At 37.1% G+C, this 70,105-nt stretch overlaps 7 protein-coding genes and 1 pseudogene across 15 annotated transcripts; 5 read left to right on the forward strand and 3 right to left on the reverse strand.

Annotated features, from left to right (window-relative positions):
* Positions 1-8,043: 8,043 nt before the first annotated feature.
* Positions 8,044-8,594, reverse strand: LOC147564467 (uncharacterized). The gene is made up of 2 exons (XM_086633287.1): positions 8,214-8,594; positions 8,044-8,130 (listed from the first exon to the last, which is right to left on the reverse strand). The coding sequence occupies exons 1-2, from the start codon at positions 8,592-8,594 to the stop codon at positions 8,044-8,046; spliced, it is 468 nt and encodes a 155-aa protein (XP_086489413.1).
* A 5,311-nt stretch (positions 8,595-13,905) lies between these two features.
* On the forward strand, positions 13,906-17,412 carry LOC147564468 (putative LRR receptor-like serine/threonine-protein kinase At2g24230 pseudogene; annotated as a pseudogene). The gene has a single exon (XR_015227398.1). The product of XR_015227398.1 is annotated as a putative LRR receptor-like serine/threonine-protein kinase At2g24230 pseudogene (transcript).
* A 968-nt stretch (positions 17,413-18,380) lies between these two features.
* LOC147564469 (Calcineurin-like metallo-phosphoesterase superfamily protein) lies at positions 18,381-24,474 on the reverse strand. 3 transcript variants are annotated; one of them, XM_086646821.1, is made up of 10 exons: positions 24,336-24,474; positions 22,803-23,044; positions 21,903-21,986; positions 21,689-21,723; positions 20,835-20,946; positions 20,256-20,344; positions 19,246-19,354; positions 19,012-19,151; positions 18,772-18,820; positions 18,381-18,681 (listed from the first exon to the last, which is right to left on the reverse strand). In XM_086646821.1, exons 2-10 carry the CDS (start codon positions 22,998-23,000, stop codon positions 18,604-18,606), a joined length of 894 nt encoding a protein of 297 aa, XP_086502947.1. In that variant the 5' UTR covers positions 23,001-23,044; positions 24,336-24,474; the 3' UTR covers positions 18,381-18,603. The 3 variants fall into 3 exon arrangements, with proteins under 3 accessions (XP_086502947.1, XP_086502939.1, XP_086502955.1); XM_086646813.1 differs by having other exon boundaries at positions 22,803-23,076; positions 24,336-24,469; XM_086646829.1 differs by having other exon boundaries at positions 23,289-24,352.
* A 2,803-nt stretch (positions 24,475-27,277) lies between these two features.
* On the reverse strand, positions 27,278-32,748 carry LOC147564470 (DOMON domain-containing protein / dopamine beta-monooxygenase N-terminal domain-containing protein). Its single transcript, XM_086646841.1, has 2 exons — positions 29,075-32,748; positions 27,278-27,569 (listed from the first exon to the last, which is right to left on the reverse strand). The coding sequence occupies exon 1, from the start codon at positions 32,242-32,244 to the stop codon at positions 29,500-29,502; it is 2,745 nt and encodes a 914-aa protein (XP_086502967.1). The 5' UTR covers positions 32,245-32,748; the 3' UTR covers positions 27,278-27,569; positions 29,075-29,499.
* Positions 32,749-34,207: 1,459 nt separating this feature from the next.
* Positions 34,208-35,871, forward strand: LOC147564471 (class V chitinase CHIT5-like). The gene is made up of 2 exons (XM_086646853.1): positions 34,208-35,406; positions 35,625-35,871. Exons 1-2 carry the CDS (start codon positions 34,299-34,301, stop codon positions 35,645-35,647), a joined length of 1,131 nt encoding a protein of 376 aa, XP_086502979.1. The 5' UTR covers positions 34,208-34,298; the 3' UTR covers positions 35,648-35,871.
* Positions 35,872-39,165: 3,294 nt separating this feature from the next.
* Positions 39,166-40,785, forward strand: LOC147564472 (class V chitinase CHIT5-like). Its single transcript, XM_086646864.1, has 2 exons — positions 39,166-40,362; positions 40,582-40,785. Exons 1-2 carry the CDS (start codon positions 39,261-39,263, stop codon positions 40,602-40,604), a joined length of 1,125 nt encoding a protein of 374 aa, XP_086502990.1. The 5' UTR covers positions 39,166-39,260; the 3' UTR covers positions 40,605-40,785.
* Positions 40,786-42,506: 1,721 nt separating this feature from the next.
* Positions 42,507-47,558, forward strand: LOC147564473 (class V chitinase CHIT5-like). Of its 6 annotated transcripts, none has more exons than XM_086646928.1 (8): positions 42,507-43,676; positions 44,393-44,655; positions 44,794-44,891; positions 45,075-45,560; positions 46,267-46,381; positions 46,480-46,530; positions 46,627-46,887; positions 47,284-47,558. In XM_086646928.1, the coding sequence occupies exons 1-2, from the start codon at positions 42,569-42,571 to the stop codon at positions 44,428-44,430; spliced, it is 1,146 nt and encodes a 381-aa protein (XP_086503054.1). In that variant the 5' UTR covers positions 42,507-42,568; the 3' UTR covers positions 44,431-44,655; positions 44,794-44,891; positions 45,075-45,560; positions 46,267-46,381; positions 46,480-46,530; positions 46,627-46,887; positions 47,284-47,558. The 6 variants fall into 6 exon arrangements, with proteins under 6 accessions (XP_086503054.1, XP_086503042.1, XP_086503030.1 ...); XM_086646916.1 differs by having other exon boundaries at positions 42,516-43,676; positions 43,757-44,655; positions 44,794-45,560; positions 46,627-46,725; positions 46,831-46,887; XM_086646904.1 differs by having other exon boundaries at positions 42,516-43,676; positions 43,757-44,655; positions 44,794-45,405; positions 45,513-45,560.
* An 11,761-nt stretch (positions 47,559-59,319) lies between these two features.
* Positions 59,320-60,995, forward strand: LOC147564474 (class V chitinase CHIT5-like). Its single transcript, XM_086646936.1, has 2 exons — positions 59,320-60,530; positions 60,749-60,995. Exons 1-2 carry the CDS (start codon positions 59,429-59,431, stop codon positions 60,769-60,771), a joined length of 1,125 nt encoding a protein of 374 aa, XP_086503062.1. The 5' UTR covers positions 59,320-59,428; the 3' UTR covers positions 60,772-60,995.
* Positions 60,996-70,105: the final 9,110 nt, after the last annotated feature.

Raw genomic sequence — 70,105 nt, forward strand, 5'->3', positions numbered from 1 at the left:
CATATTGTGACTCCTGAAGAGTTTATCAAAGTTTGACAGTAGAGTATTGAAAAAGATTATTCGAGTAAAGAAAATCTTGAAAATGAACATATTCTGAATTACTAAAAGGCTATAAGCTTCAAAGCAACTCATATTGTCTTAACTTATCATTGTCATGGAAATTCAGGTCAGAAGTACCTAATATAGTACAGACAATACATTATGTGTGTTGTAATGTGGTTTTAGAAAACAACCATCATTCATATATAAAATGTCAATCGCGTTGTACTCTTTTTCCTTCGTCAAGGTTTTGTCCCATTGGGTTTTCCTTGTCAAGGTTTTAACGAGGCAACTATGCGTATTGAAAATTGTTATAACTTGTTTAAAAGTTGTAGTTTTTTTTCCTTCGTTCAGGTTTTGTCCCATTGGATTTTCCTGACAGGGTTTTGGCGAGACAACTAGTCATCGAGTGACGAGTTTAACACCTATTATGTGTGTGAGGTGGATTGTGCATGAAATTTATAATGCACATTGAAATGTGATTAGTACATTGATTTCACAAAATATTATAATTATCTTATCGATGTATATGACAAATATGAATCACTAGAAAGTGAGTTCAACTGAAATCCCAGAAGGATTTAACAAGCTTCAATCTAAAGTATGAAGCTTCAATCTAAAGTTGGTTTGTTAGAATAATATATGTAATAGTTAGGGGTTGTTTAGTAATTTGTCCTTTAAGGGTCTTTTAGTCTTTTATCATTAGTATATATTTGTTAAGTTGTAACCCTAGTTTAATAATTAATGAGATTCATAGCCTCCACAATGTTTCTCCTCTTCCTTCTTCTCTATGATTATTGTTATTGATTTTCACATGGCATCAGAGCATGGTTCTTGAAATTTTTATGTGGTTTGAGCTAGAAGAGTGGAGAAGATAAAGGTAGTTTTGTTTTATTTTTTATATTGGTAGTTTTGCTAGTAGGATTTGTTGGTAGTTCGATTTTTGTTGGTGGGTTTGAAGATTTGGATTTGTTGGTGGTTCAAAAATTCGATTTGGGTCTTGATTTGTTCGGATTTGGAGGCATAGGGAAGAAAATTAGGTATGGTGAGAAGAAACAAGGAATGTTTTGATAAATCTGGTTTTGAGAAGAGGCAATATGAAAAAGGGTGGTTTTGGAGAATTTGTTTTGGTGAAAAGTGTTTTGGACGAGTTGCCAGTTTTGGAGAAGGGTTGTTTTCTGTTATGGCGTAGTTGCTGTTGGAGAAGAGGACGGTTTTCTTGGGTTTAGTTTTGAAAAGAGGTAGTATTAGATGAATATGGTTTTAAACAAAAGCGGTTTTGGTGGAAGAAATAAGGGCGGTTTTAGTGATTTTTTGGTTTTGAGAAGTGGTTTTTGGCTATTAGAACTACTCAACAGATATTTTGTGATTAAAAAAAAAAGAAACCGGGTTTTGGCTATTAAAATTTGAAAAAAACGGTTTTAGTAATCTGGCAAGGGAAGTTAGAAACTAGGAAGGTTTGTTTGGCTGGTTTTTTTTTGGAAGAATTTAATGGCAGTTTGGGAATCAAAGGTAGTTTGGTATGGGAATCAAGAGATGGTTTTTTTTGGAGGGATTGATTGGTGGTTTTGGAGGGTTCATTGACGGTTTTGACGGCCGTTTGGAACAGCAAGACGGTTTTGATTTGGGCGATTTTAGATTTGGAGTAGGCAGTTTTTAGTTTTGGATTTGTTAGCTGTTTGGAGAAGAAGGGTTTTGATTTGGGGGTTTTGAAAATTTGTTTGGCTGTTTTGATGAAGGCCGGTTTTGGTTTAGACTAGAAAGTTAAAAAAAAAAGGTTGTTGGTTTGCTTAGTTTCGTTACTCTTCACGAAATTTTTGAATATAAAAGAAGGTGGAATGATATTGAGTGGGAGTTTTGATTTGATTGGTAGTTTTGAGTGGCCATTGAATGGTAGTATTGAATGGTTTAGGAGGTATTGAATGATAGTTTTGGCTGAGATTTGATTTGAGTGGTTTTTGGGTAAGTTGGTTTTGGAATTTGGAGGAGGTGGTGTTACTGAAATATATGAAAGTGGTTTTGGATTTGATATTGAATTGGTTGGCAGTGAATTTGTTGGCAGTATTGCATTTGGATTGTGGGCAGTATTGCATTTGAATGTTTGCAATATTGCATTTGCATCTTCTTCCTCCTTTGGGCAATATTGCATTTGCATCTTCTTCCTTCTTTGGGCAATATTGCATTTGCATCTTCTTCCTTCTTTGGGCAATATTGCATTTGCATCTTCTTCCTCGTTTGGGCAATATTGCATTTGAATCTTCTTCCTTCTTTGAGCAATATTGCATTTGAATCTTCTTCTCTCCTTTGGGCAATATTGTGTTTGCATCTTCTTCTCTCCAACGATTGCATCTTCTCCGTTTGCAGTTTGGCAGTAATTTGCAGTATTGAATTTTGGTTCGTAGTATCGGATTTTGGTTTAGCAGTTTTGCAGTATTCGATTTTGGTTTGCAGTATTCGATATTGGATTTTGGTTGGCAACATCGAGTTTTTGGATTTTGGTTGGTATGATCGGATATTGGATTTCGGTGGCCAATATTGGACTTTGGTTGGCAGTATCGGATATGGGATTTTGGTTTAGCAGTTTTGCAGTAATTTGCAGTATTTGGTTTAGCAGTGACTTGTTCACCAAGTCACACTCGGTTCCACGCTTTCGTTGCTTAGTTAGCAAACTCTCGATACTTTTCAAAATCGCATCGTGAGTTTGAGGGAGGGTGTTAGAATAATATATGTAATAGTTAGGGGTTGTTTAGTAATTTGTCCTTTAAGGGTCTTTTAGTCTTTTATCATTAGTATATATTTGTTAAGTTGTAACCCTAGTTTAATAATTAATGAGATTCATAGCCTCCACAATGTTTCTCCTCTTCCTTCTTCTCTATGATTATTGTTATTGATTTTCACAAACTAGTCATCGAGTGACGAGTTTAACACCTATTATGTGTGTGAGGTGGATTGTGCATGAAATTTATAATGCACATTGAAATGTGATTAGTACATTGATTTCACAAAATATTATAATTATCTTATCGATGTATATGACAAATATGAATCACTAGAAAGTGAGTTCAACTGAAATCCCAGAAGGATTTAACAAGCTTCAATCTAAAGTATGCATAAACTTTAAAACATTATATGAATGCAACTTGAAATGTCAAATGCTACTTATTATATTTATGTGTTTATATACAAAAACGAAGCTGACCATAACGGTTGAACAATGTCCTCAACTTTCATGAGGGGAAACAAGTTTATGAAGACATTGTATACTACATTTTCTCACTGTACTCTTTTTCCTTCGTTAAGATTTTTTTTCCCACGGGGTTTTTCTTAACAAGGTTTTAATGAGGCAGATTATGTGTACATAAAAGATGTACATGAGCAAAGAATTTGTACTCTTTTTCCTTCACTATGGTATTGTCCCATTGGGTTTTCCTAGTAAGGTTTTAATGAGACAATTTCTGATGTGGTGGACATCCAGGGGGAGTGTTATAAATATTAGATTTATGGTGGATGACCACCACCAATTGTAACTCCCACCACCATAGGTTTTCCACCATTACTTTGTATTCAAGCTCCATTATTGTGTGCCTATTGGATGTGTAACTCATCTAGCTAAATGCCTATATAAAGAGGTTACTTGCTAATGAAGAAGATGGATCAAACCAATGTATCATAGTACTCAATATACCAATGTACCAATGTAGAGAATTCTCTACAAACATGAGAATACACATCTTGTTCTTCTTGTCTACTATCTCTTGGTTAATATATTTCCATTGTCTTTCTTCTTCCCTCCTTTATTTTTCACAACAATTTCCACATTTTAGTATATGACCAACTTCTTTTTTTGGTCCCCAATTTTCATAAATTCAGATCGGCATTCCTCTTTTAAACCGTTAGTTAACTTTCACGCCTGATTTTTTTAGTTTTCTTAATTACTCTTCCTCTAGAAATTAATTCTCATTTGTATTTCCTTCCTTCTCTAGAGTATGTGAAGTGGTTGTCGGTGGCTGGCCGACCCAGCAACCGCCGACGACAATCCTTGTCTTCATCTTATCTCTCCTCGTTACCAGAATCTCTCTTGTCCTTGTCCCTTTTTTGCAGGTTGTTCTTCTATCTGAGATTTATCGGAACAAAAAGAACATTAAAAAATCAGATTGGAATGGATTACCAGGAAGATACTTGAAATATCACTTTTTGACATCATCAAATATATCTCTTTTCCTGGTAGAAACATTTCACCAAGAGGCCATTTCGCAAGTGAATGGGGCGACTTTCCCAAGGGCGGGAATCAGGACGGGCTCAACCAATGGGTGCCTGGGCTCCAAAATTTAGAGAACAGTAAAATTCGCAAGGGGGGATCGGGGTAAAACTAAAAGGCGATTGGTAAAGGGAGCTGGTAATTGTTGTTGGGGAGCTATTATAGTTGGGAGCTATAGAGATTAGTAGGGGGAGATAAGACTTTTGGATTATTATTTTAAAGACCTTCTATGTTAAAGATTTTAATCATAATCATGTATATCCAGTTCCATAGGGAAAATTTACTGTTTTCGTGTTTGTTCACCATATTTCCCTCCACTGGGGGGAAATTGTTTAACGAAAATTTTCAACACATCAATATAGATAATTTGAATTAGAGCAAAAATTAATATAAAACTCTATTGCAACTCATATCTTATCTAATTTTCAAGGCCATGACATTTATAAAATGAAACATTATCGTTTTAGACTTGAAATCTTAAATCATGAACAAAAAACAATCACCAAAAAAAGTTACAATTAAAATTTTTAAATTTAGAAATTCTGTAATAGTTTTCTAATCCCTCTGTATTTTAATATTTAACTTAAAATTCAAAAAAGTAGTTTCTAATACTAAATTGGTATATGGAGTTGTAGTACAAAAAATTAATTTTGTACTACAGCTCCCCAACAACAATTCCTAGCTCCCCTTACCAATCTATGCGCAAAAGCCCGTCCAGGATACTTTTAAAATAGATTTTTGATTTTTTTACAACCACCACTCTCTCTTAAACATTATCTAAACTGATGATTGCTCCGTTCTGGGTGTATTTTTGTCTTCGTAAATAATGATCAATACCAATGTTCCTCGCAATCCAAGGAGAGAAGTTCTTATAAACTTCGCCCATAATCTGAAAGATCATTCAGTTGAACTCTCAATTTGGCTTGGTAATGATTGATGGGATGGAGTAATCAACAACAATTAATCAAAAAATTATGTTTTAGAAGGAGACGGGGAAGAGAGACGGGTTTGGAAAGAGAAGATGGAGAAGATTTTTTGTTAAGAAAGACTAAAAATTGTGTTTTACTGTCGGTGAAAAATTTACGATACTATTTTCTTATTTTTTTTTTCCCTTAACTAACTTCCACATTTTCTTAGTAATAATGCGCCAAATATTTTGTTTATCACATCATATCGATGTATCAATGCCTCGTAATGACCACTGTAGTTAATATTAAAAAAAAAAAGAACGCAATCAAGGACAATAACCATCTCTTTATCATTATCTCTCTTAGCCTTTGGAGAATAAAGTTTTCATTTCCCGCGTATATGCACTCACAAGTAGTATTTTTGAAAGTAATTTTTTGCCGAATATGATATTATTAATCATTATTGTCTTAAACTTTGTAATCCAAACAAGTAGTTTAAAAATTTCACATTAGAATGAACAAGCTACGTGTAAAATCTCGTTGGTAGTTCAAAAGAAAGAATTGCGAGGAAGCCGTTCACAATTTATAATGTATGTGGAACACAAATAATTAGAACATAGTTTGGATGAAACCGAATAAACTAGACTAAGCAAAAAAGGGTAAAAAAAAATTTGATTAAAAAATAAGGAGCATAACGTGGGACTAGAAGTCAAAGTATATGTAATATAAGGGGCCAATACAAAATTTGTCCAAAAAAATAAATAAATAAAACATGAATTGAGGGACAAGGGAATTGAACTCTTCCTTTGGTTACAATTCTTCCGTCTATCCTATATATCTCATGTTTACCCCTGGCTGCAGCCAGGTATGGTCCCTATCTCGCTCTGTCGTGGCGTGTAGTCTCAAACTTAAGGTTTCTTCAAATAAGACCCTTGTGGCCTTAAACTCCAAAGTTTCTTCAAAGAAGACCAGGGCCTTCAAAGACGAGTAAAACTTTTTTTTTTTTTTGAAGCAAAGGAGACCATTTCCATTAATAAGTGAATAAATCACAATGTTTACATGGATGAATTCTTATTTCTCTCCTCTGAAAACTTCATGAGAGTTACATACCTTTAAATGCAAAGTGCCTCATGAAGGGAAAGAAATTGGACTATACACTGACACTATTGGGATCCTAAAGATCCGAGAAAAAAGACCCTAAAAGTCTAACAAAAAGGATCCTAAAGATCCGTGAAAGAAGACCCCAAAAGTCTGACAAAAAAAATGAAAAAACTAACAGAACCGATGTTGATATCTCCGGAGAATCGTCAAATGTCGCCGGAAAACCACCGTTGTCGCCGGAAAACCGCCGTTTTCGCCGAAATTCTGTCTCCGTTACCGCAGAACCGCCAATTATTATCATATTATACTAATAATATATAGATTAAATAGGGATACATCCTTCTTATGCCTTTCTTCGCACCACCACCACCGCCACGAAAACACCACAAAATACACCACCACCACCACCACCACCATCACCAAAAAAACACATCCATCTTCTTCATAACTTCACACCACCGCCACCACACCACCACTGTATCATAGAGCCCGCCACCACCACCACCACTTAACACACCACCAGGTCCTATCACCAACACCACCATCACACTGCCAAATTGAAACCAAACGCCACCACGTATTGAGACCAACCAAAACCGTGATGAAGAAAGGATTGGTAGAGAGAAGATGATGAAGTGATTGAGTGAGAATAAACCCTAGATCCAACGGTTGAGATGAAGAAGGTATCATAAACGATGTGTATTCAACATCCATGAAAAAAATAGAGAGAAACCAAAAATGCAACTAATCGGATGAAACTATATTAAATCAACCGCATCAGTAATAGACCAAACTCATGAAATAAGGATCACTCGGTGAATTCGCTGATGTTGAATTCTTACTCATTGATCAGATCTTATCTGAATTACCTCTTTGTGATTTCCGTTCATAATGATGGTTCCGTTGATGGGATTTAGATTTCCTTCTCTGTTTCTGAAATTGAGAGTTGGATTATTAGTGTCGATGGTATAGATGGGGTTGTCGTTTCCCTTCATTGTTGGTGATAAGAGAAATCGACATAGAAGAGGAAACAGAAGAACAGAAAACAAAAAAAGAAAACATAGAAAAGGAAACTCCGGCGAAGGATCCCTTCGCCTGAAAAGTAAAACTCGATCACTCTTTCTCTCTCTAAGAAAATGGTTATGCAGAACCGGGGAATGATTAGATTTTTTTGTCTGATATTGACAATCACATAAACCGGTAAAATTTTGACAGTCTAAACTATTTCATATCAGGGTTATTTTTCTAAATGCCCCCTACTTTGTGACAAACTTCCCGCGAAGCCCCCTACCTTATAAAAATACCCAGATGACCCCTTTTTTTCGTTAAATATCCGCTATTCTCTCTCCTCCATCTCATCACCTCTCTCTGCCACATCATCTATCACGCCACATCATCATCTTCTGCGATAGGGTCGCCGGCCTGTCAGCAATTCCGGCCACGGGTCGGCGATCTTCATACTTAAAAAATAAAAAATAAAATTTGATAAATCAGGGGGCCTGGCGAGAAGCTCGTCACATAGTAGGGGGCCTTTAGGGAATTAACCCTTCATATTATATGCTAGTTGATAAGCATTTAACACAATATAATTCACTAGTTCAATCCTCTTTATCCCTCCAACACATCATTATCTACTACTACCAAAACTCGTTGCCTTCATTTTGCATTCTTTATAATCTAGTTGTGTAGATTTTTAGAAAGAAGACCAAAACAAAGTAAGTTACATTCATATTATTATTAGAGCTTGGAAGAGAAAATAGTGGAATTTCTTTTCTTTCCAGCAGCAGCCTCTTCTGCTACTTCCCTTTCAGCATCATCTACCATCTGCACCCCCAAATTATACATTCATTATCTATAGACACACAAATCGAAAAAGATCGAGTTTATATATTGAGAAAGAAATGAACCTTGGAGACCTGGTTAGGGGGAAGTGAAGGTGTTAGGATGATCTGAGGGAGATGAGTCTTGAGACGGTGGAGAGCATGTTTGATGATACCTTGAGTAGAAGCTCCTACCTCTTTATTAATCATCTCTAAGAACTCCCTAGCACTATCCATGGAAGCATCATTAGGGTTAATTCCTGTTTCAACCAGCAGTTTCTCCATCACTTTCTGATTAATATTCTTCATTGTATATGTTGTAGCAGTTGCTACCACATCTCCAGCTGAAAACGTCTTCTTCTTTTCTCCATCTCCATGATTAGTATTAGTTACTACTGGAATTGCATAGTCTGGGGAGTAAAGTTGGCCTTGCCCCACATCCTTATTGTCAACTACCTTATTCTTCATAGAATTGAACAAGAGATAAATTAATTAATCCCAAACTAAAGAAAGATGTATGATGTTTGTATTTAAAAGAAAGGTTAGTTAGATGGAGTTTCAGTTTTTCCGCTCGAAGATGATTGATGAGTCATCATGATACTTACGCCGTGTACAACCATACTGTTGACAAGAAACATCTTCTCAACATATGTCACCCTCTCAAATCTTTCTATTTTGGAACAATATGGTCTGTTCCAAGGTCCAATTAAACTTGTATATGGCACTGGTCAATATACACTATTATAGGAGTAGTGGAGGCTACTAATTTAGACCAACACTAGTGTTGGACATCCTTTTTAAGTCCATGAGATCGTGAGATCGAGTCTCGGTGGAAGTAGTTTGTCATCAAGATTTATCTCATATAATTTAAACAATATATAAAGTAAATATTGTAATAAATTTGTCGGGATTTAAGCCCCTTTCCTATTGTCGAGCTTTAGGCTTCTCCGATTGTAGTGTAAATTAGGCGATTATCGTGTTCATCACATCTTCATGATTTATCAATGTCTTGTAACGACTGACGTAGATCGAGTCGATTTCTCAGGAAAAAAATACACTTAGACCAACACGAGATGAATGGTCTTGATTTTTTAGTCAATTTTCTTTTCTCTTAATGTATTTTCTTATTTTCGGTTCTATTTATTTAGATCTATAATAGGTTAACTTTTGTTTTTGGATTTGGAGTTCTTCATCCAAGGCACACTCGTTGGTATTTTCTTCGTATTGAGCAAATTCATTTGAACTATACTCTCTTATTTGTGCAAATGCTAAAAACTAATTGTGCTTGTGATTTAAACGAAAAAGAAAACTATTTTGAATCTCGCTTCATATACGAATATTCTTTCTATTGTAGTTCTTTAATTGAACCATCGACACAACTTAATAAGTATGAATTGGTCAGTATAGTCTCGAGCTGATCTTTCCAACCCACATAATTTGTTTCGTCTGGCTTTTCAGAGACAAAGTATGCGATGTTAGAAATTGAAGTATTTGAAGTTGAAGTGCTCGGAAAGAGAGAGAATTCATATTCCATTCGACCACAAAGCTTAACAATCATAAAGAAAATTAACCTATTTATAGGCTCAGATCATAATTTGTTATAGAGTAATAGAGGAAGGAGAGCAAGAGATAACAGAAGTTTGTCGCAATAACCATTGGTAATAGACAATTATGTTAGTTGTTATTTTTGTTACAAAATCTTAAGGGCGCCATCTTTAGTTAACAATATGAACCACATATTTCTTGGATTTACACTTGAATTACATCATGGACTCTCTTCTCTCAGCAATGTCTCCATTTCAGATATAGCGAAGATAACCACTCATCCCATATGGATTTTCTACGTTCGTTCTATCTTTTCGCTCCACTTTGGGAAGCTTTCAACCTGATTAAATTATGAGGTTCTCGTATTTTTTGCGGCTGAAAACTTTAATACTTTGAATAATATTGTTAAAAAAAGAAAAGCCCTCAAAGGACAAATTGTCAATGAAGAGACTCTTAACTCCAAAGTTTATGCAAGTAGAAGACCTACTTTATCCATTCTTAATTCTTACTCCACCACCTAGATGAATTGAACAGAAATAATGAAAGGCTTGGACTTTTATCAATTATGTATTTTTTTTCTTTGTTCATGGCGTGCGTGCCTTATGTGGCCTTCTCAATTAAGCACAATGAAACCATAATTCTCCCCACCAAATATAATCATTTTGCATTTTCCCAATTTCCCATAAAGAAGACCAATGCTTTTGAATATGTCAATCAAGACCGTTCAATTACATATATAGGATCCAGTGGATTGAAAGAAATCTTATGTCTCACGCCCAAATCCTCCATCTTAGCTAAAGAAAAACAATAAGACTATGTTCCACTTGTGGGACTGTAGTGCGATTACCAAGAATCACATTTCAAAATGATATTTACTACACAAAGATGCAGCAGGAATCAGGTTTAGGAGTAAACATATTCTTCTTCAAATGGCATCACAAATCGAAGGGGGTGGATGAGTTTACGATTTCCTACCTTTTTGAATAATTAACTAGATGTTGGGACAAGGAAGAGAAGAACAATATATTCTACCTTAACTGCACAAAAAGAAAATTCTGAATTTGTTATTGAAAATAAAGTTTGTCGTGGGTTGAGTCGCAAACAACATCCCTCTCTTTAAGACAATTCAAGACTCTACCCCTTTGAGTAAGTAGAATTCAAGCAACCAACCTCTGTCTCGATCACTTTTTACACGGAAAAAAAATCGACAAGAACCACACTTTGTTGCTCCAAAATTTTAAAATTAAAGAGAAAACTTATTAAAAATTCTTGTACCATTCCTCTAACTCTTCGCACTATATACCCGAATTATAATAAAGTGAGGGAGACACTTTAGCAAAAATAGAAAGCAATTAAAATATATTTAACGAAATATATATGCCATAAACACAAAATCAGTAACTCATAGTAAACCCTTTATGTCAAGGGTTTAAATCCCCTCTCTCCGGCCCCTATATCTATCAATAATGAATTAAAAGTGATTAGATATTGTGCAATAGACTACAAAAATGCTCTCCTGGACTCTAAATATAAAAATGTTATCTCAAATTTCAACCCATCCCTATCAAAATTTATGGCTTACTGGACTTGAAGATGACAATAGATAGATAAATAATGGGAGTTCATTGTTGTAATAGAGAGATCAAAATTGTTCTCCATAAAAAGCAAAGCATTAAGTTACTTTCTTCATACAACCAACCTTGTTATCCTTGAAAATCTGAAGCACAATCAAATTAACGAAAGATTAAAAGTAGATGTCGCGAGAGAGTGAAAAATAACGATATGAAGATGATAGTGGTGCTTGGTGCAATAGTGCGAACGTGGAAATTTGAAAGTAGTTTTAGTGTTCACAACCTTAACTTAACAGAGAGTGGGAGAATTTGGGATTTAGAATTTTATCTTACACAAAATCTTGACCCATCATTATATACATAATATAATATATAGATAATATTTATATTATGATTCAACCCCATTAGTTGGTTTGGTTTTGACTGTTTACAAAAACAAATCCACTTAAAAGAACCAAACTGGTTGGTTTATAAGAATTCACAACTATACCAGATCACTCATTCTTTGGTTCGGTTTGAAAACCAAGCGGATTAGTTTGGATGGATTTTGATGATGTCAAAAATTGGTTTTAGGTTCTCTCACTCTGGTAATGAAGAGTCAACGAACAATGAGTTTCTCCTTGCGATTTGAAGGACCGAACCTGTAAAAAACTCAAATTCCTTTCCGACGCTCGAGCCAGTAGAGTGTCTTTGCAGTTAAAGGATTGAATTGAAAGTCTGGGTTTAGAAGTTGAACCTTGCATGATTAATTAGGGCGAACTTGGTAACCGACTGCAATGATCGGCTGAGAAGATGCGGTGATGAAGCACCGTTGTAGGCGTGACCACGCTTTGATGGTCGTCAAATTAATAATTTTTCTTGTTTGCATATCTTTTGGATATGATAAATCTTCCTCCATGATTCGCAGATCACACATGTAGAAAATTGATTTTTGACATGTTTTAGCATTTCCAGTCACCTAGCTTTGTTCAAGCGGACGGACCTCACCGGTTTAGTTGATCATTCTTTTCTCTTTTTTATATCTCAAATCAGGTCAGGGGTTAGGGTTGGATAAACTGCGACTCAAATACGCCTTCCCGTGTGCCTCAAGGCAAGGCGGGCTTAAGGACCGAATTGATTTTCGCTGACCCACCTTACCGCTCCAAGACTCAGGTTAGCTCCTTAACCTGGGTGACCTGGTTTGTTTCAAAGCCAAAGCGGGGCTTAAAGCGTCTAGGGAACTCGTGTTGACCTCCCAATTTTGAGCTTAGGTGACAGAGCTCTTCCGGATTCACTTCCCTAGTGACTTGGACATGGGTTGAGCCATTCGTTTCTTGGTCTCTTTTTGAATTTTTTATTCGGTCAAAGCTGACCAATATTTGGACCAACAGGAGTTCCCCCACACCTTAGTCGAATGAATAAACAATTTATGACAATAATTAACTTTAAGTTTTTACCTGTGTACATGAACCAGGGTTGTGGGGTGATCTCGGCTAAATCGTTTTGTATTGAGGATGTCTTTTCCTGGGATGTTCTCTTTCAGCCATCATCCCAATTACTCGAAAGCGCAGAAACTTCGAGAGTTGTTGAGTGATTTCTTCGAGCCGTATAACGTTCTTTTCGTGGCCATGCGTCCCGCCACGTGACTTGGCCTCAACCAGTAGTTTAAGTTTTGAAGATCTCGCCTCATTAGTACTGCGGTTTTTTCTTTACTTATCCTCAAATACTTTTTTGTTCGGTCGTAACATTTCTTCCTCTCAGCGTCCTCTACTCTAGTATCCTCCATCATCTTCTTCAGAGTTTTAGATTCCTCCTTAACTTTGTTCTCGGTTTCCCCTTCACTTTCATTTTCTACCATATTCTCGATAGCTGCTCTCTTATTTCGAGTATTTTCTTCGACCATGGAAACTGCTCTCTGGATTAGGGTCATCAGAGCGTCAACAACATAACTGCGGACGAGCTTTCTTCCCTATGTCTTACTACATTCCATTCATGAATATTTCAAGTTTTGTCCTTCTCCTGAGGATCAAATTTTATAAAGTCTCATACAGATCCATGAAGCTTAATATGGATTTATGTACATCCATTATTTAGCATGAATCACTTCACAGATACAAATGAAGGATAAAATAGATGTTTCACACTTCGAACTTTGTTCGCATTAAATGACAAGTCTAGATATTTCATCCACTTACCAGTCCAAAAATAGACAAAATACACAACCATTACTAGTATAGACAACTCCACCGAGGTATCATAATTTCATATCATATCCTTCATCCTTGTTAGGAAAATTTGATCCAGTCAAATTTTCTCATGGGTGATATAAGTTATCATCAATCTTGGCACTAGATCTTCATCATCTATAAAATTAAATCTTATGATTACATTCATTACATAGACACCCATAATTACTCCATATATCACTCTCCTAAAGATAATAGGACATTTACAAAATTACACACATTCATTCGTCAAAAAGTATATTTAACCCGCCTCCTGGAACTCTCACTTGAACTGTATGTGAGAACAACTATGATTTCGCTCCCCTCTCACACGTTCAGTCACGTGGAGATCTCTCACAGACGTTCTAGTGAGAATCCAAAAATGCAGGTCATGTAGAGTGTTGTTATTTCATACAAAATAAAAACTACACAGTCATCATCCCCTCCTCCAGTAGGGTGCATGTAATTCCTTGGAATGAGAAATATGACAATAGGAAGACTTTCTAGGGAAAGGGTTATTAAAAAAATTTATTTAGCCCTTTTTAGGGAAATATGATTGCTTGGCACTTTGGGTGATGATCAAGGCAGCATTGATTTGGATAAAAACATTGTGAATAGAATCATTTTTACAACCAACAAAGTTTTAATTGTTAATTATTTTGTTTTCACCAATACCCACAAAAGATTTCCTTGAAATCTTCCATTTACAGTACATTTATGTATAAAGAATTATCAACTTTTACTAGTATCTGTCCAACCCCCCACAACTGTCATCTGTTCTTCCCAATACATACCCCCATCTCTGCCATTCTCCTTTTTTTTTTTTTGTTAAAGGACTCTGCCATTCTCCTTGTTTCTGTTAAATATATATTCATATACATACCAAAGAATTGGTGCTTGTCATGTTGTAACACTGCCAAAAAGGGTTTATTGCAGTTGTCTTGGTCTGTTCTCTTGGACCACACCATAACCAATCCATGTAATCTCTCTCTCTCTCTCTATAAGCTCTTAAACCATGGTGGGTTTTCAAGGTGCAGGCTTGATTTGAGCAAGGGTTTGCAGGTTGCTTGGGTACAAGGGGAATCCAAGTTGCATGAGATGAGAATTTTTCTGGCCTACTTTTTTAGCTTTAGCTTAGAGACAGTGAAGTTTTAGAATCTAAATGACCCAAAAAACCATTTATTTCAGATAGGTGGTTTTGAAATAGTAGCTTCTGATTTTGTTTCAGTATCTTGTTATATACTTATTTTAGGAGTTTCTGACCTTTTGCAGAGATGGGTTTTGGTTTCTTTTCTTCCTTGATGATTCTCATGATGTTATTTAGGTTTTCTCTTTCTCAACAACCCAATACAGATGGGTTTTTTGTTTCAGTTTTCTTGAAGAAAATGGGGTTCTTGTCCTCTGAAACTTACAACTTTTCTTCCCCAGTTTGTTCATGGGAAAGAGTATTTTGTGATTCTCAGCAAGTAAATGTTATTGGATTAATGGGTTCTGGTTTGGGTCTCTCTGGTTTCATCCCTGACAATACCATTGGCAAGCTCAAAATGCTTCAATCTTTGGATCTCAGTAATAACAAAATCACTGGTTTCTCTTCAGATTTTTGGAGTTTAGGGTCTAATCTTAAAACCCTTAATCTTTCTTATAATCAAATATCCGGGGTTCTTCCAAATGACATTGGTAACTTTGGTATACTAGAAACTCTTGATCTTTCTTTCAATAACTTTTCAGGCATAATTCCTGAATCTTTCAGTTCTCTTCTAAGCTTGCAAATTCTGAAACTCAATCAGAACTGGTTTAATGGAGGAATTCCAACTCTGAATTGCCAAAATCTTGTTTCTATTGACATTTCATCAAATAGGCTTACTGAGTTTGTTCCTGAAGGCTTTGGCACTACAATTCCAAAGCTTAAGACTTTAAACCTTGCTGAGAATGAAATTCATGGAAGCTCTTCTGATTTTCTAGGTCTGAAATCCATTACCCATCTTAATATTTCAGGGAACAACTTCCATGGTTCTATAATGGACATCTTTATGGAGCTTTTGGAGGTTGTTGATCTCAGTCGAAACCGATTTCAAGGTTTTATCTCTCATCTGAATTCTAGCTTCAATTGGTCTAGTTTGGTTCTTCTTGATTTATCTGAGAATGAGCTGAGTGGTGAATTCTCCGATGCTTTTGATATAGCATATAATCTCAAGCATCTTAACCTTGCACATAATAAATTTTCTAACCAGAAATTCCCTCCGATCGAAATGGTTCCGAATCTAGAATACCTGAACTTATCTCAGACTAGTATCATTGGTGAAATACCCACTGAAATCTCCCACTTAAGTAGCTTAGTTTCAGTAGATCTTTCAGGGAATCGGCTCACTGGCCGAATTCCTTATCTGGGTACCGGAAATCTGCAAGTTTTAGACCTCTCCATGAACAATTTAACTGGCCAAATCCCATTATCTCTGCTAAGAAAACTACCACAAGTTGAGAGATTCAACTTCTCTTACAACAACTTGACCTTCTGTGATTCACAATTATCACCTGAAACCATTAAAACTTCTTTCATCGGATCATTAAACAGTTGCCCAATTGCAGCTAACCCGGATTTCTTCAGAAGAAAGACAAACAAACACAATAATTTCAAGCTTGTTCTAGCCATTACAATCGCAATTGTCTGTTTTTTTGGAGGTCTAGTTTGTTTAGTTATTGGATTCAGAAGAAGAACCAAAATGTTGGAAGCTACAGATATATCTTGCAAAGAAGAACGAAACATTTCGGGCCCATTTTCGTTCAAAACCGACTCTACAACTTGGGTTGCAGATGTTAAGGTTGCAACAGCTGTTCCTTTAGTGATTTTCGAAAAGCCACTGCTGAATTACACTTTTGCAGACCTTTTATCTGCAACTTCACATTTCAATCAAGAGACTTTAATGGCTGAAGGTAGATTTGGTCCAGTCTATAGAGGATTTCTACCAGGAGGGTTTCATGTAGCTGTAAAGGTTTTAGTCCATGTCTCTACCATGACGGACGAAGAAGTTGCAAGAGAACTCGAATATCTTGGTCGAGTTAGACATCCAAATCTTGTCCCTTTAACAGGATATTGTTTAGCAGGGGATCAAAGAATCGCCATCTATGATTACATGGAGAACGGAAATTTGCAGAACTTGCTTCATGATGATCATCCTGTTAGAGCATTAGAATTAACCGAAGATTCGATTACAGATAAATGTGAAGAAGTTGGTGAAAACAGTGACGGAATTCAAAACGTTGGTTCGGAAAGTTTACTGAAAAGTTGGAGATTTAGACATAGAATAGCACTCGGTATAGCCAGGGCACTGGCCTTCCTTCACCATGGTTGTTGTCCTCCTATAATTCACAGAGACGTTAAGGCTAGTAGCATTTATATCGATTCAAATTTTGAGCCAAGACTATCAGATTTCGGACTGATTAATGGCCAAGAAGACGGAACACCGCATGGAACACCAGGATACACAGCTCCGGAATCTTTGGAGCAAGAAAATGACTCGTCAACGTTGAAATCTGATGTATATGGGTTCGGAGTTGTGCTGTTTGAACTAATTACAGGTAAATCCCCAGTTGGAGATGATTATTCAGAGGAGAAGGAATCGAATTTAGTGAGTTGGGTAAGAGGACTAGTAAGAAAGCATCAGAGTTTGAAAGCTGTTGATCCTGAAATCTTAGAGAGAGGAGGATCATTAGAAACTCAAATGGAAGAAGCTTTGAAGATTGGGTATTTATGTACTGCTGATTTGCCAACAAAGAGGCCTAGTATGCATCAGATAGTTGGGCTCTTGAAAGACATCGAACCTATTTCGAATCAAGGATGAAGTAATTTAATGTTCATGAATCTTCATTCTGTTTTTTCGGTTTTCTTTTCTTACTTGTAAGCTGGTAAGGAAAGAAAATGTCATCCTAATGTTTAGTTCATCTATTGTGGTTGCGTTTTTCCTTTCAGTTTTGTGCTATCCTACGGGATATTTTGCATTTTAAGTAACTTATACGCACATCTAGTAATTCTTTTTTGATACTGACTACAATGGTCATTGTAAAGGCATTGATACATCAATAAGATGTGATAAGCACGAACCGCTGAATTTAAACCCTTACAGAAACGGGTTGAGAACCCAACTAAATTACTAGCCTAAAACTCAACAAAACTACTGGGCTATAGCTCATTTAACTAGTTTATTTATACCCAAGTTCAATTAATCATGGATTTGCACTTCCATTGGAGCGAACGTTGGGACCTCCTTACTACAAAGTAGAATAGTAGATGCACTATCGACTGGTAGTTTGGCAGTATCTAGTGATTTTGATCGATGTGCTAATGAGAGAAAATTTGCGAAAGGGTACAACAAAAATTGATAGCTGAAGAGAAAGATGGGTAAGAGTAGAGCAAGTCAACAGAGAATAATGGGCAAGAGTTCTACAAATTTCTATCCTCTATAAAATAAAAGATGGCAATTCTTGAAAGGATCGAGTAGAATATGTCGATATACTTTTCACAAGCTGTTACAGGACTCCTGAGAGACTTGTATACCTCGGTGAGACTTTGTAAGATAAGTCTTTATCAAGCTTAAGCCATCAAATGAGATCATTCTACTATAATCTATTTTCTATTTCGATTTCTATTTGACAGATAAGTCTCGATCTATATGTAAATGGACTTGACTATGATTCTGCTTACATAAAGGACTTAGAGTGGCACGAGTTGTACCTGTTCAAGTGTCTCGCTGTGTAGTGTGTACCATTCACAACTTCACGTTGTAGTTTGTTTCAACCCCTATGTAGACTCTTAATTTTCGCTTTTACAGTTTCGTACATATTTTGGATAGATGGGGGTTTACATTCTCAGTAAGCAAGAGATAGCACCAAAAATTACCAATCACATTAAGATGTTAACGAACAAAAATCAATTTCAATTTGAACCCAATCAAACAACACTTATTTTATTAAGACTGCCTCCATGAGTGAGCATCAACTACAAAACCTAGATTGGGTTTTCTGACAAGAAAGAAAGCATCATAAAAGGGAGCTGCTTATTCTAACCCAATCAATGAATGTTACTATGACCGAAAGAGATTTATGTAAACCCTATACGTTGATTCCATTCATATTCAATTGATGAAGAATAGGTAACTTTCATCACATGAACTCCTTACCTCTCTGGAGAAGAGTGGATTTGGAAATGGCTGTTCCCGTTGAGTCGATGAAGTAAGAAACCTATATTTATTAAAATGAAGTTCACATTAATTTAAACCATATAGTAAGATTGATCTCTTAACTCAAAATAGATGACAATTAAGTACTCACAATCTCTAGAAGGCTGATTCTGTGTAGCATAAATCCATCCTGCATTTCTCTGTACATAGTTCATACATAATAAGATTTTCGGGCTTGTCCAAAACTTGGCTAATATATTCTACGCACAAAAAAGTACCAAGTTTCCGGAATGGTGTTCAGATTCAACTGAAAATATTTTATCTAGAATTTTCATTACTGAGAAATCAAGAGAGCTCATTGATAACACAAGAGACACGACAAAGAACTCACCTGATCACGATGGAACTTCCATTAGGAGAATGAGCGTCGTTCATATCTCTGTCAGTAGTACCGACGTTCCCTATGTAAGCTATACCTCCCTCACGAATGTAATAGTTATCGGGACAACCTTGCTTACTCAGGTAGACATTCTGAAGATCATGTACGGCGAAACAAGTTATAATACTATTAGTTGGAAACAGAACCTCACATAGTGATAAGTTTATGATCTTTGTGTTTTCTTACCACTCCATATTTCAAGAAGATATGGTGTAGAGGCGCAAAAAGTTTTTCTTTACTCAAGTCATCAGAATCTTCACAAAATACCACCGGGTCCAATCCAATAACGATAAGCCTGGCATAAGAAAAACACAAAACGAACAAGTCTTGATTAGAGAAGGGAGTTCGCTACATATCTAGTTATCAAACAAACATGGATCTGGAAACAATAAACTAAAGCAGTCTAAAGATGTCCATATACTAAAGGAAATAATTATTGGGAGAGCCTTTCGGTTAGCCAATGCTATCTTCGTCTCATTAATGAGGAGCAACAATTGGACCCCAACACCATCAACTCGATTTGGAAGAAGGCAGTTCCCCCTAGAGTTGGGGTTTTCCTTTGGACAATGGCTCCCAATAGAACCCCCACCACTATTGATAATCTAAGGCATAGGGGCCTTGCTATCCCGAACAGATGCATCATGTGTTTACATGATGAAGAAACCATACATCACATCTTCCTGAGATGCAAAGTAGCGGCCCCTCTATGGGACTACTTCACCTCCTCTGTGAACATCGTCTGGTGTAAGCCCAATAGCATTGTTTCGATGGTGAACCAGTGGGAGGGTCTCTGAAGGAAGAATCACAGGAAAGTGGTGTGGAGCCTGGTACCGGCAGCGATTATATGGAACATATGGAAGGATAGGAATAACAAGATCTTCAAAGAAGAAAATATTTCGTCTAAAGGTGGATGTGGAGGATGTAAAAGGAACAGTGTTCCTATGGATTAAAAATGTTAAAGCTTTTAGGAAAGTGTCCTTCATTGATCTGGTGGTAAACTGGGAGGCCTGGATGATGTGAGGAGTCTGTTCCTACCACATATCCACCTCCCTTTCCCCCCTTGTACTTCTTTTCTCGTTTTCTTTTCTTAATATATTCATTCAAATTTTCAAAAAAAAAAAAGAATTATTGGGAGCGTTGTATATTGATAAAATTTTAATTGTCTAAGTAGAAGAAAAAGTTTTAATGGGGCTTACCAGTTACTGTTAATCACTTCCAGCGTCTTTTTCAGCCAGTTTAATTGATCTCTTCCAGCAGTACTTTGTCCTCCGCTACTAAAATATTCCTTGCGATTTTCAAATTGAACCCAACTGATGAGAATAGGAATCACCATATCGGCGATTTTCAAATTGCACTTACTGTTCCCTTTTAACCAAGAAAATAAAATATTTAAATGAACAATATGACTCTACCGAATTTGGAGAAATAGAATAAGAAAGTATCAGTGCTTTGGATATTATCTCGTTTTCTACTCCTAAAGTGGCATATAATCTATTTTACCAAGAAAAATCATATCGTGACAAACTATGTTGCAGATTGTAACCATACAAAATTCATGGAACTGATTAGAATGAATGATACAACACTGAAGTAAAGATACAATATAATCAGAATTAGACGTTCGGGCACCTTGAACTTGTCTAGGAAAAACTAATCAAACATACTACACCTGCTGTTGTTATCTGTGCTTAATCTAAACATTTACCATGAAACCCTTGCAAGTTCATTCTTATGTGCACATCTAATAGCATGACATAAAAAGAAAAAATGCGTACCTGTAACGACCCAGAGTCCAAAACAATGATGTCTACAGTTTTATCATGCAATAGAGGAATCTGCTTCAAGAAGTACTTAGTCTCCTGTCCTTGTGAAGAATTAGTAGTATACCTATGAAAAATTATTACTCATACGAGTCAAAGCGAAACATTGTTTTTCTATAACTGCAAAGCTATAAATTAAGTTTAGATATGAAAAGGTTCAATTTTTAAAACTATGACTGAAGTTGATGTCAAGCGAAGTTGAACTTCTTCAAGGAGGGGAGGATGATGTAGATCAATCTCGTACATGCTCTAGTTATCTATTTTTGTTTTACCATAGTCAAAAGTTATATACTCTGACTTTACTGACTTGTTGGTTTGTTAGTTGTTACTAGATAAGGATTCAAAAGTTCTCATTTTGCTGCTAGATTTACATTCTTGAATTAAAATAGGATTAGTTTCTATATTTTACAGGTAGTTGTTATGAGAAATTTTAAGTGAGCGTAACTTATTTTGAGCATATTTTATATCTAAGAAGAATCAATAGTATTAGTTTACATAACAAATTTCACAAGTCTTAATATGTTCTTTGAGTATTGATAAAGTTATCCATATAAAGAGCTCCCAATACTAACTTCAGGTTAGAGTTTAAGTGTGTTTCCCTTATGAAAATTGTTCGAGTTCTTGAACTTTACAATAGTTGAAGTATTATTTCGTTCAATTACTTGAAGTTTTATTTGGTTTAAGGAAAAAAAAATTTGTTTCTTTTATTGATCATAAGCCTCTAGTGAAGCTTAGCTCAATACTTTGAAGTACGAGATGACTTATAAAAGACCCATATCATGAACAATTTTCAAGAGAAGATGGTGTACCAAGGAACCTTCAATGATGAAAAATAATGTGTGCCCTGCAAAGCATAAGGTAAGGCCCCAATTAGTCGCAGTACTTGAAGTCAACTGAAATTTACAATACGACAAATATGTTGCAATAATGAGAAAATTATAGGAACAGTAAAAATAGAAGGGGACCTTAGTAATTCAGATTTATGGTAGATTAAACTATTAAAGTAGGGAATGAAGACATTACATTCTGCATAAGTGGGTCATCCTCTCCCAGCTCACTGATATTCACAACAAACTCCACCTTGTGAATTTTCGCCACCTTTTCCATCTGTGTGAAAAAATATGTTTGAGTTGCAACAAAAGGTTAAAGTAAAAGATCAATTTATATCACATTGAGATCCTCCATAGAGGTAATGAAACAGGTAAAACAAATCAGAAAATATGATAGAGTTCATAGAACTCGTCATGACACTGAAGAGAAGTGTAAACACAAATTTTGATAAGAAAAACAAAAAAGATTATAAATACGAAATAAAACAGTTAAAACTGAGATAGATAAAGAACCATGAGACAAATAGAGGACTATTTTCCTTGAGGAACAACTTTGGCGACCTATTAGAAAATAAATTTCTTTTTTCCTTATACCTCAAATAAGATGGGTAAATAGTCATTACCCAAGTAAAATTAGAATCTTAAAAAGATATTGTGAAATCAATTGTATTTAACTATTCCTTCATTTGTTTCTTATTTCTTTTATGTTTATTCTTGTCATTTTTTATAACGAGCTCAACAAAGAACTATATAATGATGTCTCACGACTCTCAAGTAGGAATATAGGATTGGTTAATTCTCATGATAACAAAAAAACGAATACAAGAATTTGCAAAGAGAAACTTATTAGTGTAGACATGTCTACAAGTAGTTGGAATTGGTCGATCCATCTGAGTGACCCAAGGATAGGCCCTACTACATGAGTGATCCGAGGATTAGCTTACTACTTGAAAGTTAATCCAATCAATAAGTAATTGGAAATTTACCTATTACTAGCCGATCCAAAAAGATTTCCCTAAAGTCTTGATCCACATCAATTATAAACCATATATGAAGAGTAAAGGAAAAAAACATCACTCGAAGTACTACTGACCTGTTTAAGAAGGTGATTCTGTACTTCTGGAGATCTAAAGCCTCCTCTAACGCTTAAAAAATGCAGATCAAGAGGCCTATCCCTTTTACTGGTGATATGCACTGACCTCTGAAGCCCACCGATGTTGAACGCAATAAAAAGTGCAAAGCAGAGGGAAAACTGTGTCAAAAAAGTGCATCCCCATGATGGTTTTTCCATTGCAAATGCTGAAGTAGGCCACCTCCTACACTTCGACTCTATCTCTAGAAGTTATAAATTGCTCTTCCCATATAAACTGCAACATGAGAAACATTAAGGATATCACAATTTTTATGGTAGTCCTCCATATTCGAAAATTTATAATCACCTCATCCATCATTTCTGACATATTTAATGAGAGGAAATGCTTCTTTCCGCCAGAGTTTTACTCATACTTTTACTCAGACTGATTTAGCAAACTCACATCAACTACTACTTCAAATCTCAATGATTTAAAATCAACAGAACAGATTGTGTCATAAATGTTTTTAGTAAGTGATTGTAGACTTCCCTTCAGTTAAACTGTGTATGATGCTATCAACTTTATATATTTGACAATTGTCATTTGACTACATAGATTGAAATTAAACACGCTTTTAGTGACAATGTTAAGATAACAATTTTAATACTTCGAGCTCATATTGGTCGTGGGTTGAGAACGGGAGAACTCTATGAGATCGAATTTCCCGTTGTTCCTTAGTAGCTCAGTGGTAGATCGGTCAGCTGTTAACCAATTGGTCGTAGGTTCAAATCCTACTTGGGGAGATTTGATTCATTTTGAATTCTTTCATTCAGAATGAAATGAAAGGGCTCGCTTTGGCCGTTAGGAGTAGTTTTTGCGTTGATGAGCCAAACCATAGTCTCGAGCAGCATTGCAACAACACCAAGATGCAAACCTAAATATGAAACTAAAAAGAATGAACACCAATCTAACAAGGTGTCAAGGTAGCCTCAGCATTGCATAAACCCCCGGCTGCATCTTTAACCACTAACTTATTGGTAACAAGGGTATCATGAAGATAGATAGCTACATAAAAAAGCAAACCCAATATGAACCCTAGAAAAGATTCACTACCCAGAACTACTAATAGCTTAAATATGAAACTTATGGGAGAATATCAGCTAATGTTCAAATATAAACTGAGTTCGAATCATATCACCCAAATATCTATACATAATACTCTCCTGCACCATTGTCCATTATATCCATTTAAATTCATGAATTATCTCATAAATGTCTAACTCAAGTTAATGTCAACTCTATAAGAAAATATATCATAAACCATCAAGATCTGTAGAAATATATACAACACGATCTACAATATATACCCAAACCCTAAAAACTAGTTAAAATCCATACTGAAGAAATAAGAATGTTAAAATATCGACCAGAAAAAAAGATCTTCTGATCACTGGCAATAAAAATGTCAAATTTATAATCAGCACATACTTGCATTTTCAAAAAGAAAATTTCAAAACTAAAGACCTTCTGATGTGAATAGAGAAGCATATTACCTTCAAGTTTGCTCTTTAGACAAAAATCCTAGGGTTTTGCCTTCAATAATAGATCCAAATAGAGAAAGAATAGAAATGGGAAGGAAGAACCTACTGTCCAGTTGCTATATCCAAATTTGGGCAACGGTAGATTTGAAGTGAAAAATATGTACCATGTTTTTTATTGTGGTGGGGGTATTTTCCTATTAGCCCCCTAAATATGATCAGTTTCACATCCGGGCCCTATGTTTAAGAAAAATGCCAAGGGGATTAAGGTTCAATCTTCCCAGAAAATAGGATTTTAGTCCTTTTCTCTTTTGGAACAAACATTGTTAATACATTATGTGTTATGTATGAATCAAATAAAAAAAAATTAAATAAAGTAGGTTCTTTGTTGTCAGGCTTTAGGCCTCTTTAATTCTTGGTTTAACTTAGGTGATTATCGTGCTCATCAAGTCTTAATGATGTATCAATGGCTTGTAACAACTAACAACGACTAACATAGATCGTAGACGATTTCTCAGAAAAAAGAAACAAAATGGTCATCTCATCATTATTCCTAACTTAAGGGGTCAAGCGAAAAATTGATCATACTTTAGGTGGCCAAATTGGAAAGTAACTTTACTTTTTTTTTTTTTTGAACAAGTAACTTTTACTTCTTCAAAAAAAAAAAAAAAAAAAAAAAAAAAAAAGTAACTTTTACTTGGACCGCATCACAATTCATTATTTTATTTATTAATTTTTTTATTAATAAGAGTATAATAATAGGGAAATGCTAAATGTACAAAGAATCTTTGACAAGATTCTTAACAAAATGCTAAATGAACGGTCCCGATCAAAGTCAAACTTTAAAAAACTTTGATCAACTTTTGTCTTTTAGTGAAAATGAGTCATTAAGTCAAGAACTTTGTCAAGGACTTCGTACATGTAGCACTCCCGTAAATAATAACATTTAGTCCCCTTCACTTTTCAAATCCTCCACTTCATCTCTCGCCCCTACATCTCACGTCTTCTTCTTTATTTTTATTTTTTGAATTGTTAGGGTGCCTCGAACCTTTGATCTTTAAAGTGGAAGACTAAATCTTTTACCACTCCAATCAAGAGTTGTTGGCCGTCTTCTTCTTTATTAAGAAGGTCGCATCATTTTTTTTTTGTCGTGACCTTCATACAAGAAAAAGAAACAAAGCTCTCTTCATCTCCTTCCTCTTTACACCAGCGCCATCTTCTTTATCCATCTTTCTATGTCCCTCTTTGTCCTCTCTCTCCCTCTCTCTCCCTCCCTCCCTCTATCTATCTATCTCTGTTCCAGCAAAGGGGATCTCCTTTGCCAGAAAAAGCTTCGTCTGGATGTAGAAACTCCAATTCCTGACAAAGGGATCTCTTCATCTGGCCCCCTTCGGCAGAAAAACCCTTAAAACCATCAAAACTTTTGTGAATCATCAGGTCCAATGATCAATTACTCGAAGTACATCATTTTCTTCTCCCACAACACTCATTCAACATTTAAAAGAATGATTACTCGTACTCTTAAAATCCACTCTAACTCTTCGTCAGACCAATATCTCGACGCTCAAATCCATATGTAGGAGCCTAAAAAAATATTTGTCTTCTCCCAATTGATTGACTCTATTGATAAAAAAAAAACTTTCGTCCCGACAGAATAAATTTCTGTCGCAAGCAGGTTATGACAGTTGCAACAGATGTCCTTACATACCTACCCGATACAATGTTTTGCAATTCCAAAAGGAATTTTCAAGCACATCAAAACTATCGATAACAAACTCTCGCCCTTACAGGACAAATTTCTATCACAAACAGGTCGCTCGATTGTCATATCGACAATTGCAGCAGCTTTCTTTTGATGGAATGCTTTGCAATTTAGAAAGGAATTGCAAAAGTTTTATCGGTGGGAAAAACCACGTACCAAGAATTTCAAATTTTATTGGATCACCTAAATCCAAGGGTGACCTTGGTTTGCGCGATCCTCTTATGGAAAACCAAGCATTCCTCACTAAATTAGTTTGGCGTATTAGAACGAAAGTTAACGCTCTTTGAACTCGATCTTTAAAATCAAAATATTTTTCGTAGTTTAGATCAATCAGGACCACTAAAGATCATCACTATTGAATTTAAAAAATATTTCAAAGCGGTACACTATTTCGATGATAATTACATATGAAAATGTGAATATCAGGTCAGATTATTGGATACCGAACATAAAATCACCAATTAAATATAACAAATAATCCTCCCTCATTATGGTATCTCAACTAATCTCTAGTAGAAAATGGAACCAAAACATTCTTAAGGACCATTTGGATGAGAACATTGTACTCCCAATAAATAAGCAATGCAGGAAGAGATCGAATAAAACGGAAACTCTCAAAGAATGGAAATTTTTCGATATCATCATCGTACAAGCATTTTCGAAGCAATAATACCAACAATCATTGGATATCTCAAGCAACCCTGAAGAAAATAGAAGAACTAAAGAAAACCTTGCATAATTGAAGTTTCTAACTGTAATAGGAAGTATAATGAAAAAGCTCATAAATTAGCTAATAGAACTACCAAAATCTCATTCTGTTTAGAACTTGGTCGTCAATATCCCAAACAATACTATCTTGTAATCTGGTTTTTTCCGTAGTACGTTCGCATCCTTCAAAAAAATAATGTCCGTCCGTGAAAAAGAATTTTAAGCAAGCAAACTTATAACTTTGTTTTGTAAAACATTTTAGTGATTATGTGGCCCTTTATGACATTGATATCGCCAAACAGAATTATAGCCATACCGCTACCCCAGAGTCTCTGCGATTGCCAGGGATGAGAAGTGCGCTCGCCCAGCCAAAAGGGGCAGAGTGGAGAGACAGATTTTCGAAGTAACTCAAAGGTTAATGTTGGATTTTCAACTAGAAGGACCTAAAACGTGGTAGATGCTCTGACGAGAATAAGAAACTAAAAAGTGGTAAACGATCTTTCTAAATATCGTTCCTGTTTATTTTTTCCGAAGAAAAAAAAAAGTAATTACAGCATTAAAAGGCAATCGCTTCCCCCAGACTGATTATTCATGTAACCTCATGATCTCATATTTAACCTAACTAGTCATCAATCTCTTGCTCATCTTCTCTGCTCAAAACATAACCCATTTACCAGAAATTCCTCTGCTACTTGCAATTACCTGCCGTGAATCATCCGTCAGATCATTCATCACCTTTTTTGCTTTTACATCTGTTAGATCCTTCCTATTAGCTCAATCTGCAGAAAAGTTTCCATTTAGCACCAATATTTGTTATTAAGACAGTTCTACTGTTAGTTTTCAGCTTTGATGGGTGCTTTTGACTTGTGATTATGTACCAACTTCAATTCAACATATAAATTGAATTTATCTTTCACTTTAGACAAGTCAATACAACCATGTCATTTCAGCTTTACTTTTTCACCTCAAGGATTTGACTTCAAAATAAAAGCATTCAAACAAGTCCCTTTAACGAAAAACATATTCGAATCAGATACTTAGATGCCGAAAATAAAAACATATTAACCCTTACTTTCATAATGAATATCTTTACAATTAAATATTTTTATTTCCATCTCTGCTGCAAACTCCTCGTATCCTTTTAACAACTGATTTTTAAGTGGGCGAACTTTACTTATGTTAGATTCTAATTTCTATTTCATTTATATTTATAACGGTTTATAGATCGGCTGACTAGACAGAAGAGTAATCTCAAACTGACCTCAGAGAAATAGAGTACTGGGTGTTGAGTATGTCTAATCTAAGTATCTAACTACAGCATGTTATTGTTGACATTCGTCTTAGTAATAGCATTTGTGAATGTTTACTGAAGCTAAATTCTGGAAGTCCTATGAGATGCTGGTAAAAGTCTTCTCTCTAGATATGGTAAAAAACCAGCAAGATATAAACCATCCTCAAAGCCGAAATGATAAACATGATATCAGTACGCAATATATCTATATACAACACGGCTTCATCTATAGACAATGAACTCTTCTCAGTGATAAAAAAGAAAGTAAACGGAAATGGTTCAAAAGAAACTAAGCGCTGATACGATATCATAGGTAAAGGGGAACAAATAAAGAAGCAGCAAGACAAAAATTGAAGAGTTAATTCCTATTTGCCCCCTACTTTGTGACCAGCTTCCTTCTTGGCCCCCTATTTCTTGTAAATTCAAATTTGGCCCCCTTTTTTAAGATAAATTCCTTAATTACCCCTCCTACAAATGATATGTTTCAAAATAAAAATAAAAACCCTCCACCTCACCTCATTCTCTCTCCACCTCACCTCTCTCTCTCCCCACCCCTCTCTCTGTCTTCTCCGACCAGGTCGCCGGCGGGAAAAATTTCCGCCCGGCGACCTGGGCGGAGAAGACAGAGAGAGGGGTGGGGAGAGAGAGAGAGAGGTGAGGTGGGGAGAGAGAGAGGTGAGGTGGGGAGAGAGAGAGAGGTAAGGTGGAGAGAGAGAGAGAGGTGAGGTGGAAAGAGAGTGAGGTGAGGTGGAGGGTTTTTTATTTTGAAACATATAATTTGTAGGAGGGTAATTAAGGAATTTATCTTTAAAAAGGGGGCCAAATTTGAATTTACAAGAAATAGGGGGTCAAGAAGGAAGCTGGTCACAAAGTAGGGGGCCAAATAGAAATTAACTCAAAATTGAAATAAGATTAGGCCGAGAATATTAAAATCTAAATGAAGAAAAAATAGAGTGATTTCTTACTCAGAATATGTGTAGTTATAGAGCTTACCTGAAATTAATACTTCTGGCATGAACGCAGCATGACATTGACAAGTTCCAGATAGACGTCAAATCTCCAACAGCTATTAACTTCCAATAAAATTTCACTGACTAAAAATCATAATCTTATTTGGAAAATGTAGTTACCATCAAAGACGAGCTAATGCAAGAGTCTCTTCTGTATCTATAAATGTAGTAAACAATAACCTTCTACTGCGGCAAAAATGTATAAGTAAACAAATTACAGTATAGAACATTGCAGGGGGATTCTCACTGCTGAGAAGGAGCAAGAAGTGAACAAACCCTGAGGAGGATCCTTATCAAGCAGACCCGAAAGATCACCAACTCCTTTATATCAGTCAGAAAAATTCTCTTTTGTAAAGAAGATAATGAATTTGTATCAATGTAATCAAAGGGAAAAAGAAATATATTTCTCTATCTGCTGCTCATAGGTTCTAGTTGAATTTCCTTCCTTTCAGAGAATTGAGACTCTTGATCCGTAAATGTTCTGTTCGGGCGAAGAAGATCGGTGGAGTCATCTTCCTCAATGTTACCTAACACCCAACTACTTCTTCCAACGCTTCTATCCCGTCTCCGCTTTGATTCACCAAACTCCAGATAAACAACTATTAACGCACCCATCAAAAACCAAATTATTAATGCCAACTTAAGTCCTTCAACATTCTGACCACCATATCTCTCTCCTAGATGCTTCATCCCACTAAAAAGTGCTGCCATTCCGGCAACGATGGCAGATCTTCCAACAATAACATGGACATACTCCCAAATGATCCTTCTTGAAGAAACAACCTCCCCATTAGCAGGCTTTTTAGGTCGGAGAGATGCATTCACTGGCTGCACACATGCCAAAAATATAGCTGTCATTCCAAACTTAACATGAAGTGAGCTGATGTAAAACCCTCTTAGCTCAGCAGCTGCAAAAAGAACACCAAGAAGGATAATTGCCAACCCTGAATACTGCAAGTAAACGTGAATCTGGTACCATCCGTCACCCTTCACATGCTTCAAGTACCTTGCTGATAATATCCCACCTGGAAACAAGATACCCCAAGCAACAAACATCATAAACCCATGAACAGCTAAAACAGGGCGTAGATCCTGCTCTGCCTCCGCCGACCCACGCATAAGCAGCACTCTAACAGGCCGACTGCTTGTAATAGAATGCATATTTCTCTCACTCAAACGCTCCTCTGCCCATTGAGCCCCCATTGCCCACACAACTTTCAGAGGGGTTGTCGGATCAATAATATTGTTACACTCGTGTCTCTCACTTAATTTACAAGAAGGATCCAAGGGGCGCGTAAACTCAAAAGTGATGATACCATTTTCTGACTTACACCTTACATATGTCAAATTCTCATTGGTTGGGTGCACACTCAATGCATCCTTCCCATCAATCCAATATGTGTTCACGCGGCCTTTACCATTATCATCTACCCAGCCCACATAGGCATAGCTATTTACCATACCACTGCCAAATGCTATCGCGAGGTAACCACTTTTTTTCTCTCCTCGAGCAGCCATAGAAATTGAATTATCTGATAATGTCCAAAACAATGTAACTTGCTGATCATCCAGTACAACACTGTTATTGTACATATCTGAAAGGCCTCCATCAACCACTTGTACTTTCCAACCCATTTTTTGCCCAAATAATGATTGATAATAAACTTGGTCTGGTGTATTTCGGTCAGGTGACCAAACTAACTCCGTTGGACTGGCTACAACTCCTTCAGCTTCTGGACCTCCACAATATATTGTCTCTGACATATTCCTTAAAGTAGCATTCCCACCGATAGGATCCGAAGTAATGTAAAGGGCAACATCATGCCCAGCTTGAACAGAGAACTTCACTGGAACACCTCTCTCTACTCTCAACAAGGGAGCTTCTTTCTTATTAATAAAAAGTACTTTTGAAGGATTAGGAGGATTTGGATAATGCATGGCTACACCTGTAGTCACAACCAGAGGAGTCTTTCCATCTGCAAATATAATATCTTGATCTTCCTTGTCTTTAGCTTCCAAAGGCCCTAAGCAATCATTTATGTGCTGGGAAAGATTAAGGACAAGATTCCCATAAGCTACAAGACGAGGCCCGCCATGATTTTGCGGTAGATAGTAAGGGCGAAGAGTGTCCGGTGGTCTGATCGTTCCTAAAGCCCATATAACTGTCATGTTATCAGTATGATTTATAGGTAAATCATACTTCTTGTCTACTGATTTCAGAGGACGCTGATAACGGATGAAGGAAACACCATCTTTCCGGTGCCCATAAACCAATCTAGTATTGTTAACTAACCCAACTGGGTCAGAACCCTCGTAGATTGTATCTGGACAAACACCCTGAACTGTTCCATCCTTGCTAAGTAAGCATTCACTATACTTAGTTATGAAATAATCATCGGCAAAAGGCATACCTTCTTCAGTTAATCCAGTTACAGCAACATCAGCATGGTACATTAACCCTGAAGTAGATGTAGGATCGGCCCAACCAAATGCCATATAATATTGTGATTGAATATTTGCCTCGAGACCTATGTCGATTAAGTTAGAATTTGTACTCAATGTCCACCTCAAACGATAATCTGGGGAAAGGGTCTTACAGTTATCAAACATTGTCGGCTGTTCATTAACCCTCTTCCCGTCTCTACTTCGATTCACCTCATTCGATACAGATGGGGACGGTGCTAAACTAGGACTAGATGAATTAGTATAATTCCTAGGGTCTGAAAGAAGTACATGACCGAAATCAGAAGCAGTAGGTTTATCCCAAACGGAAACAACTTTGATCTGATCCAATGTAACATTTTTCATCAAATGCACAATAAAACTATCATTTTTATAAGTTCTATTCAATTTATTATCAGAGATCTCAAAACCTAGAGTTAAATTCTCAAAAGTATCACCAACAGCACCCCACCAGTGAACATCAGACCCTTCAATCATATCAAATTCACTAACCCTAAATGAACAATCATCAATCAAAGTAAAAACCCCTCTTAATTGATGTTGGGTCATAACGAATTCCGATTCATAACCTATTAAAGAACTATTCGTCGAACAATTTCCACCCAAATCCGCATTACAAAACTCATAAAACACATCTATAAAGAAGAATAGAAATAAGATACATAGTAGAAACTGGAACTTATCTGCCATAAAAGGAAGATCAATCTCTGGATGATGCAGATCTGATGAAGAGATCGATTAATGCCGGGAAAAACAAAAGCTTGTGATGATCCAAACCAGATCTGTCTGTCTGGTTGGTGATTAAGAAGAGAAAATGTATTGTTGTTAAGAGCGTAAAGTAGAACTGATATGAAAGTAAAATTAGGGTTTGGGCAAGTGCGGGAATGTGATCTTAGGTTGGAAGTCCAACAGAAACGAGTTTAGAATTTGGTTTCAGACTCGTTTCACAGAGCTGATGGATGGTCTGGTCTTTCAGTTTTATTTGTTACTTTTCCTTTCTTGACCGTGACGATGAGATTTCCCAAGTAATCATGGGTAACAAAGTAGTTTATAAGTTCACTGAGATTTGATTACGAGCCCATCTAAAATGAAGAGTTTTATTTTAATTTATGTTTATTGAATTATCAGCGTGCCCTGAACCTTCGACCTCTGAGGTGGAAGCTCCATTCGAATAAAGGGTTGTTGGCTAGAGCTTCTTTTTTTATTGGGTGTGCGCTCAATTTATTATCCATCAATTTAAAAATACTTAGTGGTTGTTGATTCCAGTGGTGTGACTAAAATTTCATTCGCGGAATTTCAATTGCGATCTTTTACATGAAACGACTCAATCTGTTGTAGATCGTTCGTCTATTCCTCTAGGGAATGTCTGTACTTGCATGTAACTAAATTAAAGGAATAGGAAGAGGTGTATAGTTATGCCAAGACAAGAGATATATGATAGAATTGAACAAGTATATAAAAGAAATATATCTTCATTTGGATAATTCTTCTCATACTTACCATGTCCCAAGCGGTACAACATTTACGTCTATTTATAGAGTGGAAACAGTAGTAGAATGGTGACACATAACCTCGTAAGTTGTCACATGTATAATATGTTGTCACTAACAAGAAGACGTATCTCATATGGAGCTCCCATATAATGACATCACATCTACATGATTTTATGGGAACCGTGGGCGTCCACATTCCTTATAACACAATCATAATTTTTCTTATAATAATACATCATTATATAAAAAATGTACTATGCAAAAGTATGTTTGCGTGCACTAGTTTCAACAAAAAAAATGTTTGCGTGCACTATTTGCGTAACCACTTTATTTAATACAGAAGATTGCTTGCATGGAAGCCTGGAAGGTGCCCATTAACAAAAGGGCACTCCATCGAACCGACGAAACCTATGAGTCAGCATACGAATGGAAGAGGAGGATCGTTGTCTCGTACATCAAGATAAAAAAACAGCAAAAGATTTGATTCAACGGTCACTGATATGCCTATAGTTTAAGGTTTCAAAACATTTGATTTAAGGTTTTTATATACGTAAATATCAATGTATATAAAGCTTCTTCATCAAAAAAAAAAAAAATGTATATAAAGCTTATAAATTTTTTTGGGGGACTTTCCACCATCCAATTGTGTTCCACCCCGTAGCTAAATGAGGTGTTTGAACACAGACGTCGATACTTGCTCGATGTAGCTTGTGCCTTGTGAGTTCAGACTTAATCTCCAAACCCCGTGTCAAACCAATCCTGAATTCTCTTGGTTTTTTAACTGAACTACACGAAGACTGGTTTAACGAGACTATGAGCTTTAAAACATATACCGATTTTGGTGCAGTTATAACTGACGGGTTTGGTGCAATCTGATTGGTTTGGTTTGGTGAATGGATGAAGTTTTCGAAACATGGCGTACATTGTGGGACTGCTAAGCCACCAAATAAGACCAGAATGCTCATTCGACTGAAGACTTATAGAGTCTTCATTTGTTTCGTTTCGTTTCTGTTACGGTAGTCCATCCACAACCATATCCATATTTTGCTTTTTCAACCCTAACTTTTATTCTTTTTCCTCTTTTCTAACTGAAGACTTATAGAAAGACTTATAGAAAGACTTATAGAAAGACTTATAGAAAGACTCATAGAAAGACTTACAAATTTCATTCTTCTATTTCCCCTCATTTTTTTCCTATATATATCATTTCGTACAAACAATTAAGCACCTCAATATCTCTCATTTTCAATCATGGTGAGAGTACTTCATTTCTTCTATACCTTTCTCTTAGCCATCTTGATCTCCATACCTTCAACTCTTTCAACTGGAATAAAGGGTGGTTATTGGCTTTCATGGAATGCAGATTCCAACCCTCCTTCATCTATACCAGAATCTTACTACACTCATATTTTCTACTCATTTGTACAACTCGACTCCACTACTTACCAGCTAGCCGTCTCTGAGACAGACGACCAAACGATGCCCGTCTTCACTTCCACTCTTCACTCAAAACAACCCCCTATGAAGGCTTTCTTTTCTATCGGAGGAGGAGGAGGAGATACGATCTCGAAGAAATTCTCTAGCATGGCTTCTAACCCGTCTAACCGCCAAAATTTCATTAAATCGACTATTGAGGTTGCTCGAAAGTACAGTTTTGATGGTCTAGATCTCGACTGGGAGCACCCGGCAGATCAACAAGAGATGACAAATCTCGGCCTCCTCTTTGCAGAGTGGCGTGCGGCTGCAGATATGGAAGCCCGCCAAACGAACAAACCTAGACTTCTTATCAGTGCTGCTGTTTATCTCTCGGCCAACTTGGTTTTGTTAGACTCGGTCGAAAGAAATTACCCTGTCCAATCGATACGCGATAACGTTGACTTTCTCAATGTTATGTCGTATGACTATCGTGGAAGTTGGGATACATCTGTGACAGGAGCTCATGCTTTGCTCTATGACTCGGGAAGTAAATATAGTACTAGTGAAGGAATTCAGTCATGGATAAATGCTGGTGTACCTGCACAGCAATTGGTTATGGGACTACCAATGTACGGACACACATGGAAATTGAAGGATCCGAATGTTAACGGAATAGGTGCAGCTGCTGTCGGGGTTGGGCCCGGAGACAAAAATGGTGTTATGTTTTACTATCAGGTGATGGATTTCAATGAGGCTAATGGTGCAACCGTCGTGTACGACGACAAGACCGTCTCTACTTATTCGTATGCTGGAGATTCTTGGATTGGATACGATGATACCAGATCTATTAAGAAAAAAGTTGAATATGCTAACACAAACGGCCTCGGTGGGTATTTCTTCTGGGCTTTCGGATATGACAAGGACTCGGACCTAGCCATGGAAGGTATGTTTCTTTACTCGGAAAATTAATCTTTAGTCATAGTTTATGATACTTTAGACTGCTTTCTTGTCTATGTTCTGGGAAAATCTCGCCACTACCCGACTATTTTCAAAAATATTGCTTTGAGGTTGCATATAGTGCTTCCCTTATTTTTACTCTTACATACATTTACATGTTTGAACCTTTTTTTGATATAATCTTATTAATGGACACTCTTGCAGCTTCCGGAGCATGGGGAAACTAAAAAACCGGAGGAGTTGTATTTGACGAAGTGCTTCTTCAGACTGCGTATACATATATACTTCATGAGAATACAGTTATTATGAATAAAACGATCTGAAATCATTTCCGCAAAATGTTTCAATAATATTGGAACTCAATTGCTTTAATAAGACAAATGCAGTATATAACGCATTATTGTTACATGATTGGCATGTGGTATTGAATCGTGAGAAGTTGAATTGTTAATCTTTTGGAAACTAAATTTCCAGGTGGGGGTGAATTCACGAATTGGATCTCATCCCCCTTTTGCAGGGGAAGTTTTAATTTTGCCAAAACTCTCTAAAAAGAATTTGGTCTTTGGTTAAAAAAGATTAATCAATTTTTTTAGTCTTCAGCTGTCTGAGTACTTTTTTTAGTTTGCAACACCTTGCGACAGCTTTGCAATGTCTTACGACAGCTTTGCAACGTCTTGCGACAACTTTCCAACACCTTGCAACAACTTTAAAATGCTTTGCGACAATTTTACATCTGCTTTGCGATAATTTTGGAGCCCCTTGCAACACCTTACAACAACTTTGCAACGCCTTGCAACACCTTGCAACACTTTGCGATACTTTTGCAAAAAATATTGGGTTTTTAACCAAACAAAATAAAAATATTTGGATTTTTAACAAAAAAAAAAAAAAATTTGGGTTGTTGACTAAAAAAAAAAGATAACTTGTCTTTTTAACTAAGAATAAATAAAATTGGGTCTTCAGTCCAATTTCCTGTTTTAAAAACACCACTAAGTGACAAAGGCGCATTTTTTCTAACACCTTCCCCCTAATATTTGGCTTGCGAGAAGTGCCTTTAATACACACTGATGCGAGGTGCTTTTGACACTTCACGTACTTGTTGGTTGTTTTAGAGTCTTCGAGAGGATGCCCGACTCCCATGGAAACAATTGGTAGTATATTTGGCCTTATGGTTGTTTCTTAAGTAATGCATTACCTTTTACGAACAAGATAATTCTCAATCCATATTGAAGCCGAAAAAAGCCTTGTATCGAAATAAACTAAAAAGAATCCCGACCCAATCTGCAGATCCGCTAACGTAAAGCAAGGAGTTGACCCTCAACTGGGGAATCGAACTCACTTTCGGAATCATAATTTCTTATGATTCTCTGGCGAGTCCGCTTTTACTTTCGGGCCCCTGGCGTTTCCGAATGCAAATCTAGTCTCTTATCAACTCTTACTGGTGTAGATATTATTCATAGACATATGTGACTGCATATCTCAACAACACAATGAATATCATGGCAACAACAAAGGCTAGGTTTAGATAACTCGTAAGGAAGTAGAGTGTGATCATCACACTGTGATGTAGCGGGTGCCGCAGCTGATTTAGATTGATAGAAGAAATGCTTAATTCCTTGAAAGTTTCATGTCTTGATTTAGATTATAGCAAAACATAGAAATGAATCACTAAATCAAATAGAAGTCATTCGACTTAAATATATACGACATATAATGAAGATGAGGTAATGGAAAATTCTTCTTTTGTTTTTCTCCACGATTGAACAGATTTTTTTAGGGTTTAAGTAGTTTTGTTTTGTTCTAACCCGTAAAGGATTTCCAAATGGGAAGACTGAAAAATAAAACAAATTTAGACCATAGCGGATGTTTTAATTTTATTTTTCAAACCATTCTTTACAGGCAAACTACGCCACCTTCATCTGTTGTGGACGAAAATTGTTTACATTTGCAATGGTTTTGGTTGAAAACTTTTACCGTGGAATTTTTACTGCTAAGCCGAAACTTCTCTTTGAAGAAAAGTTCCTCTTATTTTCTGAGTTACATATTGATTCATTGTGATCTTGGAAACGAAATTCAAGAGATTTTTCGATGGAACCTAAAAAATATTTCGTCGTCTTCAAAGGTTCCGACCAAAATTATAACCAAAAGAAATCAACCAGTTAAGAAGGTGAGGAATCAAACACTTAATTTCTTTTCTCATATTCTTCATCGTAAAATTGATAATTCTTCTATTGTAAATGGAGTAGAAAATTTTCAAAATACTATTGATGCAGTTACAAATCTTCATATCACTGGTACTAGAGTTGAAAATCTTAGTAAAGAAATCAATCAAGCATAGAAGAGGTATGAAACCCTTTTGTTGTTAATGGAGATGAGTGCTCTTGTGTTAATCATCTAGAGTCTAGTTATACATCTTGTTCCTGTACCAAAAGCATGCTTCCCCATCTTTAATGCACTCGTCCTAGGTAACGCCCTTCCTATACCAAAGACCATTTAGCCTGGTTAGTTGCAGAGCGATGAACCAGTAATCTTTCTATAAGATGAATACCAAATTCTGTATTAGCATGTTATGCTAGGTTTCATTTTCAACTTTGATGTACAAAAAATGTGTCTCTAATCAGACGTATTCAAAAAAATTAGATATGGTTGAAAAAGTGTACTATTAGTTATAGTTCCTGATTGGAACTCTCCGAACAAAACCAATATTATCGTTTTGCAAGATCTAACTATGACAAATGATAATTTAGTTTGACATAATTTTTGAAGCGCCTAAGTGCCCTCAAAAGCAAATTTGAATGTCATGGAAAAAGATATTGGACCATGGTGTATTTATGGTTTCCAATTTTTGGCAAATCGATGGTGCACTTTTTCATGTTGTCCACATAAGAAAATGAGTTCGTAGAGCATCTTGCTCCAAACTCTGCTGAAATTAAAAAAACAAAAATTAATGAAGAATCATTATTTGTAGTTGTTTGGGGTAATAATGAAATCTAGGCGTGTGCGTAATTTAATTAGACCCCTTTAGTGCCACTATGAGCTTTGAATCACATATCTCAAAGTATATTGGGAGATTTTATAGGGCCCCCCATTTTTGTTAAAAGGCCTCCCCTCAGTTATAATTTAGCAAGTAAAATGGTTCATAGGGAGGCCTTTTAACAAAATTGGGGAGGCATTATAAAACTTCCCAAGTATATTTAGGGGCAAGTTTGTGAGGAATGAAGCGCCTTTAATACTTATAAGAGGCGTCTTTAACATTCATTGGGACGCCTTTAACAGTTACACTTTCCTACCAATTTTGGTGCAGTTATGAGCTTTGAAGAACTGACGGTTTGTTGCAATAGTTTATTGGGCTCCCTTTTTGTTAAAAGGGCCCACTAATGAATTTGGTACTGAGTCTACCGGATTTACAAAAACAGACTACCGGAATGAATTTCGGTGGGTTTGCGTCTCTTGTGAATTTCGGTGGGCTCGTACCGAATTCACAAAGACGGACCCTTTTAACAAGAATGGAGGGCCCTATAAAACTACCCTATAATGTTGATGAATAAGGTTTTAAGAACAAAGACGTACACTATCGGACGGCTACGCCACCAAATAAGACCAGAATGCTCATTTAAATGAAGAATTGTAGAAAGTCTTCATTTGTTTCTTTTGTGCTACTGTGGCCCATCCACAACCACATTAATATTTTGATTTTTCAAACCTAACTTCTTTTTTTCTTTTTCCTCTTTTAAACGCATAGTTTCATTCTTTTTCTATTTCCCTTCATTTTCTTATATATATATATATCATTTGATACAAACAATTAAGCATATCAATATCTCTATCTTATTTTCAATCATGGCAAGAGTACTTCATATCTTCTATACCTTTCTCTTAACCATCATGATCTCCATGCCTGCAACTCTTTCAATTGGAATAAAGGGTGGTTATTGGCCTTCGTGGCGTGCAGCTTCTAACCCTCCTTCATCTATACCAGCATCTTACTACACTCATATGTTCTATTCATTTGTACAACTCAACCCCACAACTAACCAGCTAGTCATCTCTCAGACAGACGAACAAACGATGCCCGTCTTCACTTCCACTCTTCACTCAAAACAACCCCCAATGAAGGCTTTCTTTTCTATCGGAGGAGGAAATGCGAAAGCAAATGATTTCTCTACCATGGCTTCTAACCCGTCTAACCGTCAAAATTTCATTAAATCAACTATTGAGGTGGCCCGGAAGTACGGTTTCGATGGTCTTGATCTAGACTGGGAGCACCCCGCGAATCAACAAGACACGACAAATCTCGGTCTCCTCTTCGCAGAGTGGCGTGCTGCTGTAGATATGGAAGCTCGTCAAACGAACAAACCTAGACTTCTTATTAGTGCCGCAGTTTATTTCTCGCCCAACTTGATTTTGTTATCCCCTGGTGAAAGAAGTTACCCTGCCCAATCGATACGCGATAACGTTGACTTTATCAACGTTATGTCGTATGACTATCGTGGAATTTGGGATACATCTGTGACAGGAGCTCATGCTTTGCTTTATGACTTGAACAGTAGATATAGTACTAATAGAGGAATTCAGTCATGGATAAGTGCTGGTGTACCTGCACAGAAATTGGTTCTGGGGCTTCCAATGTACGGACACACATGGAAATTGAAGGATCCGAATGTTAACGGAATAGGTGCACCTGCTGTCGGGGTTGGGCCTGGAAATGCTGAAGGGATTATGTTGTACTCGGAGGTGATGGATTTCAACAAAGCTAATGGTGCAGCCGTCGTGTACGACGACAGGAAGGTGTCTTACTATTCTTATGCTGGAACTTCTTGGATTGGATACGATGGTCCGATGTCTATTAAGAAGAAAGTTGAATATGCTAACACAAATCGCCTCGGTGGGTATTTCTTCTGGGCTTTCGGATATGACAAGGATTCGTCCCTAGCCATGGAAGGTATGTTTCTTTACTCGGAAAATTGATCTTTAGTCATAGTTTATGACACTTTAGACTGCTTTCTTGTCTATGTTCTGGGAAATTCTCGCCATTACCCGACTATTTTCAAAAATACTGCTTTGAGGTTGCATTAATTCGTCCCGTATTTTTGCTCTTAAATACATTTAATACATGTTTGAACATTTTTTTATATAATCTTATTAATGGTCATTCTTGCAGCTTCGGGAGCATGGAGAGACTAGACTAGTGGAGTAGTATTTGACGAAATGTTATTATGAATAAAACGATCTAGAATCGTTCCACAAATGTTTAAATAATAATGGAACTGAATTGCTTTAATAAGACAAATGCAGTATATGTACATTATTATTGTTACTTGATTGGCATGTTTGATTATTAAATCCTGAGAAGTTGACTTGTTAATCTTTTGGAAACTAAATTTCAGGGAGTGAATTCACAAATTGGATCATCCCCTTTTTGCAGGGAAGCTATAAAAATACCCCACAAGGGTTAAAGACGCATCTTTTCATGCTCCTCCAAAAATTTGGTTTGCCCGGAAGTGTCTTTAACCCTTATGCTGGGTGCTTTTGATACTTCCCGTACTCGTTGCTTGTTTTAGTTTTCGAGGGGATGCTCGACTCGACATGGAAACAATTGGTAGTATATTTGACCTTATGATTTTTTAGGGTTTAAGTAGTTTTTTTTGTTCTAACCCGTAAAGGATTTTCAAATGGGAAGACTGAAAAATACAACAAATTTCGACCATAGTGGATGAAATTGATTTTATCTTTCAACCATTCTTTACAGGCAAATTACGCCGCATTCATCTCTTGCAAACGAAAATTGTTTACATTTTCAATGATTTTGGTTTTAAAAAATTTACCACGGAATTTTTTGTGCTGAGCCGAAACTTCTCTTCGAAGAAATGTCACTTATATATTTTTTGAGTTACATATTGATTGAGATCTTGGAAACGAAATTCAAGAGATTTTTCAGGCGAACGAAATAAATATTTCGCCGTCTTCAAAGGTTCCAACCAAAATTATAACCAAAAGAAATTAACCAGTTACGTTTACCCTTCTTTTCTCATATTCTTCATCGTAAAATTGATAATTCTTCTATAAGATGAATACCAAATTCTGTATTCACATGTTATGCTAGGTTCTCTTTTTCGACTTCAATGTAGGAAAAAAGTGCTTCTAATCAGATTCTCGAAAATATTAGATATGGTTGAAAAAGTGTACTATTAGTTACGGTAAACATCCATTTACAAATTGCAACCTTAATAACATAAGTTTCAAAACCGTAAAGGGGAAGGTAGTAAAAATGACATGGTTCGTGCTTACAATCCTGATTGGAACTCTCCAAACAAAATCAATATTATCGTTTTGCAAGATCTATCTATGAAAAATGATAATTTAGTTTCACGTAATTTTTGAAGCGCCTAAGTGCACTCAAAAACATATTTGAATGGCATAGAAAAGATATTGGACCATGGTGTGCTTGTGTTTTCCTTTTTTCTTGAAATAGATGGTGCATGTTTTCATGTTACCCACATAAGAAAATGAGTTTTTAGAGCATCTCTCTCCAAACTCCCATCAAATAAAATAAAATTTAATGAAGAATCTTTAGTGCCATTATGAACTTTGAAGGATTTGGGAAGTCTTAAAGGCGCCCCCTATAACTGTTAAATGTGCCTCTCTCAAGCCATATTTAAGGCCAGCGCCTTTAACACTTACAAGAGGCGTCTTTAACACTCATAGTGTACGCCTTTAACACTTTCCTATCGATTTTGGTGCAGTTATGAGCTTTGAATTACTGACCCATTTGTTGCAATTATATAATGTCGATGTCTGACTGGTTTGGTTCGGCTAATGAATAAGGTTTTAAGAGCACAGACGTACAATATCGGACTGCTAAGCCACCAAATAAGACCAGAATGTTCATTTAAATGAAGACTTGTAGAAAGTCTTCATTTGTTTCTTTTCTGCTACTGTGGTCCATCCACAAGACCACAACCACTCATATTTTGATTTTTCAGACCTGATTTTTTTTTTCCTTTTTCCTCTTTTAAACTCATAGATTTCTATCTTCTTCTATTTCCCCTCATTTTCTTATATATATATATATATATATATATATATATATCATTTGATACAAACAATTAAGCATATCAATATCTTTCTCATTTTCGACATTTTTAATCATGGTGAGAGTAGTTCATATCTTCTATGCCTTTCTCTTAACCATCATGATCTCCATGCCTGCAACTCTTTCAATTGGAATAAAGGGTGGTTATTGGCCTTCATGGAATGCAGATTCTAACCCTCCTTCATCTATACCAGAATCTTACTACACTCATATTTTCTACTCATTTGTACAACTCGACCCCACTACTTACCAGCTAGCCGTCTCTGATACAGACGACCAAACGATGCCCGTCTTCACTTCCACTCTTCACTCAAAACAACCCCCTATGAAGGCTTTCTTTTCTATCGGAGGAGGAGGAGGAGGTACGATCTCAAAGAAATTCTCTAGCATGGCTTCTAACCCGTCTAACCGTCAAAATTTCATTAAATCGACAATTGAGGTTGCTCGAAAGTACGGTTTTGATGGTCTTGATCTCGACTGGGAGCACCCGGCGGATCAACAAGAGATGACAAATCTCGGCCTCCTCTTTGCAGAGTGGCGTGCGGCTGCAGATATGGAAGCCCGTCAAACGAACAAACCTAGACTTCTTATCAGTGCTGCTGTTTATCTCTCGGCCAACTTGGTTTTGTTAGACTCGGTCGAAAGAAATTACCCTGTCCAATCGATACGCGATAACGTTGACTTTCTCAATGTTATGTCGTATGACTATCGTGGAAGTTGGGATACATCTGTGACAGGAGCTCATGCTTTGCTCTATGACTCGGGAAGTAAATATAGTACTAGTGAAGGAATTCAGTCGTGGATAAATGCTGGTGTACCTGCACAGCAATTGGTTATGGGACTACCAATGTACGGACACACATGGAAATTGAAGGATCCGAATGTTAACGGAATAGGCGCAGCTGCTGTGGGGGTTGGGCCTGGAGACAAAAATGGTGTTATGTTTTACTATCAGGTGATGGATTTCAATGAGGCTAATGGTGCAACCGTCATGTACGACGACAAGACCGTCTCTACTTATTCTTATGCTGGAGATTCTTGGATTGGATACGATGATACCAGATCTATTAAGAAAAAAGTTGAATATGCTAACACAAATGGCCTCGGTGGGTATTTCTTCTGGGCTTTCGGATATGACAAGGACTCGGACCTAGCCATGGAAGGTACGTTTCTTTACTCGGGAAATTAATCTTTAGTCATAGTTTATGAGTGCTGACTGGGACAAACTCTTGGAAAAATCCAGCCATTCATTCCACATCAGCAATATCATCAACCGTTGGATGGTATGTGGTCATGTAGGCGCCTAAATCCATAATTCCTTCCTGTTTTCTCAACGGACGTTTCTTTTCACTGCATTACACATCTCCTTTCCTCTCAACCGATGTTTCTTTTCCTTCTTTTTTTTTGTTCGTTTTTTAGGCCACCAGAGGTTAGTACTCCATCTCTGTTCAACTTCCTCTTCGTTGTAAAAATTTATTGCTTCATCTTTTGTTCTCTCAATCTCTGTTAAACTTCATCTTCATTGTAGAAATTTATTCAGTTGGTTTTGTTTTATAAATTGTTCATAAGTTTATGTGGGTTTGATCTTATACTGGTAAGAATGATTTATTGATTTGATTCATTGGTTGCATACACTTACATTTTGATCTTTGTGAATGTTTCTTTCTGTACCTGTTAGGTAGATTTTGATAGAAATGCCAAAGTTTGGTTTGCCTCTTTATGTTTTTGATGTTGCGATCTATGTGTTTGATGAAATGTCTAATAGAGAATTGCATACATGTAGTTTGTTATATGTAGTTTGTTTGTCGTAGTGTACTGTTGTAGTTTTCCATGGCTCTCTTTGGGTGACCCCTTGAAACAGAAACCTGAGAAATTTCAGATTTCGAAGAAAGTGGGGAGAAAACCAGAACATCTTGAAAATGATTAACAAATTACCGTCCCCTTGGTAGCCGGAAGTTTCCGTTCTGTAGATTCCTCGCTGTCGATATGGACATATCTGAAGGCAAAAGGTAGAGATAAAATTTGAAGACTTTTGCCACTTGGTTGTATTACAAATTTGAGAAGAACAACACAAAAAAATGGGCATAGAGATGAATCCTTTTGCCTCATTCCCGCCAATCCAGTCCCTATAGGATGAATCAGGTAGAATTTGCACATTGATTTACGTAGTAGGTTTTTTGAATCTTGATTGCTTATTTGGGTAACGAAATAATGTATATTTTTTATTCAGAAATCTTTGAAGTGAGATTTCTTACAAGTGAATTCATTCTATCTATATAGATTATGAAGAAAAAATAATATAATGCGGGAATGGCAGTGAGAATGGTAGTAGGAATGGAGTTTTGTGGAGTTGAGCCTTGAATTGGAGGATGGGTAGTGTAAGTTTGTTCTTATTTTGATGTGGGTTTTGCTTTTGTGGGTGTTTATAAAAAAGTTAGGGTTTGGTTAATATGTCAATGGTACCAAATTTTGTGAGTTTTGTTTGTGTTGATCATATATATTCATTCTACCTATATGTAACAGTACAGTGATAGGGACAACTTATAAAAGTGGTTTGCTAGGTAGAGGAACTAAGGATTCGAAGTCAGCCGCTACATTGGGACACATGGCCGTTTAGAATATTTTACGAGGGGACTAGGGTGCTGCCTGCATGCATGATTTTTGCAAACGAGATTGAAATTATTGCAACCTAAATATCCCAGTAATCGTCTAAAATGAGTAAAACTAAAACCTCAATGAATCTACTACAAGGGTTTTACTTTTCACTTTCAAGATAGCAGCTGTGAAGAAGATATTGTTGCTAAAAATCAGAAGGGCCAGGAAGAACATAGATGACAATGATTTCTTATCTCTCTTGGTGAGGATCTGGGGAGTAGAAGTGGTCATCAGAAGGCATGTAGCCATGTATCCAATATTTTGCTACAACAAATTTTCTGTCCAACAGTTGGTACAACATTGTGTTTTTCTAAGTTTTTGGAAATGCTTCCGCGGATGCACAGGTCATGAAGAAACACGAATCCTGCGTTTGCCAATGGAACTTCAACAAGGTTTACCTTTGTTTACTTAAAACTGTGTCTATTAAGTTATTAACTACGAACAATAATAATTTTCTCGGTAAACAATGTCATTATGTCTCTTATCACTATTGAGTTTGATCACCAATTGAGGTTTTTGAAGTATATAATTCTTACAAATCATTTAGTTTTATGCCGTCTTTCACTGTAATAGACTTCGACGCAATTGTGCCTCCCCTGAAATAAACTTTTTGTAAGCTTTATCTTCTTATGTGGCGAGATCGATTATCCGCCTTTTTCATTGATGATTTTAAGCATTGAAAAGGCTTGCAAATTTTGTTATTTTATTTCCATCATGTGTTTCATACTTCAAACAATTCCGCAGTCTTACAGATTACTTTTTTACTTCAAACGGTTCGGGAAGCGCATTTGGGTCGCCTAACCAATGTTTAGTTTTGTTTCTTGCGTTCATGATCGCACCCATTAATTGATGTTAAATTTGTTTGTCACTTTCACTGTTTCAGCATCACTTTTACATACATGAAGGATTTTTCATGTTTACCAATGCAAAAATGTTTTCCTGCTCAACTTCAACGTTCTCTCACAAGTAGTTCGATTGATGTTTCTTTTTTTTTTTTGGTCGGATGTGAACTATTGATTGCTTTATTGTCATTGATTCTTCGAATGAAGTCTGTTTTCTTGTAAGATGTCAGAAACAATTAACTGTGTGTTTTTGTAGTCAAATGCCAACTATATCTGCATTTGAGAAACGGTTGGATGAATAACAGAAACAGAGAGTCTGACACCGCCTACAAGCAGGAAAGGAAGCTCAAGATGTTGTTAATAAACTTCAGGTCTTGAGAAAATTCTGCTTTTTTTAATTGCTTCTTGTGTTGTAGGCCGACGTTGTTAAAAACCCGTTCAAAGAAACTTATTTTTTGCCTGTTTTCAGGAGTCGGATAAAGAGAGTCGTTTACTTGTGTATTCACGGGGGAGAAAGCTGGTATGTTGTCTTTTCTCTGCCAATGAATGTATTTTGATGTTTGCACTTGATCTACTTATTTATAGCCTATATTTATATGCTTTCATGGAATAATAGGAAGACACAAGGGAGAACGTGGTAATGTCTGAGAAGAAAGTTCGCCAACTAGAATCCCAAGTTTAAGAAGAGTAGCAGACCTCTCTGCACTGTAGAAAAGTAACCTCTCTCCTCTAACATTTCTATATTGCATTTGATAGCATGTGTAGATTAATTACATCATGACAACCGTTTGTTCTGCAATTTCGCATGGTGGAGCGGAAGATGGAAGCCCTGGAGTGCGAAATGAAAAGATTGAGGAAGGAACTTGTGAATTAAAAGGTAGATATGCATAAATTACTTACCGTAATAATGGTATGATTGTACAATGCCACCAGTTGGTTACTTTTCAATTTTTCTCCATAAACTTCATTCTTCTTAAGAACGGCAACCATTTTGTTGGTTAGAGATTTTAGTAAACAGTAGATTTGTCGTGGTTCATATGTATTATGCATGCACCATAGTTGTAACATATCTCGTCATTTCAAAACATTATGACCTGGATAGTGGTTTTCAATGTTAGATATTCAAGACAGAGTATGGAACATATATCTGCTACTTGATATATTCCTTCATTCCTCATTTAATATTGTTCAAATCCTCAAATATGACCGTTGGGTCACTTCACAGTTCACCCTTTATCTTTCAAGCTGAGATCCTTTATGATGTTGTTAGCAGGGCATTCAAGAAGAAGCATGGGCTAAGGTTTCTGTGCTTGAGCTTGAAGTGGTTGCCGCAATTCGGGACAGGGTTTCGTCAAATGTTTAGGAATAAACATGTTATAAATTGCAGTTTTAAAGTTTCATATTCTGGTTCAACATTAGTGTCCGTGCCGGAGACACGGGTCATACCTAGTACATATATACTTCTTGAGAATACAGTTATTACGAATAAAACGATCTGGAATCATTTCGGCAAATGTTTCAATAATATTGGAATTGAATTGCTTTAAATAGACAAATGCACTATATAATACATTGTTATTTGATTGGCATGTGGTATTGAATCCTGAGAAGTTGAATTGTTAATCTTTTGGAAACTAAATTCCCAGGTGGGGGTGTGAATTCACAAGTTGGATCTCATCCCCCTTTTGCTGGGGAAGTTTTAAAACCACTAATAAATCAACACTATCAAATCACTTGGGTGCATTTTTTTTCTCACACCTTTCTCCCTAATATTTGGCTTGTGAGAATATTATGTCTAACACTATCAAATCACTTGGGCAACCAACTGTTGACTGGTGTAGATATTATTTACAAACATATGTGACTGCAAATCTCAACAACACAATGAATATCATGGCAACGACAAAGGCTAGGTTTAGATAACTCATAAGGAAGTAGAGTGTGATCATACACTGTGATGTAGCAGGTGTCCGAGCTGATTTAGATTGATAGAAGAAATGCTTAATTCCTTAAAAGTTGCATGTCCTGATTTAGATTATAGCCTATGAAAATATAGAAACGAATCACTAAATGAAATAGAAGTCATTCGACTTAAACAAATACTGGTATCAAAATAGTAATACGAAAAACAACAAAGTAAAAGGCAATATTAAATAGAGCAATGAACTGATAATAAAGTGAAGAACTTATCTTTCTTAGGACTTTGTTATGAACCAGCAAGACGACCACTAGAGATAATGCACCTGCAATAGATGAGGAGACAAGGATGGTGGAACAGAGGCACGAGTATCACTCGCTGTCCTGAACACTTAAAATGCCCCTGCTACCGGTGAATTAGGTATTGCTTTGCAGTATCCGAGCGAAGCCCCCTAGGATTCAACTGTTCTATATCAAGAACTGAAGAAGTAAACTTCATTCTTGATCTACTGATCTTGACAGATTGATAGAGAGAGTGGAGAAGACGGGTAGAGAGAAATAGATTTTTCAGTGTTTTTCTTCTGAGAATAAGACTCCTATTTAAAGGTTCCAAATCTAAATGCCCATAGATCCAATTCTCAATCGTTTGAAACTAATGATCTAAAGGTTAGCATTGAAAGGATTAAATTAAATTCTGAATTTATTCCAGTCAAACTAGCCAGTAAAGCATATTCCTTGGACTATCCTCTTTTGTAGCCAATGCATTAAAGGCAAAGATTAACTCAGAAATTGACCGTTACAATTGTTGTAGAAAATTCAGATTTAAAGCTCCATAGGAAAGGTTCTGTTGAAGAATCGGATTTAAAATTCCGTAGTTGAAGTAAACATAAACTACTGTTGAAAAATAAAATTTAAAAGTCTGTAGTTCAAATAAAAATAAACAACTGTTGAAAAATCAAATTTAAAAGTTTGTGTTTCAACTAAAACTTATTTGTAAACAAAATTCCTCCAAAAGATTTCGCACTAAGCAAAAATTTATTCACTTATTTAAAATCTAGGATTATTAAATATAACAAATACGACATATATAATGAAGATTAAGGTAATGGAAAATTCTTCTTTTGTTTTTCTCCACGGTTGAATAGATTTTTTTAGGGTTTAAGTAGTTTTTTATTCTAACCCGTAAAGGATTTCCAAATGGAAAGACTGAAAAATAAAAAAAAATTCGACCATAACAGATGAAAGTGATTTTATATTCAACCATTCTTTACATGCAAACTACGCCACATTCCATCTGTTCACGAAAAATTGTTTACATTTTCAATGTTTTTGGTTGAAAATTTTTACCATGAAAATTTTCGTGCTAAGCCGAAACTTCTCTTTGAAGAAAAGTCACTTATATATTTTCTGAGGTACATATTGATTGGTTGTGATCTTGGAAACGAAATTCAAGAGATTATTCGCTGAAACGAAAGAAATATTTAGTCGTCTTCAAAGGTTCCAACCGAAATTGTAACCAAAAGAAATCAACCAGTTAAGAAAACGAGGAATCACTCGCTGACCTTCCTTTTTTCATATTCTTCATCGTAAAATTGATAATTCTTTTAATGTAAATGGAGTAAAAACTTTTCAAAATACTATTGATGCAGTTGAAAATTTTCATATTACTGTTACTAGACTTGAAAATCTTAGTAAAGAAATCAATCAAGCATAAAAGAGGTATGAAACCCTCTTGTTGTTAATGGAGATAAGTGCTCTTGCGTTAACATCTAGAGTCTAGTTATACATCTTCTTTCTTGATTGAGTACAGTTTTAGGACTAAGAGGGATTACTTTTTACAGGAAATTGGGCGGATTTCATGTTTTTTTTTTTGTTAAAAAGACAAGTTATCTTTTTTACCTTTTAGGCCCCATATATAGTTTGGAAATAGGCTTGAAAGACAATTTTAAAAGCACTCCCATTTCTAATGCCGAAATTTTCCCTATATTAGATTATCTACAAAAATGCCATAAAGAGTTGAAGCCTATAAAAAGTTGATAAATCATTTTTAACCAAAACTCAAATTTTATAGGGAGTTTGACCAAATTTCCCTATCCCAATAAGTTTTATTGGATATTTTGTAAATAAATAGGTTTATTTCTTCCTATACCAAAAGCATGGCTCTCCATCTTTAACGGACTCGTACTAGGGAACGCCCTTCCTATACCAAGACCATTTAGAGCATCTCCAATGCAAAACTAAAAAAAAAAATATTATTTGACTTATGTGTGGAGTCTCAATTGAGATTCTCTTTCCTATGTGGCTAACTTGAGTGTCTCTAATTCAAGTCCTTCTCAAATGCAACACTCTAAAAAACTCTAATAGATACACATGTCACACATACATTTAATAGGAAAAAGTGATTGAGAGAGAAAGACTTTCTACTGGTCCAAAAATTAATTTGATTACTAGGACACTTAAGACTCTCAAAAGAGATCTCAAAAATAGAGTTTCTTGTTGAGACATCTTAAAACTTAATACTTCCACATCATCTTAAGATCTCAATTGAGTTTTGCATTTGAGAGGTTTTTTCTCAAAAAATACTCTGAAGTCTTAGGTGAAACTTAAGATTTTAAGATTGAGTCTTGCATCGGAGATGCTCTTAGCCTTGTTAGTTGCAGAGCTATGAACCAGTAATCTTTCTCTATAAGATGAATACCAGATTTTGTGTTCACAAGTTATGCTAGGTTCTCTTTTTCAACTTCGACGTGGAAAAAAAGTGCTTCTAATCGGATATATTCAAAATATTAGATATGGTTGAAAAAGTGTACTATTAGTTACAGTTCCTGATTGGAACTCTCCGAACAAAATTAATTTTATCGTTTTGCAAGATCTAACTATGAATGATAATTTAGTTTGACGTAATTTTTGAAGCGCCTAAGTGCACTCAAAAACAAATTTGAATGTCATGGAAAAAGATATTGGACCATGGTGTGTTTATGTTTTCCTTTTTTACAAATAGATGGTGCACGTTTTCTTGTTTTTTTTTTGATGAAGGGTGCACGTTTTCTTGTTGTCCACATAAATTAGTTTTTAGAGCATCTTGCTCCAAACTCTAGTGAAATAAAAAAAACTTAGTGAAGAATCTTTATTGAATCTATTATGATTTATAGGGTTTGAGGTTTATGAAGTTGGGGTTTTTCACTGTTGTATGCAACTCTAGGGTTTATGAAATTGGGGGTTATTGTAATTCATAGAATTCTAAGATACATATAGCTGGAAATTGGGTAATTATGGAATTTACATGAAGTTAGAGAGGTTAATTGCTATTATTTTCGACCAAACGACGATTCTAGGGACTGAAATTTGGTCTACTGTCCGAGCATTTCTGTACTTGATACGTTATTTAGACTGTTGTTTCTTTGGTTATCAAATCGATAAGTCGATTTCTGTCTTGGCTTGATTTAGACAGAGTTTCCTTTCTCTAACTTATAGAGAAATAAATAATTACAGAATAATGATATATCAATATTCCTTCTTTCTAAATATGTAGTCGAGGCGAGAATAGATTCTCTTTCCTTAAGACATTTTACACCCCCGTAACAGTACCAAACGTTAGGGTGAATGCCTTCGGGATACAACGACTAACCTTTCAGAATTTTAAGATGGTACTTCTATATTCTGAAAGCGGACGAACCTTTGTCAGTATTATGAGCTCTTGGACTAATGCGGATGATCTTCTAGATGCTTCTGAAATTCAAATTTCACTCGAGACTTCTTTCTTCCTTTTCTAGATATTCTAGTCTATCCAGAACCTCTAGAAAATACTTCTTTAATTAGATATTCTAGGCTAACCAGAACCTCTAATTGTTAGAAGGGAAGAGAAGAAGAGAATGAATTGAATTGATGAAAAATGAAGTGAGTTTGGGTGGTATTTATAGGAATTGAATAGGTATAAATTTTTGGGACACATCTCTAGAGTTTTTGGGGACAAAACTCTTGGTTTTTAGGGACACAACTCTTTGAGAAGAGTTGGTTATATAACTAGGAATTTCGGGTGGATTTTAGACCATCAGATCGAGCTCAAAAATTCGGCCAGAATCTGATCCGTCAGATCATACCGAAATTGTCCCACAGATGAAAAATCCGACCGTTTGCGTAGCCTTACGCGTGCCCGAACACGGAGTGTGAACGCCATCTGTCGGATCGCGCGCAAACCCGCGCGATGAACGCTGGCCGTTCAGATTTGAGCGCGTCCTGTTCGCGCAAATGCCCCTCATCTTAACTTGTCCTCTTTGACGATTTAGTACCTATTTCAACCGTTCTTCGTTCAAACTTTAACCTTGAATTTCTCATTCATCCGGAATCGGATTTGAGTGATTCTTGGCTCTAAATTGTAGAGCTCGACGAGACGAACGCAATGGCGCGTTCCGTTTCTGAGTTTGACGAGTCGGCTCGAGCCAAAATAGGCTCCGATTCCAACAATCCCCCACATGAATGAAAATTTGAGGTTTTATGCTATGATATATGCAGACATACTATACTGACAGACTGACACTGACAGAGCTCATAAGCGGAACTTCGCTGCATCGGAAGAAGGTAGTCTTTCGACTTTGAACCTTTCCTAGTGAATAACTACAAGGTCTACAAGGACGGCAGTGAACTTTACGTCTTGAACTGAGTCCTGGGAATTGTAATCCAAAATAGCTATCACACAGCTAATCCCTTACTAACTTAGGTTCTCGGTTGTGTTCATTTCGGCCCTGAACATTCCCGATTTCGTGTGTGCTTTAGAGAAGTCGGCCTAGACGACCTTCTCATAGAACCGGCATCAATTCACACACATATAGGTTATCCGTAATAAGGTATCCTGCTATACCTCACGTTAGAATCAAGTTCTAAGTTTTCGGATTCATTAAAAGCTTAATGCTTAACCTCTCAATGCAGGTAACACTGTTGTCATCCTAGGAATGGGTAAGAGATAGAGATCTCTTACAGTGTTACTGTCGAGTCAGGATATAGCTTCAGTTGCCCTTTGAACCTAGATCGTGGGATCTCCAGTCATCTAGGTAGGGTTTCACCATGCCTTTACTCATTTACTTTAGGCGTTAGCCCCATTCCCCTTGATGATGCAACTACTAACTCTCTAGATAACCCTTTTGTAAATGGATCCGCTAGGTTATCTTTGGATCTTATATAATTTATAGTTATGATCCCTTCAGAGAGAAGTTGCTTAACGGTATTATGTCTCCGACGAATGTGTCGAGACTTACCGTTGTACATCTTGCTTTGTGCCAGTGCAATCGCTGCTTGGTTATCGCAGTGTATGTTGATTGCAGGCACCGGCTTTGGCCATATTGGAACATCTTCAAGGAATTGTCGCAGCCATTCTGCTTCTTCCCCTGCTTTATCTAGAGCAATGAATTCTGAATCCATTGTTGATCGAGCAATGCACGTTTGCTTCGAAGATTTCCAAGATATGGCAGCCCCTCCCAGTGTAAACACATATCCACTGGTTGACTTAGTGTCGTCGGTATCTGATATCCAATTTGCATCTGCATATCCCTCTAAGACTGCGGGATATGTGGTATAATGGAGTCCGTACTCCTTCGTCTTTCTTAGATACCGTAACACTCTTGTTATGGCGTTCCAATGTGTGTTATTCGGGTTACTCGTAAATCTACTTAGCTTACTGACTGAGTAGGCTATGTCTGGTCGAGTACAGTTCATTAGGTACATTAGACTTCCAATAATCCGAGAGTACTCTAATTGTCTTACTGCATTCCCTGTATTCTTCATTAAGTGAATACTTGGATCTATCGGAGTGTTCGCCATTTTTAGGTCATCTTTGCTGAATTTTTCTAAGATTTTCTCAACGTAATGTGTTTGAGATAAGCTTATCCCTTCAGCCGTCTTAGAAACCTTAATTCCAAGAATGACTTCCGCTTTCCCTAAATCTTTCATGTCGAAAGTTTTCGAAAGCATCTTTTTAGTTGTATTGATGACATCTAAATTAGTTCCCATAATTAGCATGTCATCTACATACAGACATAGAATAACACATCCTTTCGCAGTGATCTTTGTATAGACACATTTATCACATTCGTTGATCTTGAATCCGTTTGATAATAATGTCTCATCGAACTTTAAGTGCCACTGTTTTGGAGCTTGCTTTAGCCCATATAGTGATTTCACTAACCTACACACTTTCTTTTCTTGACCCGGAGCTATGAACCCTTCTGGTTGGTTCATATATATCTCTTCTTCGAGTTGTCCGTTTAAGAAAGCGGTTTTCACATCCATCTGATGGATTTCCAGATTATATAAGGATGCTATAGCTACTAACACTCTTATTGAGGTGATCCGACTAACTGGAGAATAGGTGTCGAAATAATCTAACCCTTCCTTTTGTCGGAATCCCTTTGCGACAAGTCTTGCTTTATACTTGTCTATAGATCCATCCGTTTTCAATTTTCTTTTGAAAATCCATTTGCAGCCTAGAGGCTTGCAACCCGGTGGGAGGTCTACTAGCTCCCATGTATGATTTTGCATGATGGATTCTATTTCACTATTAACAGCTTCTTTCCAGAATGGAGCTTCTGGAGTAGTCATTGCTTCTGTGAAAGTTTGAGGTTCATTTTCTACCATATAGGTTAGAAAATCAGGACCAAATGTCTTAGCTTTCTTTGTCCTTTGGCCTCTTCGAGGTTCGAGTGTTGTTTCCTCTATTTCCATCTCATCTTCTTTAGATGTTTCTAGATTTTCCTGAAATACGAGAGTCGTAGCTTAGGATGTTAGCTTTCCGAAATGGTATGGCACAAGTCATTTGGATCTCGGACGAGGAAGTTATAGCTGTTTTAGCGAGCAGCGCTCTATTCAACAAACCCGAGAACTGCTCACTGTTTTACTGTATTAGCTAGTCATAGATGTTTCAAATGCTGTTGGAGTCTTCTTCAATATAGCAGCTCGTCTTGTGACGATTCCAGAAAGGTATAATACGAGTTATTTGGAGTTTGGATGAGAGAAATATGAGTGTTCGAACAATTAGGATTTGATAAGTGAAACTGATGCACTGCTGCGTATGTTTTGTACTTTTCGGAGATGTTCTAATGGAAATTAGGAGAAACCACCTTAGAGAAAAACATTCGAAATGAGATAAACTTTCCAACGACTTAAGAATGGGTTAAAATGGATCAATGATGAGAGAATTATGACTATTATAGTACACAGTGCGATGTTAGGAAACGTCTGAGATATTTTGTTAAGTTCGAAGATGTTTAATAGACAAATGTTAAGGATGTAAATGTCTTCTAAACAATGTAGGATTTGTGTTATTTGGACATGGCTATGACGTTAGAGTTCGCTTCGTTTATTTAATCGAAGTCTTCTGAATATGGCGAATTTCCTTTTATGTTTTAAGTTTTCGTTGTTTCCTTTTATCTATTCTTTTGTTGTACCAAGGTTCTTATCGAAGAACCTGATGTTTATTTTGTTTATGGATTAGAAGAGGGGCGAGCCGGAGCTTATCGTTGACATGATGTTACGGTTCCAGAGGAGTTGAAGTACCGTCAGGTAGGGGTTCTGAATCCTTTCCCAACATGGTTTTATAGATAACGAAATATATGCTCCATTATAACTAGAGTTTAGGTAGCATGAAACTCGATTTTAAGTGATGAATTGAAATAATGCTTAAATGGTTATACTGTGATGCGAGAAATATTTTCGAACTGTTTTACTATAATTGCGAACTGATTGGGATTTTCTTATATGTACTCGACTGCGGATTATGTCAACCTACGGGCACGTAGCCATTGAGGTTAGAATGACATGTGGACACGAGTGTGACCCGTCTGAGATCGGTGAGGTGGGCCACACTAGTAATGAGACGCACGGGAGTAGAGTGTTTCACTTGCTCACCATTGGTGCGCGCTTGTGCCTCTAGCTCGAGGCTCAGGACCGTTCACCCTGACCGCTCGCCTGAGAGGTGACATTGATTGGGAATCCCTCTGCTTTGTGCGATATCACTCTTGGTTGTTCCATTTCCATGTTTGATAAGATAATGAATTGAATAAGAATATGGTTTTATATACGGATGTAACTGATTTTGAAAGATCACATTAGATGCATGATAGGGTACCAAAGATAATAACGTTCAGGTCCTTCCATGGATATTGTGGGACAACTCTATTATTCGAACTCGCTGATCAAAAACGTATTTAGGTACTTAAGGTATATATATATATCATGAGGTAAACTCTTCAATGATTGTTGAGTCCCTTGGTAGGAGAGGGCGGCTAGGGGTAAGTCTCTTTCTCGAGGAGACGTTAGTGCATTAGCTAGTGCCTAACTGGGTTGGTACTATTTAGCGCACTCTAGATTCTCCTGAGAAACACTCTCTTAATTGAGAGCACACCATAGGTGGGCAGCTAATCACTGTTATTGCTTGCTAGATTAAGGAAAATGGTTTTGTAAATAGTATATATAGTAACTAGTTTTGATAAATCATTTTGTCACAATGTTTATAACTTATTAAATGAACTTTTGAAAACGTGATGGGTTTTGGATTGGTCTTCTACCAGAATAACTCGTGTCGGTGAGTATTCTGACCCCTACCAGTTGTCAGTGTGCAGGTGATTCTTGTAGCCTCGAGGCGGAGTATGTATTCCAGCCGGTGATCTTGTCTGACGAGGCTAGTGGCGTGGCGTCGTTTTCTTCTGTTGTTTGCTTATTGACTTTTCGTTATTTTAAAGTTATGTATTTATTGAGAAAAAAACTCGAATACGTATATACGTAACACTTAGAATTGTTTTACAAGTTATATCGATGTTATGAGGCTTTTATAGTTTCTTTTGTGGTTCGGGTTTCGACCCGAAACTGAGTTGAGTTTGTTTAGCTTCCGCTCTATAGTTCATTCTTGTATATGCGAATGTATGGTTTGCATGACAGATTTTGCAAGTGCGACCGATTCAATTTACAGAGGAGACCATGTCTGATTTTTGTCTCGTCTGTGAATTGTCGGGGCGTGGTCGTGTCTATTTTGGGACACGGGGCGCCACTAGGGGTGTACACGAGCCGAGCTCTTAATGAGCTGCTCGAGCTCGGCTCGACTATTGCTCGTGCTCGACTCGAATATTAACGAACCGAGCTTAATACGAGTTCAAAATCAAGCTCGTTTACATAAACGAGCCGAGCTTGAACATTCTTTAGTGTATCACGAGCTACTCGTGAACAACTCGTTTAACATACTCTTATAATTGTATAGTACATAATTACGTATTAGTATTGAAACTTGTACATGAAATATCAACCATTAAGAAATTATCGGAATATGAATAATTAATCATTATTATTCTATGTGACAAATGATGATTGAAGTATTTTGATAAACGAGCTTAAAACAATGCGAGCTCGAGTTCGCGCTCGAGCTCTTTCAAACTTATACGAACCGAGCTTGAACAAGTGAACAATTACTCGAACGAGCTCGAGCTCGAGCTCGACAGTCGAATACATGAATCGAGCTTGAACATCTTACTACTCGGCTCGACTCGACTCGAGTACACCCCTAGGCGCCACAGTTGGTATTAGAGCAGTTAGTTCTGCTGACCTATATCAGAGCAGTTAGTTCTGGTGAACGATAAGTCGTGTATGGTGTAGAGCATTGACTGCTCTTGACTTTAGGGAAAGATAAAAATGGCCAAGATTAGGTGTCTAAAAGCTTTAAGATTAAAAACTACCAAGAGTAAAAGATGCTATATAGTATTCGAGTTTTCTTGTGATTCTCGTTTCTTGCTTCGTTTTACTCGCGACAAGAAGACTCAGTGGATGGTTTATGATGGTCGTTTCATTCCTTCCGTGTTGTGCAAAGTGGTATGAGAGGTCAACCAAGGGTTAAGAGGGTTTGATGGTAAATTTTAGGTAGGTCGACATATTGATGATGTTGTGGTATCAAAGACAAAAGTGTCGGAGGAGGTTAAGTGTAGTTGACATTTGACAATATACAAGTTTACAACAATCGACAACGATATTAACTTAAGTCAGTTAAGTCAAGGATATATATGTATGGTCAACTTGTTCGATATCGATGGACTAGTGGTAAAAATTTGTGAGCCTAAGTCACTCGGGCAGGTGATTCTCATATGAAGGCATTGCCAGGAGTAACTAACCTAGGCGAACCGGTAATATGGAAAATGCCATCGAGTAATGAAGAAGCTATTGATTGAACCACTTAAGAAGTATTGTGACCACAATGGATTGACCATAACCGTTAAAAAGACCCGCAAGATGAGGGTCTGTAAAATGGTTCAGAGATTAAGATACATGAAGAAGGTAAGGGTACTGAGAGATATTATGGTATGAGATCTCAGGTCATAAGCTCATAGAGAATCTATAGATGGAGTCAGAAGTTCGTCATTACAGGGGGGAAATGATAATGAAGAGTTGTGGTATGATCTGGTTAAGAATTCGTTGAAGGAAAACAATTCGATTCGAGTGATGCATTGGGACAAAGTGTGAGTTGATCTAAATTTCGGGGACGAAATTTCTTTAAGGGAGGAGGATTGTAACATCCCAAATTTTTAAGGTTAGTTAAGGGACTATTTAACATTTGGCTCAAGTCAAAACATGGTCTAGGCATGTGCGTAACTTGACTAGACCCCTTTAGTGCCACTATGAACTTTGAATCATGTACTGATTTGGGAAATCTTAAAGGCGCTTCTATAACTGTTAAATGTGCTTCTCTCGAGGCATATTTAAGGGCGAGTTTGTAAAGAATGAAGCGCCTTTAACACTTATAGGAGGCATCTTTAACACTTACAGGAGGCGTCTTTAACACTCATAGGGTACGCCTTTAACAGTTACACTTTCCTACGGATTTTGGTGCAGTTATGAGCTTTGAATAACTGACCCGTTTGTTGCAATTATATAATGTTGATGTCTGACTGGTTTGGTTCGGCTAATGAATTAGGTTTTAAGAGCACAGACGTACAATATCGGACTGCTAAGCTACCTAATAAGACCAGAATACTCATGTAAATGAAGACTTGTAGAAAGTCTTCATTTGTCTCTTTTTTTCTGCTAGTGTGGTCCATCCATAACCACAATCATATCTTGATTTTTCAAACCTCACTTCTTTTTTTCTGATTGGTTTGGTTTGGTGAATGGATGAAGTTTTCGAAACATGGCGTACATTGTGGGACTGCTAAGCCACCAAATAAGACCAGAATGCTCATTCGACTGAAGACTTATAGAGTCTTCATTTGTTTCGTTTCGTTTCTGTTACGGTAGTCCATCCACAACCACATCCATATTTTGCTTTTTCAACCCTAACTTTGTTCTTTTTCCTCGTTTCTAAATGAAGACTTAATTATAGAAAGACTTATAAAAAGACTCATAGAAAGACTTATAAAAAGACTCATAGAAAGACTTATAGATTTCATTCTTCTTCTACTTCCCCTCATTTTTTTCATATATATATCATTTGGTACAAACAATTAAGCATCTCAATATCTCTCTCATTTTCAATCATGGTGACAGTAATTCATTTCTTCTATACCTTTCTCTTAGCCATCATTATCTCCATATCTTCAACTCTTTCAATTGGAATAAAGGGTGGTTATTGGCCTTCAGGGAATGCAGAATCTAACCCTCCTTCATCTATACCAGAATCTTACTACACTCATATTTTCTACTCATTTGTACATCTCGACCCTACAACTAACCAGCTAGACGTCTCCGAGACAGACGCCCAATCGATGCCCGTCTTCACTTCCACTCTTCACTCAAAACAACCCCCAATGAAGGCTTTCTTTTCTGTTGGAGGAGGAATTGGGAGCTCGAAAAAATTCTCTAGCATGGCTTCTAACCCCTCTAACCGTCAAAATTTTATTAAATCGACTATTGAGGTTGCTCGAAAGTACGGTTTTGATGGTCTTGATCTCGACTGGGAGCACCCCGCGGATCAACAAGAGATGACAAATCTCGGCCTCCTCTTTGCAGAGTGGCGTATGGCTGCAGATATGGAAGCCCGTCAAACGAACAAACCTAGACTTCTTATAAGTGCTGCTGTTCATTTCTCGCCCAACTTGATTTTGTTCGACGGGGTAGAAAGAAATTACCCTGTCCAATCGATACGCAAAAACGTTGACTTTCTCAATGTTATGTCGTATGACTATCGTGGAAAGTGGGTTCCATCTGTGACAGGAGCACATGCTTTGCTTTATGACTCGGCAAGTAAATATAGTACTAGTGAAGGAATCCAGTCATGGATAAATGCTGGTGTACCTGCACAGCAATTGGTTATGGGACTTCCAATGTACGGACACACATGGAAATTGAAGGATCCGAGTGTTAATGGGATAGGTGCAGCTGCTGTTGGGGTTGGGCCTGGAGATGAAGATGGTGTTATGTTCTATTATCAGGTGAGGGATTTCAATGAGGCTAACAATGCAACTGTCGTGTACGACGACAAGACCGTCTCTACTTATTCTTATGCCGGAGATTCTTGGATTGGATACGATGATAAGATATCTATTAAGAAAAAAGTTGAATATGCTAACACAAATGGTCTCCGTGGGTATTTCTTCTGGGCTTTCGGATATGACAAGGATTCGACCCTAGCCATGGAAGGTATGTTTCTTTACTCAGAAAATTGTTCTTTACTCATAGTTCATGATACTTTAGACTGCTTTCTTGTCTATGTTCTGGGAAAATCTCGCAACTACCGGACTATTTTCAAAAATATTGCTTTGAGGTTGCATATAATGCGTCCCATATTTTTACTCTTAAATACATTTACATGTTTGAACCTTTTTTTGATATAATCTTATTAATGGTCATTTTTGCAGCTTCGGGAGCATGGGGAAACTAAAAAACCAGCGGACTTGTACTTGACAAAGTGCTTCTTTAGAATGCGTATACATATATACTTCTTCAGAATACAGTTATTATGAATAAAACGATCAGAAATCATTTCTGCAAAATGTTTCAATAATATTGGAACTCAATTGCTTTAATAAGACAAATGCAGTATATAACACATCATTGTTACTTGATTGGCATGTGGTATTGAATCCTGAGAAGTTGAATTGTTAATCTTTTGGAAACTAAATTTCCAGGTGGGGGTGAATTTACCAATTGGATCTATCTCATCCCCATTTTGCAGGGGAAGTTTTAATTTTGCCAAAACTCTCTAAAAAGAATTTGGACTTTGGTTAAAAAAGATTAATCAATTTTTTTTAATCTTCAGCTCCCAGAGTACTTTTTTTAATTTGCAACACCTTGCGACAGCTTTGCAATGTCTTACGACAGCTTTGCAACGTCTTGCGACAGCTTTCCAACACCTTGCAACAACTTTAAAACGCTTTGCGACAATTTTACAATCGCTTTGCGACAATTTTGGATCCCCTTGCAACACCTTACAACAGCTTTGCAACGCCTTGCAACAGCTTTGCAACACCTTGCGATATTTTTGCAAAAAATATTGGATTTTTAACCAAACAAAATACAAATATTTGAATTTTTAACAAAAAAATATATAAAATTTGAGTTTTTGACTAAAAAAATGATAACTTGTCTTTTTAACTAAAAAATAAATAAAATTGGATCTTCAGTCTAGGGGTGGGAATCGGGCGGGTATGGGCACCCGCGGGTAATTCTAAGTCGGGCTCGGGCGGGTCGGGTAAGTTTTTCCTCTGCCCACTCGGATTCTCGGGCGGATTCGGGCGGGCTTTTCTGAAATCTCCTATGATCAAAGCCCGCCCAAGCCCACTAAAGCATCGGGCAAGTCGGGCTTCGGGCAAATCGGGCATCGGGTTTCTTTATCTGATATTTTTCTACCAGATCAGGAAACTCTAGAAATTTGATATTGTTCAAATAAGCTTCTCTAAACAAATTGATACCAAATATTTACAAAACTTATAAATCATGAATGAAAGAAATACTCAGATTTCGTAACATAAGAAATCAACAACTGATATAGATCTATATATGCAAACATGAGACTTGGTTGTCTTCCACTTTTTTTCTTGTCTTTGTATGTTTCATTAGTTCTTCTTTGTTCTTCCTTCACATCAAAATAATCTTAAAATTTGACCACTACATAGAGATGGAAGATGATCCCAATAACTTATTTAATAGAGAAGAAGGTTGGCACAAGAAGGTCTAGTAAATAAGAGAGAAACGGCTAAAGAAACAACGTAGATTCTTTTTCTCTCTCTATGCTACCGAATTTTTCAGATTCAGTGTGGTAAACTATTAGGATTGCTTCAATGTGTAGTTTATATATCTTGGGAAAAATCTTAAATCTACTCTGGGCTTTATAGTGAAGTATAATCGACACTCAAGTGATTGACATCTATAGGCACCCGTCGGGTGAGCATATCGGGCTCGGGTATGGGCGGGGTGGCGGGCAGAGCTTTTCACCCGAGCCCGCCCACGAAAAATCATCGGGCTGGGCGGGTAGTACCCATCTTCGGGCGCGGGCGTCCATGGACATTGTCGGGCGCGGGTAAACGTGACGGGTATCGGGCTTTCGGGTAGAATTCCCACCCCTACTTCAGTCTAATTTCCTGTTTTAAAAACACCCCTAAGTGACAAAGGCGCATTTTTTCCTCACACCTTCCCCCTAATATTTGGCTTGCGAGAAGTGCCTTTAATACACACTGATGCGAGGTGCTTTTGACACTTCACGTACTTGTTGGTTGTTTTGGAGTCTTCGAGAGGATGCCCGACTCCCATGGAAACAATTGGTAGTATATTTGGCCTTATGGTTGTTTCTTAAGTAATGCATTACCTTTTACGAACAAGATAATTCTCAATCCATATTGAAGCCGAAAAAAGCCTTGTATCGAAATAAACTAAAAAGAATCCCGACCCAATCTGCAGATCCGCTAACGTAAAGCAAGGAGTTGACCCTCAACTGGGGAATCGAACTCACTTTCGGAATCATAATTTCTTATGATTCTCTGGCGAGTCCGCTTTTACTTTCGGGCCCCTGGCGTTTTCGAATGCAAATCTAGTCTCTTATCAACTCATACTGGTGTAGATATTATTCATAGACATATGTGACTGCATATCTCAACAACACAATGAATATCATGGCAACAACAAAGGCTAGGTTTAGATAACTCGTAAGGAAGTAGAGTGTGATCATCACACTGTGATGTAGCGGGTGCCGCAGCTGATTTAGATTGATTGAAGAAATGCTTAATTCCTTGAAAGTTTCATGTCTTGATTTAGATTATAGCAAAACATAGAAATGAATCACTAAATCAAATAGAAGTCATTCGACTTAAATAAATACGACATATATAATGAAGATGAGGTAATGGAAAATTCTTCTTTTGTTTTTCTCCACGGTTGAACAGATTTTTTTAGGGTTTAAGTAGTTTTTTTTGTTCTAACCCGTAAAGGATTTCCAAATGGGAAGACTGAAAAATAAAACAAATTTAGACCACAGTGGATGTGTTGATTTTATTTTTCAACCATTCTTTACAGGCAAACTACGCCACCTTCATCTGTTGCGGACGAAAATTGTTTACATTTTCAATGGTTTTGGTTGAAAACTTTTACCGTGGAATTTTTTGTGCTAAGCCGAAACTTCTCTTTGAAGAAAAGTTCCTCTTATTTTCTGAGTTACATATTTATTCATTGTGATCTTGGAAACGAAATTCAAGAGATTTTTCGGTGGAACCTAAAAAATATTTCGTCGTCTTCAAAGGTTCCTACCAAAATTATAACCAAAAGAAATCAACCAGTTACGAAGATGAGGAATCAAACATGTAAGAGGCGGTTTCCAAATTGGATTTAAGAGGCAGTTTCTAAAACTCTTGAAGAGGCGGTTTATTGGCACCATATAGGTGGTTTCTAAATTTTGGCACCAAAGTAATTTAGAAACCAAAGTTCCTTTTCTATGGGGTTTGATATCTATATAAATAAGGGTCTTGAGTCTTTGTAAAACACACCAACACAAGCAACAACTCTTCTTTAGAGAGCTAGAGAGAGAGAGCAAGAGTGAGAGAAATTTTTCATAGTTTTTTGAGCGGTGTTAAATTTCTCGGTCGTCGAAGATTTAGTATAGAAGGTTATTGTCTATACGGTACCATCTTGGGACGAACTTGCGGGTTGTGTTAGTCGTCTTCATATATCCTTCAATAAAGATTTCTTGTTCGCCCGAGGACGTAGGCTTTAGGCCGAACCTCGTTAATTTCTGTTCGCATATTTGATTTTGGCTTAGCTTTTCGATTAATCTTCATAATCGGATCAATTTCTAGGATAGGTTCGATAGCTTCCGCGACTTTTAGTTCTAACAATTGATACCAGAGCCTTGTTGAGATTGAACGAAGAAGAAGATGGGATCGAGAAGTGGTACGGTCAAAGCAGGGAAATATGAGATAGAGAAGTTCAATGGGAAAAACGATTTTTCTTATTGGCGGATGCAGATGAAGAATCTGTTAATCTCGCAGAAATTACACAAGACGTTGACGGGAAAGAAACCAGGAGATATGTCAGATGAGGATTGGGAAGAGTTAGATCTCGAAGCACGGGCTACCATTATGTTGTGTCTTGAGAGGGACGTGGCGTTCCTAGTAGACGGAGAAACAACGGCGGCGGGTGTGTGGTTAAAGCTAGAAAGCAGTTTCATGACGAAAACTTTAACAAATCGGGTCTACTTAAAATCCAAATTATTCACATGTAGAATGGAAGAGGGTTCTTCTATTCAGGAATATGTGAATAGGTTTGACAGGATTATCTCAGATTTGAAGGATATCGATGTTAAGGTTGAGGATGAGGACCAAGCCCTCATATTGTTACTTTCATTACCTAAATCCTATGAGAACCTTGTTCAAACTTTGATGCTTGTTGGTGATTGTCTAACCATGGAAGAGACGAGAAATTCGCTATTAGCGGATGACCTTCGTAAGGTTGCTACTAGCAGTATGGCGTCGGGTGGAGTAGACAAAGAACAAGCACAAGGGTTGTTTGTAACGAAGGGGAGGAGTAATGAAAGGGGAAAGGGAAAGGGCGGGAAATCTAGATCCAAATCTAGAGGCTCTTTCAAGAAAACGTGCTTTAGTTGTGGTGAGCTTGGCCACTTTAAAGCGACTTGTCCAAAGAGAAAGTTGAAGCAAAAGAACGAAGGCTACAAGGAGAAACAAGAGATGCAAGAGGCGGGATATGTGTCAGAAGAGGCGGACGAATGTTTCTCGGTGACAGAGGTGTCTGAGAAGATCTTCGATAAGTGGATGCTTGATTCAGGGGCGTCACACCATATGTGCCCAAATAGGGAGATGTTTACTACCTATAGGAGTATAGATGGTGGTACAGTTATACTGGGTGATGATAGTATATGTAAAACTGTGGGACTCGGAACAATACGGATCAAGATGCACGATGGAGTGGTGAGAACATTGACGGACGTAAGACACATACCCGATTTGCGGAAAAATCTAATTTCCCTTGGTGTGTTGGAGCGGAACGGTTGTAAGATAATTATAGAGAATGGCTCCATAAGAGTCGTTAAGGGTTCTTTGGTGGTAATGAGAGGTACTCGTTACGGTAATTTATACAAACTTTTGGGGACAACAATTACGGGAGATGTAGCAGTAGGAATCAGTGGAAGGGATCCACGGCTAGTACGAGGCTTTGGCATATGCGCCTTGGGCATATGTCAGAAAAGGGTCTATCTTTGATGTGCGGGAAAGGCTTGTTGAAGGACATGAAGAAGCCTTGCATGGAGTTTTGTGAGCATTGTGTGTTCGGGAAGGCACACAGGGTGACGTTCTCTACAAGCAAGCACAGGAGCAAAGAGGTATTAGACTACGTACACACCGATGTCTGGGGACCGGCAAAGTTACCTTCCAAGGGTGGTTCCAGGTATTTTGTTACATTCGTTGATGATCATTCGAGATTTGTCTGGCTTTATTTTCTGAAGCATAAGAGTGAGGTATTCAACACATTCCTGGTGTGGAAAGCAATGGTTGAGAACAAAACTGGTCGAAAGCTGAAGACGTTAAGGTCGGATAATGGGACCGAGTACACGGATGGGGCATTCAAGGAGTTTTGTAATCAGGAAGGCATTGTGAGGCACTGGACAGTAGTAAACACACCTCAACAGAATGGAGTGGCAGAGAGATTGAACCGTACACTACTTGAGAAGGCTAGATGTATGCGCTCCAATTCGGGATTAGGCGTAGAATGGTGGGCGGAATCTGTTGCTACAGCTTGTTATATTGTGAACAGGTCTCCACATTCTTCTTTAGATGGCGGCATACCTTACGAGGTGTGGTCAGGTGAACATGCAGATTACGGGAGACTTAAGGTTTTCGGTTGTACGGCCTATTACCATGTTAAAGGTAACAAACTTGATAATAGAGCAAAGAAGGCAATTTTCTTAGGATATGCTACAGGAGTCAAGGGTTATCGGCTATGGTGTACGGAAGACAAGAAGTTTGTAATCAGCAGAGATGTGGTGTTTGATGAGTCATCTATTGTAGCTATGGCGAAAGCTACGGTGCCTAGTTGTGGTGATGTTGGGTCTACTAAAGCTCAAGTAGTGGAAGTAGAAATCGAAGACCAACGGATTTCTAGGAATCATGATCAGGTGGAGCATCAGGATAATACTCAGGATGAGGAAATTGATGAACCCGATCATGAGGAGGTTCAAGGGGAAGGTACACAAGTTTTACAACAACAACAGCAGGATGTTTCGGTACACACTAGGCCAAAACGGTTATATAAGCCGGTACAGAGGTTAGGGTCAGACAAACCTCTTAGGCATTATGGGCAGGCAAATCTGGTTGAATATGCACTCTCGGTGGAAGACGACGAGCCGGTCACCTTCAAACAAGCTATTACCGCGGAGGATAGAGAGAGTTGGTTGGTTGCTATGCAAGAAGAGATGGAGTCTCTTCACAAGAACAAGACATGGGAGGTTGTCCCATTGCCCGAAGGTAAGTCTGTTATTGGTTGTAAATGGGTGTACAAGAAGAAAGATGATTCTTCCGAGATCAAGGGTACAAGGTATAAGGCAAGACTAGTGGCCAAGGGTTATGCACAGAAAGAAGGGGTCGACTACAATGAGATTTTCTCACCAGTCGTGAAACATACTTCTATTCGGGTGCTATTGAGTATTGTTGCTCACAGTGATCTTGAGCTGGAACAACTCGATGTTAAAACCGCCTTCTTGCACGGAGATTTGGAAGAAGAAATTTATATGGCTCAACCTGAGGGATACAAGGTTGAGGGCAAAGAAAATCAAGTATGTCGTTTGAGGAAATCTCTTTACGGATTGAAACAATCCCCTCGCCAATGGTACAAACGATTTGATTTTTTCATGCTAAAGCATGGTTTTCGCAGAAGTGACTATGATTGTTGTGTATACATCAAGAAGCTTCGCGAAGGTGACTTTATTTATCTCCTTTTGTATGTGGATGACATGCTTATTGCTTCTCGAAGCATGGTGGAGATAAATAAGTTGAAATCTCAACTCAGTCAAGAGTTTGAGATGAAAGACATGGGCGCTGCAAAGAAGATACTGGGAATGGAGATTAAGAGAGAGCGGTCAAGTAAGAAACTGTACTTGAATCAGAAAGGTTACATCGAACGAGTAGTTTCTCGGTTCGGGATGCAGAATGCGAAGGCGGTGTCAACACCTTTGGCACCACACTTCAGGCTCTCGGGAAAACAATCTCCCACTACTACGGTGGAGAAGGATCATATGGATCGTATACCGTATGCTAGTGCAATTGGCAGTTTGATGTACGCTATGGTGTGTACTCGTCCAGATATTTCACAGGCGGTCAGTGTGGTTAGCAGGTTTATGGCAAATCCGGGGAAGACACATTGGGAAGCTGTGAAGTGGGTCTTGAGGTACTTGAAGGGTACTGTTGATACGGGTTTGTGCTTTGGTGGATACACATGTCAGGTAAGCGGTTATGTTGACTCAGATTATGCTGTCGATCTAGATAGAAGACGATCTACTACTGGTTATGTATTTAAGGTACATGGTTCTCCAGTTAGTTGGCGATCGATGTTACAATCTACAGTTGCGTTATCTACTACGGAGGCCGAGTATATGGCTATGGCCGAGGGTGTGAAGGAAGCATTGTGGTTGTGGGGTCTTCTGGATGATCTAGGGATTAAGCAGGAGTGCGTGGATGTATGGTGTGATAGTCAAAGTGCAATCCACTTGGCGAAGAATCAGGTTCATCATGCTCGCACTAAGCATATCGATGTCAGGTATCACTTTGTACGAGATGTCATAGAGGAAGGTGATGTTTCTCTCATGAAGGTACACACAGATGAGAATCCCGCGGATATGTTGACTAAAGTGGTGATGTGTAGCAAGTTTCAGCGTTGTCTGGAATTGCTACAAATCGGCTCGTGTTAAGTTGCCCGAAAGGGCGTAATGGCGACAAGGTTTTCTTTATGTGAAGGGTTGGTAGAACTACGGTAGGTTTGATCCTGTAAAAGGGTACGTAGGCAACCATGGTCATATGGTGCAGTCGGATGAAAGTTACAAGAAGTCGATATATCTTACAAGGAGTATCCTGGTGTTCGTCCAAAATTTGAAGGGTATCAAATTGTGTACGAGGTGGAGAATTGTAAGAGGCGGTTTCCAAATTGGATTTAAGAGGCAGTTTCTAAAACTCTTGAAGAGGCGGTTTATTGGCACCATATAGGTGGTTTCTAAATTTTGGCACCAAAGTAATTTAGAAACCAAAGTTCCTTTTTTATGGGGTTTGATATCTATATAAATAGGGGTCTTGAGTCTTTGTAAAACACACCAACACAAGCAACAACTCTTCTTTAGAGAGCTAGAGAGAGAGAGCAAGAGTGAGAGAAATTTTTCATAGTTTTTTGAGCGGTGTTAAATTTCTCGGTCGTCGAAGATTTAGTATAGAAGGTTATTGTCTATACGGTACCATCTTGGGACGAACTTGCGGGTTGTGTTAGTCGTCTTCATATATCCTTCAATAAAGATTTCTTGTTCGCCCGAGGACGTAGGCTTTAGGCCGAACCTCGTTAATTTCTGTTCGCATATTTGATTTTGGCTTAGCTTTTCGATTAATCTTCATAATCGGATCAATTTCTAGGATAGGTTCGATAGCTTCCGCGACTTTCAGTTATAACAAAACACTTACTTTCTTTTCTCATATTCTTCATCGTAAAATTGATAATTCTTCTATTGTAAATAGAGTAGAAAATTTTCAAAATACTATTGATGCAGTTGAAAATCTTCATATCACTGGTACTAGAGTCGAAAATTTTAGTAAATAAATCAATCAAGCATAGAAGAGGTATGAAACCCTTTTGTTGTTAATGGAGATGAGTGCTCTTGTGTTAATCATCTAGAGTCTAGTTATACATCTTGTTCCTATACCAAAGGCATGCTTCCCCATCTTTAATGCACTCGTCCTAAGTAACGCCCTTCCTATACCAAAGACCATTTAGCCTGGTTAGTTGCAGAGCTATGAACCAGTGAACCAGTAATCTTTCTATAAGATGAATACCAAATTCTGTATTAGCATGTTATGCTAGGTTTTCATTTTCAACTTTGATGTACGAAAAATGTGTCTCTAATCAGACATATTCAAAAAAATTAGACATGGTTGAAAAAGTGTACTATTAGTTATAGTTCCTGATTGGAACTCTCCGAACAAAACCAATATTATCGTTTTGCAAGATCTAACTATGACAAATGATAATTTAGTTTGACATAATTTTTGAAGCGCCTAAGTGCCTTCAAAAACAAATTTGAATGTCATGGAAAAAGATATTGGACCATGGTGTGTTTATGGTTTCCTATTTTTGGCAAATTGATGGTGCACTTTTTCATGTTGTCCACATAAGAAAATGAGTTCGTAGAGCATCTTGCTCCAAACTCTGCTGAAATTAAAAAAAAAAAAAAAAAAAATTATTTGTAGTTGTTGGGGTAATAATGAAATCTAGGCGTGTGCGTAATTTAATTAGACCCCTTTAATGCCACTATGAGCTTTGAATCACATATCTCAAAGGATATTTACGGGCAAGTTTGTGAAGAATGAAGCGCCTTTAATACTTACAGGAGGCGTCTTTAACATTCATTGGGACGCCTTTAACCGTTACACTTTCCTACCGATTTTGGTGCAGTTATGAGCTTTGAAGAACTGACCCGTTTGTTGTGGTAGTTTATTGGGGCTCCCTTTTTGTTAAAAGTGCCC

This window comes from Eschscholzia californica, unplaced genomic scaffold (genome assembly GCF_041429995.1).
Source record: "Eschscholzia californica isolate CP2 unplaced genomic scaffold, dmEscCali1.0.p SCAF_1, whole genome shotgun sequence".
Lineage (NCBI taxonomy): Eukaryota > Viridiplantae > Streptophyta > Magnoliopsida > Ranunculales > Papaveraceae > Eschscholzia > Eschscholzia californica.

Excerpts from the sequence above, each read along its gene's own strand:
- LOC147564471 (XM_086646853.1), top strand. The coding sequence starts at position 34,299 with ATGGTGAGAGTACTTCATTTCTTCTATACCTTTCTCTTAGCCATCTTG. Across the intron at positions 35,407-35,624 it reads CTCGGACCTAGCCATGGAAG|CTTCCGGAGCATGGGGAAAC; the intron begins GTATGTTTCTTT and ends ACACTCTTGCAG.
- LOC147564469 (XM_086646821.1), bottom strand. The coding sequence starts at position 23,000 with ATGGAAAAACCATCATGGGGATGCACTTTTTTGACACAGTTTTCCCTC. Across the intron at positions 21,987-22,802 it reads AGAATCACCTTCTTAAACAG|ATGGAAAAGGTGGCGAAAAT; the intron begins GTCAGTAGTACT and ends TTTTTCACACAG. Across the intron at positions 18,821-19,011 it reads GGAAGTTCCATCGTGATCAG|AGAAATGCAGGATGGATTTA; the intron begins GTGAGTTCTTTG and ends AACTATGTACAG.
- LOC147564472 (XM_086646864.1), top strand. The coding sequence starts at position 39,261 with ATGGCAAGAGTACTTCATATCTTCTATACCTTTCTCTTAACCATCATG. Across the intron at positions 40,363-40,581 it reads TTCGTCCCTAGCCATGGAAG|CTTCGGGAGCATGGAGAGAC; the intron begins GTATGTTTCTTT and ends TCATTCTTGCAG.
- LOC147564473 (XM_086646911.1), top strand. The coding sequence starts at position 42,569 with ATGGTGAGAGTAGTTCATATCTTCTATGCCTTTCTCTTAACCATCATG. Across the intron at positions 43,677-43,756 it reads CTCGGACCTAGCCATGGAAG|CCATTCATTCCACATCAGCA; the intron begins GTACGTTTCTTT and ends GGAAAAATCCAG.
- LOC147564474 (XM_086646936.1), top strand. The coding sequence starts at position 59,429 with ATGGTGACAGTAATTCATTTCTTCTATACCTTTCTCTTAGCCATCATT. Across the intron at positions 60,531-60,748 it reads TTCGACCCTAGCCATGGAAG|CTTCGGGAGCATGGGGAAAC; the intron begins GTATGTTTCTTT and ends TCATTTTTGCAG.
- LOC147564467 (XM_086633287.1), bottom strand. The coding sequence starts at position 8,594 with ATGAAGAATAAGGTAGTTGACAATAAGGATGTGGGGCAAGGCCAACTT. Across the intron at positions 8,131-8,213 it reads CCCCTAACCAGGTCTCCAAG|ATGGTAGATGATGCTGAAAG; the intron begins GTTCATTTCTTT and ends TTGGGGGTGCAG.
- LOC147564470 (XM_086646841.1), bottom strand. The coding sequence starts at position 32,244 with ATGGCAGATAAGTTCCAGTTTCTACTATGTATCTTATTTCTATTCTTC.